A 72,089-nucleotide genomic window follows, 5' to 3' on the forward strand; every position below is an offset into this window, starting at 1 on the left:
AGGGAGAGGGAGAGATAGAAGAAACATCAATGATGAGAGAGAATCATTGATTGGCTGCCTCCTGCACTCCCCCTACTGGGGGTGAAACCCATATCTAGGGCATGTGCCCTGACCAGTAATCAACCATGACCTCCTGGTTCATGGGTTGGGGCTCAACTACTGAGCCACACCGGCCAGGTGAAAATTCTTATTTCTTCCTTAACAAAGAGCTCTGCAGCTCTAAACTGAGTCCTAGATTGGACATTTCCAAACTTCTGAGTGGTGCAGAGTGGACTTGAGTCAGACTGTAAATGCCAATTTCGCCTTCACTTAGCACGAGCTTTGGGCAAGCTTGTTAAACATCTGTCCTCTATGTCTTGCTTTGTTAAAAGAAGTTCGTCTATATCTATTTCAGTAAAAACTCTTTAGGCTCAAATGATAAGCTACTTTAGAGATAATTTTTTATGACTTATCTTGAACAGGCTTCAGAAATGTAGAGTAAAAAAATGATGGTAAAAGGACAGTAGGGAAGGTCTCTGTGTGGGACTCACTTGCGCTCTGACTCTCCCTCAGCTCCTGAACGCCCGCCTACCTGCCCGCCCAGATGTCCTGCCAGCAGAGCCAGCAGTGTGCCCCCAAGTGCCCTCCCAAGTGCTGCACCCCAAAATGCCCTCCTAAGTGTCCCCCCAAGTGCCCTCCAGTCTCTTCCTGCTGCAGTGTCAGCTCTGGGGGCTGCTGTGGCTCTGGGGGTGGGGGCTGCTGTAGCTCTGGGGGTGGGGGCTGCTGCAGCTCTGGGGGTGGTGGCTGCTGCCTGAGCCACCACAGGCGCCGCAGGTCTCACCTCTTCAGACACAGAAGCTCTGGCTGCTGCAGCTCAGGGGGCTCCAGCTGCTGCGGAGGGAGCTCTGGAGGGGGCTCCAGCTGCTGCGGAGGGGGCTCTGGAGGGGGCTCCAGCTGCTGTGGAGGGGGCTCTGGAGGGGGCTCCAGCTGCTGTGGAGGGGGCTCCAGCTATGGAGGGGGCTCCAGCTGCTGCGGAGGGGGCTCCAGCTATGGAGGGGGCTCCAGCTATGGAGGGGGCTCCAGCTATGGAGGGGGCTGTGGTCAGTCCTCTGGAGGCTGCTGCTGAAGTGGACCCTGAGCCAAGAAGAGCAGAATCAGAGGCACTAAAGGGTCAAGATCATCTTCCTTGGGCCTGCCTGTGTTGCTGAGACATTTTAGTGAAGATTTCAAATTCTGTTCTGGAAGAGTGTTCTGACTTGGAATCCAGAAATCTGTGTCCTCTCCTAACGTCTCATCTCCCGACCTCTGATCCCACCTTTGCAGCTTGCCCTGGGAACCCCAGATTATTTCTTTGGCTGGCCCCTTCTTGAAGGGAAACAATAAAACAATCTGCTCTCCAACTTGTTCTCCACTGCTGTCTCTTATTATACACTTTCTGGGAAAGGTGAACATGTCTGGTCTCGGTTCTGTCTCTCCTTGCCACCTGGGCCCTGAACCAGCATTGCTTGCTTTCAAGACTCCGAGAGTCCCCAGGAACACAATTCCTTCCACTTCTGCCAGTCATTAGAGCTGAAACCAGTCCATCTGTCCTGGGATTCAGAAGCCAGAATCCTCTCCCAAAACTCTATTCTTCTTACACCAAATTTATTTTCTGCTTGGGATCCCCAAACTACAGACTGTAACTCATTCCCTAGCTGACCTCCTTGCATTCTGATTGCTCAAACAAAACAATAAAACAAAGAAATCTGCTCACCACCCTGTTGTAGACTCTTTCTTACCTGCTTGTGTCCTAATATTCTTTTCACTACTGTTCATTGTTATGCTGACTGGAGACCCTGGCCATCAAATACGTGCCAGTTACATGGTGGGCATGGAAGGAGGGGAGAGAAAAATGGCTCTGGCTCCTCCTCTGACGCTATTTCTCAGAAGAATCCTATGTACCTGCCTGAGTGTGACCTCCTGGTGTCTCCCATGAACACAGTGCCTTAGACTCTGGGCTTTCCAGTGCCTTGGGCATGACAGGAAGACAGATGTGTATCCTATGCTCTACTGGTCCCTTTTTCTCTTTATATTCTTCCTACTCATCCCCAGATTGCTTTCTCCTTCAGTAAAAAAAAATATTTAGAAATTATACATGAACTTTCTAAAAATAGACCATGAGTATTAGTCAATTCTAACTAGAAATATGCACATTGCATGTGGCAAAGATCATAAAAATGTCAAATCCATAAGAAAAGAACCAGGAACTTTAAAAATATCACTAACTTCTCCCTTTTCTTGAGGCCCAAGTCCAAATTTTCAAGTCAAATATTTTATCTCTATATTTTGTAAAGAAATCTTGCTTTATCATCAAAGATTTTTAAAATAACAAATTTCATAAGATTTAATCATTGTTAATTTTCTTTGAGTTATTATACCTTGATAATCTTAATAAGAACTGGATAAGTGGCTAATACGTCATATATATGTTTTAATCTATGAAAAAACACAGGTGTCTGGTGGGCCAGAGAGTTGGAACCCATCAGAATAGGGTAGTTCACACTTCACCACTGCTGTGAATCAGTATGACCTCTAGATGTCACTATGTCTCTAATTAATCACTCAAGATTCAAAGTCCTGTGAGGGATCATCCAAAGAGCTATTCCAAAAAGTTAGAAGAGGAATATATCTCCTTTGGTTTCAGGAATAAGAGGAAACTCAATCACTACACACACTGGGTGATTCCCTCCAAGTCACCAAATGCACTAACAAGTATGGAGTTGATTGTTGGCCAAAGTAACAGATAACTACCATCCTATCTACATATAAGTTCTCAGACAAAAGCATCTTATATCTCCATGAACTGTAATGCTGCAATTGAGACCAGGTATACTCAAAGGTCAGAGGTTTTTCTCTTTCCCTTAGACCGGTTGCCTCCTAAGCATGGGTGATATGTATCTATCTCAGACCAGAGTTCCATGAAAGTCAAGATTGTGTTTTCCTACAAGGTCATGGAGATTTTCTTGTATATTTTCTTCTAAGAGTTTTATAGTTTTAACTTGTCAGTTAGGTTCTTGATGCATTTGAAATTTTAATGTCATATTTTTTAAATATTGTAGATCATTCTTTTACTTGTGGATCTTCAGTTGCCCTAATACTGTTTGTTGAAACAACTATTGTTTTCTCCGTGAAATGTCTTGACACCTTGCCAAAGTCAAATGACCATACATTGATGGGTTTACATCTGGACTCTCTATTATCTTCCATTGATCTTTATGTGCATCTTTGACCCAGGTTTTTTGTTTTTGTTTTTGTTTTTTTTTTTTCTTTTCAGCATTTGGAAAATGCCATTCCTCTGCCTCCTGGCCTCCATTGTTTTATTTTATTTTATTTTATTTATTTTTTTTTTATGAGAAGTCATAGGTCATTATTAGGGTCTTTGTAAGTGATGAGTTATTTATCTCTTCCTGTTTTCAAGAAATTCTCTTCATCTTTTCCTTTAAACATGTTTACTAAGATGTGTCTGAATGTGGATCTCTTAGTGTTTGTCTAAGTTTGTTGATCTTTTTGACTGTTTAGTTGCGTTTCATCAAATTTGGGGAATTGTCAGCATTATTTTGAATATGTTTTCTGTTTCTCTCTCTCCTTTCCTTCTGGTTCTCACATTAAACATATGTTGGTGAGCTTAATGGTGTCCCACATTTTTGTGGCTCTGTTCACTTTTTATTATTCATTTTTAAAATTTTTGTTCTTCAGATTGCATAATGTCTATTGATTTATCTCAAGTTTGATGATTCTCTCTTTTGCCAGTTTAAATATACTACTGATTCCCTCTAATAAATATTTTATTTCATTTAGTGTATTTTTTAACTCTAAAGTTTCCATATTGTTATTTTAAAAAATAATTTCTATTATTGACATTCTGTATTCAGCAAGACATTATCACACCTTCCTTTAATTCTTTAAGCATGTTCTTCTTTAAATATAGCTATAATAGCTGCTTTAAAGTTTACTTAAGTTCAATCTCTGGCTCTCTCATAGGATGTTTCTGTTTCTTGCTTATTTTATTGTGTATGAATAACAATTTTCTGCTTATTCCCATGTCTCATGTTTTTTGCTGAAAATTTGTCATTTTGGATAATATATTATAGGAACTCTGAATAGTGATCCTTCCCCCTCCCCTCTCCTGGGGTTTGTTGCTGTTGTTGTTTGCTTGTTTATTTGTTTAGTGGTTTGGAGGAACTGTTTCGGTGTGGCCTATTTTCCCTGAAGCCTGGAGCCTGAGATGTTACTCCTCCGTGTGCTCAGCCTTGGGCATGTATTTGGTTACCCTGGATGACAGAAGTTTCAGCAGAGGTCTCCTTGGTTGTCCCTTTCTCTGTTGAGTTGTCTTCTTCTACCGGTATCACACCTGACAGACATCAGCTGGTTGATGCTCTACTGTTTTTGATAATGTTCTGGGACATAAATTGTTTCATAATCTGATCCAATTAGATCCAGAAACTTTTGCAAGCGTAGTTTTTATTTTTTAATTTATTTTTGTTAAGCCTCACCCGTTTCTTTTGATTTTTAGAGAGTGGAAGGGAAGGCGAGGGACACACAGAGAGAAACATCGATGTGAGGGAGACACATTAATTGGTTGCCTCCCTCATTAGCTCCGACCAGGGCCTGGGATCGCCCCTGCACCCAAGGTACATGCCCTTGACCAGAATCGAACCCGGTACCCTTCAGTCCACAGGCCGACGCTCTATTCACTGAGCCAAACTGGCTAAGGCTGCAAGGGTAGTTTTTGAGGCCAGTCTTTGAGGTTTGTTGTACTTAGGGCTCTACTTAGTTTCACTTTCCTTGGTTTTCTGGGTTAAATTAGCTGTCCTGCACGTTAGTGTATTGTTCTCATGGATCAACAGGCTCTTCTTAATTGCTTGCCAGCAAAACTCCCTTGTTTTCTAGAGTGTTTAGAGGCTTGAACATCAACTCTGCTCTGAATAAAATTGGTTACTTTGTTGAGAATTTTGGTTTTCCATTCTCATGGCCTGCTGCTTTGCCTGGCCAAAATCTCTGAGCCACTGCTCCGGATCTGGGGATGGGAACGGTTGTCTGCTTTCCTTGGAGTGACACACCTGCTTTATGAACATGATGCTATACTGGAAAACCTCTAATCTTCTTGGATTGCCTCTTCCACCCTGGAACATCTACTATACAGGTGGATTGGGGCAAAGGTGATCAGGGTCCCAGTATTCTGGGCCTGGTTCACCTGAGATAGAGTCACTCTTGACTCACAAGTCCGATTTGGGTGGAAGAAGGAAGTCCCCAAATCTTGGCTACGGTCCCCTGGAATGTAGTCTTTGTAACTCAGAGTGGGAGGTGATAGAAAACAATGTTTCAAAGACACCACAGCCCATGTCTTGGATCTAGGGAAGGAGGAGCCCCATCATTTCCTGGAGTGGAGCTACCATCATGCTGAGTTGAAAAGGGTCAGGGAGGAAACAAGTTATGATTTAAGCCATAGACTCTTGCTGTTGTTACCGAGGTTTAGCAGATTTTCTTGGATAAACATTTTTTTTTTCATTTGCTGTATGCCCTTACCAACAGTTATAGTGGTTTTGCTGGAAGAGAGTCCAAGGTGTTCTTCATGCTGTCATTCTGAAGGTTCTCCTTCAATGTTTTTGGTTTAGTTGTTTTTCAAGCTTAAAAAGACTCAGCATCTCAAGACTTTACAAAGATTTCTTTTATAATCTATAATAATAAAAGCATAATATGCTAATTAGACCAGACCTCCTTCTGGACGTCCTTCTGGGACGAAGCCAGGCTGCAGCCACAGGATCCAGGCAGCCACCCATGGCTGCAAGGGAGGGAATGAAGCAGCTGCGAAGGCCTACTTTCACGAATTTCATGCATCGGGCCTCTAGTTTTCCTTATAAAGTTATTTTATGAGGAGTGTGGGCAACCTAAACTCTAGGTACAATTTTAACTCATTTCTTCTAAATTTCAGAAGCTTCTCCTCTTCTTCCTTTGCATCGTGAGAGATTGGGAACAAAAGAGACTGCCCCCTTTGATGAATAAAAGACTAAGCCCATTCTTTGCTAGTGACAATTTCTTCTATTGAAACGAAAGCCATGCATTTAGACCCAATGGTCTGGGTTAACAAGCTAGTCCTTTTGATATTATAGCCTTATGTAGAAGTCAGGATTTGGCTATCATCCTACCTGAAGGAAAAAGCCAAGATCAGAAGATCACTTAGCCCTTCTTACTAGAATATATGACTATTGCTGATTTTTAGAGGCAAAAAAATGTACCTGTTGGAGTCATGGCATTGATTTCCTGGACACTCCTACCAAACTGAACATTTTTGCACAATTTAAATAAAAATATCATAATATTCAGGAAATGTAGTTGAAGTGTCCACAGTGCCCCCCTTGCACTTAAGAAATAGCCGAATTAGCAAATGTCTTACTCTTCACACTATTCTTGGTCTGTTGTGTAAGGTGAGGTGCACCCACAGATTTCTCTATACTATTTATGGAATGGTGTTCACAAAGGTCTTAGGTGAGGATGGTGAACACAAGAAGTCAAGATCTACAAAACAAAAATGGGTGGGATTTTGTTTTCCTATGATTTTTTGTTCTCCCCAAACACAAAGTCTATTCTAATGGCACATAGATTATTTCATTCAACAAATATTAATGAGCATCTTCTTTATTGTCAGGCCCTAGGAATGAAGAAATGACAAAGTCCCTATCATTAAAGAACTGTTTAATAGAGGAGATAGGACAAGTATTTAGGTTACCTTGACCCTGAGCAGCTATAAAGTCTGTAGAAAGAGGTGTCTATGAAGTTCAGAGATTGGAGAACTCAGATGTGGCTGGGAGACCAGGCAAGTCTCCATGGAGGCGATGACATTGAGCTGGGTGATGAAGTCATGGTCAATGGGTTGGGGTAGACAAGTAGGGTCTTCCTCAGACTTTGGTGGTATTGAATCTGATTCTCCCTCTCTGATCCTAGGCAGGCCTCAACAGCAGTAGTTTCCACATCCATCCCCCCCAGGAATGTAATTTAGACTTAGTCATACCCACCTCCGCTGAGGTCAATCTGAAGGCCCCAGACTTCTGGTCACTCACTCACATGTGAATCCTTTTGATTCAATCACAGGTGTGTATAGCTGAGGAATTCATCCTTTGGGATTGTAAAACATCCAGATAGATTACCTGCTCCATGGCTGTCCTCCAATAACATGTCGCCTGGAGGCTTCAACTGGAGGATGTATAAATGGCCTCTTCCTTTCTGGCCCCACAAGGTCTCCAGACTCCTCCTGGGGTGACTTTTCCACACATCTTCTAGGGTGAGGCTACTTCTGAGTGGAGAGACACTTTGATGTTCCTCACTCAGATGCTGCAAAGGCAGCCCTAATCTTTCCTTTTGTCTCTTCCCAGAGGTTAGATAAACCAGGTAGGAGAGGTTTGGGTAGAGAAAAGGGGAGGCAAGTGGGTCCCTGCAAAAGACCTGAAATGATCTCATATGGGAGAATGCCATGGAAGCTAGATGGCCAGAGAAGGACAGAAAGTACACACAGACTTCAGAGTCTCAGGACAAAATAAGATTGAGTGAAGAGAGAGCCAAGACCCAGTTCTCATTTACATTTGACCATGTAAATGACATTGGCCTGGGAAATGTGGACTAGGTTGCGTATTGTTTTTCTCATTTAAGAAGAGTAAAATACTAGTCTGGTTGTTGGTGAATGGGTCCCCCGGGATTCCCATCATGATTTACTCCCCAAATATTTAGCCCTTTCATATCAAATTTTTTATCCTCCTGGGATGGATTTTAGCAGACTGCAAATGCTAGGCTCCCTTTGACAGCTCCAACTTATGGAGAAGAGAAACAGGCACCCAAGTTCCTGGTCTAACTGAATGCTCTTTTTCCTTCCAGTTTCGACCTGCTAGCCCAGCGATGTCACAGCAGAAGCAACAATCTTGGGAGTCTTTGCAGGCTCCCAAATGCTCCCTTCCCCAGGAACCACACCCCTCCCTGGCTCCCAGCTCCGACCCTTGCTGTGCTCCCTGTTCAGGAGGCTGTGGTTCTGGTTCCCAAAGCTCCCGGACTCAGAGCCTGGCCAGTGCTCGGAGGATGAGACGAACGCCCCGCTGCCTCAGGGGTGGCACGGTCTACCACATCAAAGAGGAGGAGTGTTGAGGTGACCAGAGAGGAGAGGGGCACAGGGACAGTTGTCCTCTCCCCACCCAGGTCTTGTGTACTCCTTCCACTGGGAAGCTCAGGACCTTCCCTCTCTTTTGTGTCAGGAAACCCCATCAGGCCCCAGCACTTAAGAAGTGAGATCTCAGCCAAGCTGCACTTCTGATTCTGTCTTCCACCTACCCCCTCAGCTCAGCAATGCAACAGCTGCTTCGTTTGGAGCCCTGACTGCTGTGACCCTTGAGGTCCCAGCTCAGATGTGCCAAGACCTTCACAGATGGATGCTGCCCCTCCTTCTCGCCTCCTAAGATAGCTGACGATGCTTCAAGGAGACAGATGGTTTGAGATTCATGACTGAGTTCTCAGCATCCTCATGGCCATCAACCGATGTCACCACATAATCCTAGCACTGAAGGCTTCAATGCAATAAACTTACGTTGTACTAGTACCTACTGTGTACTGGGCTCTGTGATCGCAGATGCAAGTAGGAGGTTTGTCTCTGCTCTAGAAACGATTACAATCTAGTTGGAGAGGCAATGTACTCTCTAGATTGAAATATGTGAACTAATGAATATAATTTTAAGCTGATTGACATACTTGCTTTTTCTCACTTTGTGTCCAAAAATACTTAAAGGAGGGGAAAAAAAAAGTTCAAAAGGACAAGAACAGCAGGGAGAGGCTTATTCTGATGTTGATCTAAGGTGGTTTCCTGGGCTTTGGAAGGAGAAGTTGGAAAGAGAGAGAGCATGTGCTTTGGGGGAGGGAACAGGCTCCCTGGGGTAGGTAGCATTTAAACAGGACCTTTATTTTTTTGTTTTGTTTTTTATTCTTTATTTTATTGTTTCAGGTATTACAAATAGTAGTACATGTCTCTTTTTTCCCCCCACTGACCTTCCCCCCCCCCCCCCCGGCCACCAGCTGAACTTGCCCTCCACTCCCCCCCAACCCCCCGCCCCTGCCCTAACAGGGCCTTTAAAGTAAGCCAGCTTTGGTCCTGTGGGTGGAGTGAGGAGGAAGAATCTTTCAGGTGGAAGATACAGCATAAACAGATGCATGTCACGTGGGGTACTTGCCAATGGCATGAATTTTAATTTGGCTGGAGTGTCAGGTGTAAGATGTGGATGTGGGACTGTAACCTGAATTCCTTATGTTAACTCAAATCAGCTGAGTTACTGAACTTAAGGTAGAAAATCCCAGCTACCAAAGTACTGTCATCTGGAGAAAGTCTGGGCCAAGTTCAGGGTCTATAAGCCTGAAGTTGGGGGAAGCTGCAGTAAAGTATAGGGGTTTGGAGGGGCTTGAGGCTCAGCTATGTTGCATATCAACCTAGGTTCCATGGAACAATGTTTATCTGATTCTCTACTTTCTGGGGGGGGGGGGGGGGTGGGTAGGACAGAAAGTATTTTTTCCCCAGTACTCACCCTAATAGATTATATTGTAGATGATGCCTATTTCCAGGACTTACCAGTCTTCCTGGTCGCTGGGGCCTGATTTTGTCTCTGTTACTATATATGTAGACCTGTAGGTATATCAAAATTATATAAAATTATAATTTTGTATGTATAATTTTTCTAATTAAGCAAATGATAGATACCTGTTTCATGTTATAAAGATTTGTTAATATAGATAAGCATAAGTAAGCTGATTAAGACCAATTGCAACTCTTATCACCTAAAATAACCACTGCTAATAATTCCATAGATTTCCACACTTTCTGAAAATTACAAAATGGGATAATTTCAGAATATTTTATCACCTGTGTTTTTAACCTAACAATGTAATTTATGTCAATACTCTTCTATGTTAATAAATAACTAACACTATTGTGTGAAGACACCATAATTTGTGTAACTAGTTTCCTAATATTGGACACGAAGGTTGTTTTCACTCTTGTGCTGTCTCAACATAGTAAAATAAATATTCTCATCGGTGATTATCCTTAGTAATTTTTCAAATTGTAATTCTAGAATTGTCAAAACTTATAAAGATCTTTTTCAGTATCTTGGGAGCAATTAAAATGCCTCCATTTAAGTAAATTGTTTTCAGGAAAGGGATTTCTTTTTCCAGCTAAAGGAAGAATTCAGTTATACAGAAAAACAATGTCAGAGAAACTTGGCAATATCTGCCTGTTTACTGTCATAAAATCAATCCTTGTAATGACAGTGTAGATGCTTCTCCTTTGAGAGAAAAAGGTGCTTTACTAGTACAGTATATAAAGCAAGGTCTTATAAGTTTTGATAGACTATTTCTTGAACTTCCATATTTAGCTCATAGGTATATAAACATGATTTTAGAAGTTCTGTTATGTTTGTATGAGAGATTTCGGGGTGGGGGGGGGATATCATTTTTCCCTAAGAAAAAAGGAGAATATTAATGTTTGGTTGATTGTGTAAAGCTTACCACATAAAAATATCTTTTTTTTTTTTTTTTTTTTTTTTTTGCTCTTTATTAAAAACAGATATTCACCAAACAACTATTGGAGAAAAGTTTGGCAAAACCTAATGTTCTTTGACAAAAGTACTGCTGAATATTTTGGCCTATTCACGTTTTCTTAGTCAGTACTTGGATTCCCTGTGCTAATTGTTCAACTAGTATATTATTCATTGGTACACTGTAAAGAATTTTTGTGAGTTTATTTGAGTCAAACTGTCGACAATTGCTGGGAAGCAGGATCTCAAGTTATTGGGATAATGCTCCAGAGCAGGGGTCCTCAAACTTTTTAAGCAGGGGGCCAGTTCACTGTCCCTCAGACCGTTGGAGGGCCGGACTATAGTTTAAAAAAAAAAAAACTATGAACAAATTCCTCTGCGCACTGTGGGCCCAGGATGAGTCGGCTGCTAAGCAGGACAGGCAGCGGCACCCGGCGGGCCAGATAAATGTCCTCGGCGGGCCGCGTGTGGCCCGTGGGCTGTAGTTTGAGGACCCCTGCTCCAGAGAATGGCAGTTTTCACCTTGTTTTATACATTCCAATCAAAGGAGGAGAGGTAAGTGGGTTACGTGAAATCCATTGGTGATAGATTAGGGAGTTGGAGAAAGCAAAGGGGTGGGGGGAACCTCTGGGATTGGACAAAAAGTAAAATGATAGACACATACTTATTTTACTTAGATTGATACAGGATAGTTAACAGTCAACAATTAATATGCTAACAATAACAATGAAGGAATTTGTGATATTCATCCTACAGCCCAGGGCACTTGGTTGTGCCCTGAGGGGACTGGAAAAAGGGAAGTTTCAAGTTACCCTGACATTTCAACGATATGTTATTACAGATGCAAAAAGACAATAGGCTCAGTTAAGGTAAAGATTGACCTTTGTCAGGGAAGATACTGGCCTAGGACATGACTACCCACCATAACTGCTCCAGTTAAAGCTTTAATTTCAGACTATCCTTTATGGTTACTTTAGGTCTTTGAGTTTGCATACAGGCCTTCCCTGAGCTTGTCAGGTTATCATGTACCCCCTTTTTTTGTCCACAGAAGATATTAGAGAGAAAAGAGGCTGTCATGCTCGTGCCACATGATATTGGTGTGTGCCCCCCAATGCCGTGGGTATAGGACTCAGAAGCTGGGGAATGCCTGGGACTGCAATAAATAATGGTAATGCTGGCACTGCTTATGGAACACCACTGAATGCAGGACAGTGCTGGTTTCTTTGCTCATAATATTTCTTTTAACCATCATATTATACATGGTGGGCCTATGTGTTTAGCTCACACTGTACAGGCAAGGGAGAATAATTGCTTTAGAGGCCACCTCATAGAAGGGATGGGGATGTGTTAGTCTCGTCCCTTTTCTTTTATCTACTGATTGGGATGCGCTAAGACCCACAGGGCCATTGGACATGGTTATTGAACATGGGTCATGAGTGTTTCTTCCACCCCAAGAGAAGCATCAGCTCTTCAATGACCTATGAATTCCATTGCCCTTGGAAGACTATGAATTCTCTTCCAGTGATTTTGCCAGAGTCAGACCCACATGTGGCCTGATCACTGGGATTCTAGCCCAATGGAGGACTGCTCAAAGGTCTGACTGCTTCAGGCAGAGGAAGATCCTTGTTTTCCTTTCTTTCATCGCTTGGGAATCAGCGTGATAAGAATCTCATGCATGTCAATGCTGGCCTCACTGGAACCTCACCCTTCTATTAAGGGGCACACCTAACACAGGCAGGAATCCATAGCATGTTTGAACCCTCAGGCAGGCAGGATGGTGAGGGAATGCTTGGGCAGATGACAGCCGAGTCCAGGAATGCATGAACTGTGCTTAGGGAGGCGTCAGCCAAGTAAAGACCCCCAGTCACTTTCCAGCCAGTCCCTCTGTCTACAAGATCATTAGCAAAGAGCTTGCCCAAGTCCAGTTCTGATTCTCATATCACACTTTAGCCTGGCCATTCACAAACTTCAGCTTCTTCAGTAATCAAGTCAAGGTCACCTGATACCAATAATCTTCCTAAAATGTAAATCTTATCATGTTGCTTCCTTACTTAAATGGTCAAAGATGCCCCAATTGCTTTTGATCAAACTTTTTAAGCAGCATTATCCTGTTTTCAAGTTAAATCAAATGTATACCTACAAAATATAAATCAGGTAAAGGTGTAATTTCTCTGCAGCGTGGGGTCAGTGGAAGTTCAGATTTTTGTCTCCTCCTAGGCAACTGAAATAGTCAAGGATTAAGAATTGATGGTATTTTCAGGCAGATAGCTCTAGTGGGAGTGTGTGTGTTGGGGGAGTTAGAGGGATTGAGCAAAAAAGAGAAAGCTCATGGACAACAGTGTGATGACTGCAGGGAGGTAGGTGGTGGGTGGAGATGAAAGATGGGCATAGAGGGGATTAATGGTGATGGAAAAAATTAAAATAAAAATTTTAAATAAAAATATTCTTTAAAAAATTGATGGTATTTTATTTTTTTAATTTTATTTTTTATTTTTTTTATTTTAATAAATCTTTATTCAGATTATTACAATTGTTTCTCCTTTTTCCCCCCATAGCTCCCCTCCACCCAGTTCCCACCCCACCTTCTGCCCTTACCTCCCCCGCACTGTCCTCATCCATAGGTGTATGATTTTTGTCCAGTCTCTTCATGAACCCCTCATACCCCTTTCCCCCTGAGAATTATCAGTCCACTCCCTTTCTATGCCCCTGATTCTATTATATTCACCAGATTATTCTTTTCCTCAGGTTTTTAATTCACTTGATTTTTAGGTTCATTTGTTGATAGATATGTATTTGTTGTTCATAATTTTTGTCTTTACTTTTTTCTTCTTCCTCTTCTTTAAGAATACCTTTCAGCATTTCATATAATACTGGTTTGGTGGTGATGAACTCCTTTAGCTTTTTCTTATCTGTGAAGCTCTTTATCTGCCCTTCAATTCTGAATGATAGCTTTGTTGGGTAGAGTAATCTTGGTTGTAGGTTCTTGCTATTCATCACATTGAAAATTTCTTGCCACTCCCGTCTGGCCTGCATAGTTTCTGTTGAGAAATCAGCTGACAGTCGTATGGGTACTCCCTTGTAGGTAACTAACTGTTTTTCTCTTGCTGCTTTTAATATTCTCTCTTTGTCTTTTGCTCTTGGTATTTTAATTATGATGTGTCTTGGTGTGGTCCTCTTTGGATTCCTTTTGTTTGGGGTTCTGTGCGCTTCCTGGACTTGTAAGTCTATTTCTTTCACCAGGTGGGGGAAGTTTTCGGTCATTACTTCTTCAAATAGGTTTTCAGTATCTTGCTCTCTCTCTTCTTCTGGCACCCCCATAATTCTGATGTTGGTATGCTTGAAGTTGTCCCAGAGTCTTCTTATACTATCTTCAACTTTTTGGATTTTTTTTTTTTTGCTTTTTGCTTTTTTGGTTGAGTGTTTTTTGCTTCTTTGTATTTCAATTCTTTGACTTGATTTTTGTGTTCCTCTAGTCTGTTTTTGGGTCTCTGTATAGTATTTTTTATTTCAGTCAGTGTATGTTTAATTTCTAGTTGGTCCTTTTTCATATCTTCAAGGGTCTCTTTTATATTTATCGGCCTTTTCTAGGATATTCTTGAAAAGCCTTATAACCGTGGTTTTGAATTCTATATCCAGTCATTTGTTTTCCTCCATTTCTTTCATTTGTGATCTGATTCTTTGACACCGCATTTTCACTGCTTCCCTGGGTTGGTAAGGTAGATTTGTGTGCTAGGTTTCCAATATGGCCCAGTGGGTTGGCCTCCCCAGTTAACCTGAGGTGGACACTCTTGGTGCACCCCTTTGTGGACTGTGTGTACAGCCTTGTTGTAATTAAGTCTTGATTGTTGTTGGTATCACTGGGAAGAATTGACCTCCAGGCCAGTTGGCTGTAAGGATCAGCTGTGTCTATGCTGGGAGAAGTTCGGTGCTGGAGACAGCCTTATAGGATGAGACTTGCCAAATTGCAATAGCCTCTGTGCTTAGCTTGGATGGGGTGGAGTCTCAGTCTTGGCTTCCAGTCAGCCTTGCCCTTGCGCGCACGTGCGCGCCTTCAGACCTCTGCCTTCCCCGGCTCTTGAGTCTCTACCCGAGAGTCCAGACTCCCCCCACAAGAGCGTGGATCCCCAGGGGCTCGCCTGTAACTGGGGTTCACTGCAATCAGAACTGGGGCTCAGTGCAGTCAGGAGCCTCTGACTCCCTTCCACTAGGGAAAGCCTGTGGCAATCTCCGCAGCCTTTGTGCACACTGGCACGCACGCACCTTCAGACTTCTGCTTTCCCCAGCTCCCGAGTCTCCGCCGAGAGTCCAGACTCCCCCCGTAAGAGCGTGGGTCCCCAGGGGCTCGCCCGGAACTGGGGTTCAGTGCAGTCAGAACTGGGGTTCAGTGCGGTCGGGGGCTTCCTTCCCCCTTCCGTCAGAGAAAGTCAGCCAGGCTCTCAGCCGCCCTTCCTCTCTGCGCGCACAAAGACTCTTTGCCGTACCTCCAATTCTCTGTGAGCTTTTCTCTTTCCTTCTAGTTGTAGAATTTTCACTCAGCCAGCTTTCCTGTGGTTCTGGATGGTGTCCGTTCTGTCTTTTAGTTGTAGTTTTGAAATTGTTGTGCGAGGCAGCAGTTTAGGTGCTTACCTATGCCGCCATCTTGGTTTCTCTTCAAAATTGATGGTATTTTAAAATGTGACCCAAAGTTTTTAGGAACCCCTATATAAGTAAAATGATATGAGGAAAAAGAAGGAAATTAAAATGTATTTTCAACCTACTATCTGTCAAATGTTATTTGCATTATTTCACTATAATATCTTTGTAAGTTTCTTATTATTAATCCCATTTTACAGATTAAAAAAAAAAAGATGAGGCTCAAAACCATTAACATACCCATGGTTCAAATGCCTGTGCTCCAATTCCAGACCCATCTTCTTCCAGCTTCTGTACTATGTAAATACATGAAGCTGATGCAACAGACAATGGTGAAGGCATGGAGGCAGGGTGGGGAGCACCCCAACACAGAGCAACTCATACTGTCAGGAGGAGTGGCTCATGAGGGAGGTGATGTTTGAACATCTTGGCAACAGGCTTCAAAGACTATGCTTTGGAAATCATTTATCTATAAGCTAAAGTACACAACCCAGCAAGTAAAGCTCTCATGTTCTGGGCCCTTCCCTTCTTTCTGTCCAGCTAGTGTCCCACTTCTCACTCTTCTCCAATATCATGGCCCCTCTGTTTCCCAAAGAGATCAAGCCCTTTCACATCTCTGTGCCCATGCCAGTATTCTTCCCTCCAGCTAGAACAGCAATTGTCCTTCATCTCCTGACTACCTTCTATTGTTTTTGAGCCTTAGTCTCTTTTATCTGTAAAAGAGGATTAACAATAAGAAACTCATGGAGTTACTGTGCTGTAACAATGCGAACAACATGTTTGATGGATGGATGGAAGGTTGAGAATAAATTTGAACTTCCTTTTCCTCATATCATCCCATTTGTACCATTTCTTAAGGGCAAAAAAGTATCTTAATCTTTGAATTCTCAAAGCCCTGAACAAAACAGGCACTCAGCAATTAATATTCATGAAGGAGTATTTGCAAAGTTACTACAAGAAGGGAGAGTCTCTTGGGATAAATAACTTTTCCTTATTGAACCAGAAGTTCCTTGATGGTGTTGGATCAACACAATAGAACAATACTTTCCAACCTTTTAAAATAATTTATAATATTTTAGTGGGGGCTATTGTAGGAAAGGAGCATACTTTTACCTATCCCTACATATCTGGGGCTCAGTATCTCATACTCTCATTTAGGAGAGGCAAATCAGGCAAGAGTCCCAAATACTGTGTACACAATACTCTGCTTTGGCACAAGGCCAGAAGTTAAGTGATTTTCCTCTAATAAGTAGGATGAACTAGACAGATTAGATGGAGTTGCTTCCTCATAGCATGACATACCTTTGAATATTTCATATCCTCATAGTCACACCAGTGACCATCTCTCCCTTCTTCATCAAGTTCACCAAACATTGCCACAGGTAAAATATGTTCATCAGAAAGAAAGAAGAGACCAGGAAAGGAACACTTCAGCTAGTTGTTAGCTTCTTGGAGATCTGATGCTCATAAATGCAAATACAGACTTAAAGCTGTACTGAGATCATGTGGTCCAGTCTCCTCAGAGCCAGGACCAGATCCCTGACTTACACCACAAAGCCCTCATTGTTGGCCAGTATCCATGACTCCATTCTTGGGGCAGCATTCCACACCTGTCCCATGTGCCTGCCTCTGACCTGCTTCCCAAGGTACCCTCTCTAAGGAGTGAAAGGAGGGAGACCTTAACCTCACCCACAAATCACTCATTAATTCATTCAACAATTTTTTTTTTTGAGCACATACAAGAATGTTAAGTATTGTGTAGGTGCTAGGGATAAAGAGTTAACCAGCTAACACTGAGATTTCATTCTATCCAGGATGATAGATATTAAAAAATAAATACAAGCAAGCTGTTATCAGAAATACAGAGCAAAAGAGTAGAGACAGGGATTAGGAAACAAAAGGGGCTGCTCCTCCTCTAACACAGGAAGTCATAAAGGATGGGTGCAGGCATGGGTCGGCTTGAATACTGGTAGTGGGAAGTGGAAGTACCTTACATTTGACAGCTACTGTTTGCCCCAAGAAGCAGCAGCAGTATTATCTAAGCACAGGCAGCAGAGAAGTTTTGAGAGAAGAGAAATATTGTGTGTGTGTGTATGTGTGTAGTGAATATGGAGAAGTATATAGGATTGCCAAGCAGTGCTTTGAAAACTAGCCTAGGTGGATGATTGTGATTCTATGATAATGCCAACCTGCCGAAGTGTCTTTTTAAAAAAAATAAATTATTTCTATAGCAGCTAGGCATAGCAGAGAGGATTCAGCCAGGGTTGCGGTTTTGTCAGTCAAGTGTATTGACAAGCCAAAGGGGTGAAGAGTTTACTGTCTTGGCAAAAGAATGGTTGAAATGATGGACTAAGGCAGTGGTCGACAAACTCATTAGTCAACAGAGCCAAATATCAACAGTACAATGATTGAAATTTCTTTTGAGAGCCAAATTTTTTAAACTTAAACTTCTTCTAATGCCACTTCTTCAAAATAGACTCGCCCAGGCCGTGGTATTTTGTGGAAGAGCCACACTCAAGGGGCCAAAGAGCCACATGTGGCTCGCGAGCCGCAGTTTGCCGATCACAGGACTAAGGAAAACACACTGGGTGGGGAGTGGCATGAAGGAAGAGGGAGCTGAGGAGACAGTAGATTTCAGGGGCTAAAACCACGCAGGTTGAAAGGGGGGACTGTGATCAGAGGCAGGGGTGCCTGGCTTTGTGGTGTCTGAGACTCAGAACCTGGCTACCAGTTCAAACTCTGTACAGCTTTGAGCATCTCCGTTGTCCTCTCTGGCTCTCAGTGTCCTCATCTACATGTGGAGTGTAAGTAGTGAACTAAAACCCTTTCCAGCTAGGCCTTTCTATGACGCTACATTGTTGGTCAATGTTTTAGGCACATTGGAATCTGAACCAGGTACACTGAGCACTCAGTAGTGCCCTGTGAGTGCTTAGATTACTGGTTCCCACCCTGCTGGTAGAACCTACAGAAACTCTGAGCTATATCCTTGGTTGATCCAACATTTGTGGCTTTAGATTTTCATCTCAAGCATGCTTTGGATTCTTCCAGACACCTTAAATTCAATCCCTAAGCTGTGCCATTGTAAACTTCCTCATAAATCAGGACCTTCTTATCTTTATAAAAATCCCCCCAAGGTTTATGGGGATGATACTCGTAAGGAAGATCCAATAGTGACTGAGCGTGACAAAATGACAGAGCCCTGGAACGTGAGAAGTCATCATCATAACCACCTGGTTGGGAACAGTTTTCACATCATCGTGGCTCATTCCCTCGTGTTGGGTGCAGGATATGTATAAAAGTCCTCAGATCACACTGTGTCCTCACTTCATTTGACGCACCCATCGCTTGCCTGAGGTTAGGAGAACAAGGTGAGTGTTTTTTCTGACCTGATGGCAGTTCAGGAATGGCCGGGACTGCCACTCATCAGTTGAATGGGACCAAGCCACCCCAGGTTGAAGAGAATGGGAACTAGCCGGTCATTGTGGGAGGATCAAGCTCGTGGAAATCATTGTGTTGTCTCCAAAGTAGCAATCCCAGAGGAGGCTGAATGTTAACCCAAGACTGGGGTGGGGTTGGGGGAAGCTCTAAAGGCAGAGCCCATGATGTAAGAAAGAAAAAAAGGGAAATGATGAGGACCAGTGGCATAACCACGGACGCAGGCTCAACACCTAGTTTCTAGAATGCATAAATTAGGAGATGTGATCAAAGCTATTTAAGACTTTGGGAACTACTTAGTGACGTAAGTTGCTGCTTTTGTAGCCAGGGAGTCTTGGAAGAACCAGGACAGTTAGGAGAAGGTGTCACCAAATTCTAACTTACCTACTGCCTGATTGCTCCTGTGCCAGGAAAGCAGGCCTATTCTGCTGTGAGAATGGGCCCTGGAGCCACAGAGTCAATTATGGAACTTCAGACTCTGTAGAAAGATACTGATACAAATTACATTTGTATTCAATGGACTTTCAAACTATCTGCATTGTTTTTTAGAGTAACTGAACTTTCTCCAAGATGTCCTTCCAACAGAAGCAGCAGAAGTGCCAGCGTCCTGCCAAGTGCCTCCCCAAATGCCCACCCAAATGCCCTCCTCAGGCCCCTCAGGCCCCTCAGGTCCCTCGGGTCCCTCCTCCCTGCCCAGCGCCTTGCCCCCCTCCTGCTCCCTCCTGCTGTATCCCTAGTTGCTGTATTTCTGGCTTTGGAGACTGCTGCTCTCTGGTGTCTCACCGGTTTCCAGGAGTCTGCCTAGGCCAGCCCCAGCCGTCCGCCTGCTGTGTGAGGGAACCTTCACATTGTTGTTGTTCCAGTTGTTGCCATGGCCTTGGGGGCTGCAGCTGATCTGTTACTTTTGAGGAGCCAAAGATTCACAGACAAGGACCAGCATCGAATGGACATCTTTCCTCACTCTCAGCATTGTTCTCTCCTCCTCAACTAAGCTGCCTAGATGTGTAGGTGATGGACCCCTCTTTTGGCTGAGAGCCTCACACCTCCTGACCTTGGCTCTATTCCTAGATCAAGAAGACCTGAATGCTACAGAAAACTCTGCTTCCCAAAGCCTCATCTGTGTGCAAAAATAAAGCTTATCTTTTCTGGCACCTTGAACTTCTTGGTGTTTGTTGATTCCCCCATCCTCGGCTCTGAGGAACCCCCATGAACCTGGAGTCTTCAAGAAGACCTCAGGATAAGCCAGCCAGATGGGACCTTCCCACTAAGGTAGACTCCACGTCTGAGCAGTTTGTGAGGGATGTGAAAGGAAAGCTCCAGAGGGGAGTCACAGGGGGATGTTCCCTAAGTAACAGGTATTCCATTGCCGCTGCTCCTGGTGCCACCAACACTGAGTTTTTTCCTGCCCATTGACACGCTGCTTCCAGTCCCAGAATTTAGCCTCCAAACCCTTCTAATTTGGGGGAATCGTATGCTCAAGAAGGAAATGGCACAGGGATACTTGTAGTTTTAGATCTTGGTTTAAAAAGCCATGACAAATACTCTCCTTGAACATATCCACCTGCCCGAGTCCATTCTCTTCACACAGTACGGGTACTAGGTGATTTTCAACTATCAATTACCATATTGATTACAGTATACAAAATTAATGCCATGTGCCCCAAATTTGACTCAAATTTACCCCAAAATAGAATACCATAATTATGTTTTTTATCACCAGGATGTACTCTTTATAAAGGTTAAAAATAGGTTAAATCCCTGACATGGTTTATGAAGTGAAATTTCACAAGGTAGCTAAGCCAGCTGCTTCCTGATAATTAAAAATGTCATTTTTTTTTTTTTTGCTAGAAAGCATAGTATACATTGTCTTGAAATAGCTAAATGTTAATTTAAAAAGTTAATTTAAATTGAAGTCTGGCAATGAAAACACATTTATATTATATTTAAAGTGGGTTTTCACATTGTACATAAGAGAAAAACATACGTCATTAGAGAATAGCTTGCTAAAGGTCTCGTGTTGTTGAACCTGTAAGAAGAATGTTAGATGACTGATTTAGAAATGCAATTAGGATCATTTGCTGATAAAGAAGTCCAGAAAGATTCCAGTATGACATCAACCACACTTTATGAATTATTCTAAATATTGAGATCATGAGATACTTACACTAAAACTGAGCAGGAGTATGTATGGCTGCTGAGAATATTTCCATTTTGTTTATTTGTTACTATATGTTCAAGCAAGTAAATATAAAGCTGATTGACACACACTTAAGAAAACAGCTCACCCTGGCCGGTGTGGGTCAGTTGGTTGGAGCGTCATCCCCTACACTGAGAGTGGCAGGTTTGATTCCTGCCACATACCCAGGTTATAGATTCGATCACCAGTTGGGGGCATCGATGTTTCTCTCTCTCTGTCTTTCTCGCTCCCTCTCTTTTTCTCACCCTTCCTCTCTCTAAAATCAATGGGAAAATATTCTCAAAAAAAAAAAAAGACTAAAAAAAAAAGTAGAAAACAACTTATATTGAGATCAGATTTTTTAACACATTATTAAGTAAATAGGCAAAATGTTATTTTTATATTGATATTGCAAAAGCAAAGGCAAGAAAAACTATAGGAACTGGGCTTAGTATAGAGACTATTGCTGACATATGCTCAAGTAATTGCTGTGGGCTGCATGAAAAAGAAATGAATTTAATAAGATGCTAAAACAAGGTCTGACAAAACCATTCCCAAAAATTGGCTTTAAATTACCAGATTTCCAGTGCTATTTATATAAAATGAGAGAAAATGGCATTTATTTGTTTACACCACAAAACATTGCCAATACAGAGGCATAGATAATTTAAATGTAATAAGAACTAACCATTTTTGTTGATAAATATCATTATGGTTGATCAATATCTCATAAAAACATCATACTTCAATCAGTTGCCAAATTTTGCTTATCTGTTTGATAAACTGAAAAGACTCAACATATACAGTATTGCAATGTTACTATGTTTAACCAGCAGATAAAGTATAAACAGTGAAATGAAAACTTTTGACATTAAAAATAAATTCAACCTTTAAAAAACATTTATTTACTATTAATTTCTTTTTTTTAAAAATATATTTTATTGATTTTTTACAGAGAGGAAGGAAGAGGGATAGATAGTCAGAAACATCGATGAGAGAGAAACATCGACCAGCTGCCTCCTGCACACCCCTCACTGGGGATGTGCCCGCAACCAAGTTACATGCCCTTGACCGGAATCGAACCTGGGACCCTTCAGTCCGCAGGCCGACGCTCTATCCACTGAGCCAAACCGGTTTTGGCAACTATTAATTTATTAAATGAATATTTATTAAGCACCTACCACATGCTTCGCATTGATCTAAGAGTTGAAGATATAGTTATAAACAAAAAGGAAATGGCTTCTGCTCTCATGGAGCTTCAAGTCCATTGGGAGAAGCAGACGATAACTACGTAGTAGTTCAACGTATGCTATATTCAATGCTTCTAAGTGGTATGGAGAAGAAATAAAGGAAGGTTGGGGCAACGGAGTTTGCTGGGGGGCCATGCTTAGCTTATACAGGATGGTCAGGGGAGGCCTGTGTGATAAAGTCTTCTTTACAGGAAGTGAAGAAGGGAGCCACATGGATATCTGGAGCAATAGCATTTTAGGCAGAGGGATCCATGAGTACAAAACCCAGGGAAGTATTACATCATATTGTATTATATCACGTCACATTATATCATGTCATGTCATATATTTGTCTACTCAACAACAACCATTTACATTGTCCAACATACTGAATTTTGTAGTCTTTTGGTATTACACTATTTAATAAAGACTGTGAACAGTTCTTAAATATTGCTGTGGACAGTTCTCAAACCCTCTATGACTCTGTTTTCAAATGTTGAGATTAGTCTAATAGAAAAATGCACTGAAATTGAAAGCTGAGCTACTGAAACCAAACAAAGAAACAAACCCCAAGTGTTAGTGCTGGCTGATAGTGTGGGGATTCACTGGTGCCCCAGGGTTTGTACATCACACTGTCTGTGCAACTCTGAGCAGAGGCCCTGGTTACCATGTGCAAAGAAGTAATTACAATTTTCCCAATACTGTCCAACCAGAATAAAATTTAAAAAAAGAGTGGATGCTAAAACTAATAATAAGACTGCAACTGTCCTCTGCAGCCCACTAGTTAATTTTTGTGTGTTAATCAGAATAACTCAATTTCTCTTACTTGATTTACTGATGTAAATTTGACTGAGAAAAAAAACAAACTTAAATGAATAAACTCTTGTCTGTTTTATATACCATGGTCCCAATGTAATATTTTATTTAAAAAATGGTTGCAGTTGTTAAAATATTTGAAAGCTTCTACAGGATATTAGAGTTTCCATGCTATGGCACTCTATATGCCATAGGTATTCTATTTTAAACAATGCAAGTGACATTTAAACTATTGTAAATAATGTATCATTATAACCAAATGACATTTATATATGTTTATTCTTGCATGCAATATACATTTAAGAAAATAACACACCTAACCAGAGAAGGTCAGAAGGTCACTGACAGCTTATCTGAACTGGGAGCACATGACCTTTAACCCGGGCACTAATTCACATGTGGAATTTCTGCCTTGCTGTTTATTATCTAATGGATGGGAAAACTCATTAATGTTATTTATCTTATTTTTCAATATCAGTATATACTTGAGATACTATTTAAAGTTATTCAATATTGGGTATTTTACTAAACAAATTTATTTCCCTTTGATGTGTAACTAAGAAAATAAATTTGTGAGACTTTTGGTTTTTTCTCTACCTTAACACAAGGGGGCAGTAAAGCTGTATCTTCCACCAGGGGGCAGTGAAGCTGAGCCTTAAGCTAGATTTTACAGCAGCCATGTACAGTCGTGACTTACTTGGAAATTCTTCTACTATATCCTAAAGGGCCTCCTGAATTCTCACTATTGGTGAGGCTCTTTGGAGCTGAGGAGAAAGGAGACACCACAGGTATGGCAGACAAACTGTGATTTCCTCCCCACCCCTCACCCCCCACCAAAAAAATGAGTAACTATCATCATTTATATTGGATGGCATGTAGAAATAAGCAGTGGGACATGGAGGTGTGTGAGAGAGGGCATTCAGACTAATATTGTTTTTGTATTTCCTATCTGCCAGGAACTATTCTAGGAACTTGAGATATGGCTGTAGAAAAAACAAACAAGATTTGCCTCTTTGAAGATTTTAGTGAGAGAAGAAAGACATTAAACAGTAATATAACAAATAAATTATATGTATAATATATTGTGCGTATGTGAAAAGTGCTACTGAAGAAAATAAACTGTGTGAAGGTGATTGAGTCAGAGAAAGGGTGACAGATTGTAATTTTAAATGGGAAGATGGGGCTACAATACCTCATTTAGAAAGTGACATTTAAGCAAAGACTTGAAAGAGGCGAGTCTTGAAGACATCTTAGAGAAGGTCTTCCAGCTAGTACAAAGGTATTGTGTGTGTGTTTGTGTTGAGCTAGGTGATGGGGACATCAAGATGAAAAAAAACAACAACAAAAAAACAGAGACCTTGCTTCCCAAGGAGTCCTGGCTTCTGCCCTGCTTAGAACTCCTCAATGGCTTCCATTGTCTTCAGGATAAAATCCAAACTCTTTCTCATGGGATTCAAGCCCTCATCAATACAGCTCCCACCGTCTTTTGTAGCTTACTCTACCTCTTCTCCTGTCTCCTGCTCTAGCCCCGCTGAGCTTCTCCCCAACAGAGGGCATTCTCTGAGTCTGAATGCCCTCTCTCACACACCTCCATGTCCCACTGCTTATCTCTACATGCCATCCAAGTCTCAGCTGACACATCACTCCCTCCAGAAAGCATTCCTAACCCCAAACCTGACCCTATGTGCACCCTTGGTCTCCTGTGCTATCCTACTGTCATTTTCATCACACAGTATTGACAGTGTCTATTGTCTCTATATTGAATTAGAAGGGCTTTGAGAATGTGAACTATATCCTGTTGAGCTTAAACACTTCACACTTTAGACTGAGCCTTATAGATAATAGACACTCAGTACAAACGTGCATTTTAGGCTTATGTTTTAGGTGATGGAATGATTACAGGTTAACTAAAGAGCTCCCTTTGCCCTTCAGGGAAGAAGAAACTAAGAGGAGTCCTGCTGTCCAGTCAGCAGGGGGCGGGGTGAGTTAGTCATAGTCATAGTCACAGAATCTTGGGGAGAATGACCATGTCACAGAGGCTCAGAACCTCAGAATCTTGGCACTGGGAGGGGAGAGAAACCTTTTGGCTTCTGATAGTCATGGACTCACTAGGCTGCTGAGGGTGGGTCAGATCTGCTGGAACCAGTCCAGGGAAGACCGTTTCGTGAGAAACCAAGCCTGTAAATCATGAATTAAGAGACTGAAAAGAAGTGGCCAGACAGGTAACCCAGAGAAGACTTGTCATCTGAGTCTTCTCTTCATAGCTTGTTCGTTTATTCATTCATTGATTCCTTACTGTTGAAGCCCCCATAAGGTCACAGTGTGTTAAATGCTGAGCACAGTGGCAAGTAGGGTAGCAAGGACATCTGTGCTTATGAAACGAACAGATTGGAGGATAAGTAAGACAGTTAGGGGAATCATAAAACTATAATGAGAAGTACAGGGGGTGCCAAGAAGTTGTATCGGGGCACCGACCCTATGTGTTAAGGGAGTTTTCCTCAAGGGAATGATGTTTAAGCTGAGATTTCAGGGTTGAGTAATATTTAGTGAGGGTGTGGGATGGAGCTAGAGAAGGGGGTCCTGGGCCAGGGGAAGAGCACACACACAGATTCAGACAGAGGTGAGAAGAATTTAGCAGGGACCTGCTCTGAGCCAGTCTGATACCTCAGTGGTCGGCAAACTCATTAGTCAACAAAGCGGCAAACCGCGGCTCACGAGCCGCAGTTTGCCGACCACTGTGATACCTGAAGGAACTCATCCAAGGCCCTCATGGAAGGACCCACCTTGCACACATGGAAGACTGGGGACCAGACTGACTGGTGGCCATGTCACAATGAGGGCAGCCTTGCCACTCTCAAGGCAGTGAGACAATGGAGACAGTGCTGGCTCAGGAGGCATGGACCTGAGGGAATTTTCCTTCCCTCCCTATGCCTAGTGCACAAGGCTGATCCCTAAGCTCCTCTCCATCTTTGACATGGCAAAGCCGCCCATCCAGGACCTGTTCCCAGGATCTGCCCACAAGAGTTGTGTTCAGAGGGATGTCGCCAGGTGAACACGGATGGGAGCCTGGGTGCCTTCTGGTCACCAGGATGTAGAAATAGCCCAGCCCAGACTATGAAAGATGGAGCCTGATGTGCTGGACTTCCAGGTGGACAAAGAGCTGTGAACTGTCATTCAAGGGTAGTGACCTTCAGGGGGAGAAATGTAAACCATGGGCACAAAGGAGGAGAGAGTGGGGAGAAGGAAGGGAGAGAAAGAGAGAGAGAAAGTTCCATGCGGGAAGGACATTGATTGGTTGCCTCCCATATGTGCCCCAACTGGAGATTGAACTGGAAACCCAGGTATGTGCCCTGACTGGGAATCAAACCCACAACCTTTTTGGTGTACAGGACAACACTCCAACCAACTGAGCCCCCCAGCCAGGGCTTTGCAGTCTCTTGCCCTAGAGGGGGAGACTGTGGGACTTGTCCCTACTCTCACCCCTTAGCAGTCCTGGTTCAGGGTCCGGTTTTTGAATCTAAGCAGAAACCTCTTCCTGGATGACAGAATGACTTCCTGAATAACAGGCATAGAGTCACCAGTGAATTGAGGCCAACACCCTATCCCAGAAGTCACTTTCGCCTCACAAGTGAGAACCTGTCCCTGACCCAGTTCGGACTGCAGGCTGACCCAAGGACAGGGCCTTCAAAGAGACTCTTCCTCCCGTTTCTCTCTCTCCTGGTGCTCCAGTTCAGTAATTCACAGCAGAGTGGGCCCCAAAGGGGAGTCTGCCCCTCAGACTGCAGCAAGGAGTGTGGTGATGGCCTCCACAGGCACAGGTTGGGGGCTCCTTCCCACAGGGAGGTGCCAAGAGGAGGCTCTGTGGGTTCTGAAGGTTTAGGTGCAGAGAGGCTGGGCTAGGGCAGGGCCACAGCTTGTCAGTTGGAAAGTTACTGTTTCCAGGGGTGGAGGCATCAGCTGAGCCAGGCTCAGTGGGACCCAGCTTGCACACGTGAGCTGATTCAGGTGGAGCCCCAGATGAACAGAGTTGAGGCTAAGCACCTACAACCCATTATCCAAGACAGCCAAGACCCTGGGCCTGCAGCGGAGGTGGTCACTTGACAGGTGCTCTTTGGGAGCCACTTAATTTGAAAATTCCACATGCCTCCGTGACCCAAAGCCACCTTCAATGGCAGGGAGGGGAAGGTCCAGTCTCTGCCCCACTCCAGTAACCCTCGGGGAGGCTTTGGTGTGAGGGGGATTTGTAGTTCCTGTCCCCAGGAGTCCCCCCATCCTAAGAACACAGAAAAGGACAAAAAGATGAAAGATGTGGCTTTCAAGTTTCAGATGGAGACTGTGGAGCAGGGCTGAGCAGGAGTGGCAGGATGGCAGGGCGGGGATGGGACAGAGGATGCAGAAGGGTCCACTGGCAGGAGGGACTGAGGCCAATCAGAAACGAGCACCTTTATGAGTTATTGAGACAAGCTCCGGTTTTAAAGCTTAATGAACTAGGACAAAGACATCTCCACTTGGTCCAGACACACAGCCATTGTCAGAAACCTCGGGTTCTTCCTTGAGCTTGTGCTTCTGCATGGACACACACACACACACACACAAGCCAGCGTGTGCCCACATGCACACACAGGTCTATGAGCGTGTGTGCCTACTGGAAAGCCCATGGCAGCCACTGTGCTGGAAGCTGGCAGGTGGTGGCAATTCTATCTCAGCAGCTGTCACTGCAGCTCCCACACCCATCCACCTCCACATGGTGACAGGGCTCTGACAGGCCAGGCCCCTCCCTAGCTGGGGTGCATGCTCATTTCCCCTCCCTCCACACCTCTCCCAAGGCTAGAGGGCTCTCCTGGCCACACCCTCTGTCTTGCTCTGGGATCTGGACAGTGGCTTTCATGCATGTGCCCCAGGAGGGACAGGGCAGAGACAATCAAGGGGCTGCCCCAGGGGCCACATATCAAACAGAGCCTAGGGAACTTGCCGGGAGAACTTGGATATTCTGGGTGGAAGGAAGGTGGGCTGATAAGAAGCAAAGGAAGAGTCCTTTTAGTTTTTCTCGCTCCTGGAAGAATCAGGAAATTATAAAAGACCTAGATGGTTGAGTTTGAGGACAACTACAGAGCCCAATTCATGCCTCCTCGCCTCCCTGACACTGACGATATAGAGAAGAAGAGATACTGCCCAGAGGGGTGAGGAGAGCTGCCCCTGCCCCATGCCTTGGGGCTTGTAGAGCCAGGCCTGGACCTTGGCCCAAGATGCCAGGAGCAATGTCCTGTCCATATCCTGTTGGACACCCCTTCCCTGCTGGTGACTGCCCACGTGCTGAGGGGCACGGAGTGAGATGGTGCATTCAGGAAGGGTGTGACTAAGGGCCAGGCACCCTGAGTGCAAGACTCCCATTGCACCTGGGTCCCTGAGGGCCACAATTGAGACCAGACCAAGCACATGCTCTGAGCTGGGATACAACCTGGCTTGTATCTATTTATGAGCAGTTGAGGCTGAACTTCGATCATCCTCATGTGTACAATAGGGTAAGAACGCTCACCGCTTAAGCAGGCTGTGGTCATTCATGAGATCATGTTTGTGAAGTGCCTGACACTGGAGCCACACTCAGGTCACTAAAGGTCACACTGCTCCTCATTAGCTAAGCTCTCTTAGCTAATGAGTCCTCAACCCAACACACTGATATAGGGGAAGGCAAGAATTGTGAACTGGCCGTGGCCTTGAGGTTGTCCAGCCAAGCTATGCCAGCCCTGGTCTGAGTCATATCTCTGAGGATGGATAAATATGGGGGGAAATGAATACAGGCAGCCAACATTCCTTCTGAGAATGTTCTTCTCTTTCTTCTAGGACATCCAAAACTCCGGAAGATGTGTGAACCAAAATGCAACCCATGCCCACCAAAACCCCCTTGCTGCCCAACAAAATCACCCCCCTGCCCACCAAAACCCCCCTCCTGCCCGCCAAAACCCCCCTGCTGCCCACCACCAAAACCTGCCGCCTGTCCACCAAAACCCCCCTGCTGCCCGCCAAAACCCGCCTGCCCGCCAAAACCCCCCTGCTGCATTGAGCCCAGGTGCTGCTGCTTGGAGCCCAAGCCGGAGTGCACATGCCTTAACAAGGATTCTGAGCCCAAGCCGCCCCAAACTCAGAGCAGCCAACAGTCGCCCCAAAGCCCCAAACTTGGGGCCACGTCAGATGGCTTGGCGCAGAAGAAGACAAACAAGTAGGTTGTCCCAAATGGCTATGCCCATCACTTGGTAAGGTCAGGCTTGACCTACATTTAGAAGAGCTGTTTCTCATTGACCACCATGGACTTCTGATCAGAAGCCCCTATTTCCCTTCATAACCCCCTCTCCCCACCTCCACCGTGGGGCAGCCCCCAACTGGAAATAGAAGAGGCTGGAGTCATCTTTCCTAGTGATCCTGACATTAGATAGCACCAAAATGAAAGCGCAATAAAAACAAAAAACAAATGGCGTCTCCCTTTGCTCCTTAACCAGTGAAACCATCTCACCTGTCTGGCCTAAGTCCAAGAAAATGTTCTGGGCATGTACTGAAGGCCTGAGGAGCCAGCAGCCGGGAGCACAGGGCCTCTGCTGAGCCAGTTAGGGTGACTGACTCATCCTGGTTGTCAAATGCAAGTCCTGCATTGCAGAAGCCCCTCCGGTCCTAGGCGAAGGGGACAGTCAGTCAATCCCTGGGTATCACATTCAAGTCCAGAACAAGCACGTCCCCAGGAGGCTCTCTGGGCAAGGACTCCACAAAGCTCCATCTGGCACAGGCAGCAGTCTCATGGCACCAGCACTACCTCTTTGATCCGAAAGCAAGTGGTTCCACCTCTCTCTGACTCCATTTTCCCATCTGTAAAATGTGGGTAATGGTACTTACCCCAAAGGGTTTTTATGAGAATTAAATGGGATACTTTATTTAAAGTGTTTAACATAGGGTCTAACACATAGTGGATACACAATTCATGTTTCTCCTCAAACCTGTCACCAGGTGCCTATTTCCCTCCAAAGAAGCCACCATACTTCAATAATTTGTCCCCCCCCCCCCCCCCGACACAACTCCATTAATCCAGGTGGGTAGATGGAAATAGAGCAATCAGCCTGATTCACCATACCCTGAAACTTCCATTTTGACCTTTTTTTAAAATTTTATTTTTTTAATTGTTTGAAGTATTACAAATAGTAGTACATATGTCTCCTTTTTCCCCCCCATTGACCTCCCCCCAGTCTCCCCTACCCCCCAGTACATGCCTTTACCTGCCCCCCCCCCCCAGCATTTTGACTCTTTCTTTGGTATATAATTGACATATCACCTCTAAAATTTTTCTAATGCCCCTTTATATTTCTTCCACACAATTCTTTCTGCCCACCAATCCCCTAAACAACTCATCTACCTTTGATCTTTATAAGTTAGTTTTCAGTTCCAAGAATTTTATAAGTGGAATCATCCAGTGTGCATTCTTTTATGCCTGATTTCTTCACTCAGCAAAACTACTTTGAGATTCAAAAAAGTTGTTGCATGTATCTAAATTGTTCATTCTATTTTTATTTTTCCCGAGTAGTAAATGCCCTCATTGCAGGAATAGAGCACATTTTGTAATCCATTATTCTATTGATGGACATTTGGGTTGGCTCCAGGTTTAGGCTATTACAAATGAAGTTGCCAGGAATATTTGTGACAAGTCTTTTGATGGACATTTGCTCTCATTTCTCTTGGGTAAAGACCTAAGAGTAGAATGATGGTGATATATAGTAGGTGTACATTTTACTTTTTAAACAACTGCCCACTGTTTTCCAAAATGATTGTGCCACTTTCCATTCCCAAGAAAGTGCATGAGAATTTTTAGGTGTTCTAGTAATTACATAGTGTTATGTCATCAGTTTCCATGTCCTTAATGACTGTTGATATTGAGCATCATTTTACTGAGCTGTAAAATGCAAGTCCTTTGTCAGATAAGTGATTTGCACATATTTTCTCCAGTCTGTGGCTTGTCTTTTCATTGTGTTAAAGTTTCAAAGAGTAGAGCTTAATTTTAATAAAATTCAATTATGAGCTCCCACCACTATCTGAAATTAGAGCAATCCTATGAAATCTTTCACCAGCCAAAATATCAAGTGAAGAGTATTCCCCGCTTTTTGAAAGTTTGGTCATGCCACTTTTAAAAAGCAGGAGATACCTTTTAAAATAATTTTTAAAAATGTATGGATCTTATTTTTTGGTTTCATGTCTAAGAAATCTTTGCCTAATTCTAGGAAATAAAGATTCTCTTCAAGAAGTTAATTTTTATACAGTGAGAGGTATAAACAAAGGTTTTGGGGGTGGGGAGTATGGAGGGGGGCCTATGGATATCCGATAGTTCCAGACTATCCTTTCTCTACTGAATTAATCGCCCTTACATCTTTGTCAAAAATCAACTGGCCATACTTGTTTACACTTATCTCTTAATTCTTATTTCGTTCCTTAACCTATTTGTTTACCTTGACATACTGTTTTGTTAACTGTACTTTATATAAATCTTAGCGTCAGATAATATTAAGTCCTATAATTTTGTATGTTTTCAAATTTGCTTGAGCTATTCTAGGTCCTTTGCAATTCCATGTGAATTTTAGAATGAACTTGATTTCTACAAAAAAAGCCTGCTGAGATTTTGACTGGGATTGAATTAAATCTACAGATTAAGATGGAAAGGAATGAATATCTTAATACCAAGTCTTTCAATTCATAAAAATAGGACATTTCTCAATTTACTTAAGTTGTCTTTAATTTCTCTTAAGTTTTATAACTCTTAGTGACCAAGTTTTACACATATTTTATCACATTTTCCCTAGTTTATATACTTTGGTCATATTATAAATGGTATTTTTATTTTAGCTTCTAATTATTCACTGTTAGTATGTAACAATGCAATTATTTTTGTATATTAATCTTGTACACTGCTTGTTAGCTTTAATAGCTTCATGTAAAGTACATAGGATTTTCTACATATATAATTAGGTCACCTGAGAATTTTGCTTTTTCCTTTCTACTCTGGGTACCTTTATCTCTCTCTTTCTTCTCTGCCACATGAGGATGTTCCTTATCTTTCTCCTTTACTAAGATTTTTTAACAAGAAAGTGGATGTTGATTTTGAGAAACTGCTTTTTCTGCATCTATTGAGATAATCATATAGTTTTCCTTTTTAGTCTGTTAATATGGTGAGTTGCATTGATTGATTTGGAATGTTAAAACAGCCTGGCCTTCCTGAGAGAAACCCTATTTGATCAGATTGCTTAATCCTTCTTACATGTTCTTAGATTTGATTTGCTAAAATAAAGGACAGCCCCTCCCACAGCACTCCACAAACCCCTTCCCTGCCCTATTTTCCTACATAGTATATCTGACAGGCATTAGATTCCAGATGTGCGTTGACTTGTCGTCTGCCTCACACACTGCAATGGAAGCTTTAGGCAGGTGGGGGGTTTTGCCCGTTGCATTCGATGCGGTATTCCCAGTGGAGTTGAACAAAAAATAAGGCAGAAGATGCCAAAGGTGTTTCCAGCACAGAGAGTGGAATGCACAGAGGCAGTGCGGCGAGTAAAAGTGAACCCGGGAGACCTGGCCCTGGCCCTGGCCCAGACCTGCCACTGACCCTGTATGGTCCTTCCCCTCTCTAGACTGTGCCAAGGCTGAACTCTGTGACCAGGAAGGCCCCTCCAGCACCAGCTTTCTCTGACATGGAACCTTAGCTGGGAAGGGAGGCACTTCTAGGGTGACTGGGGCCTGAGGCTCCTGGGAGAAGTGCTGGGGGCTGGGGTACAAGGAAGAGAGAAGGGCGAGGCTGGAGCTGAGCAAGCAAGACTCACCTGTAACATGAACTCTGGGCTCACCTTTCTCCTCCTGACCTCTCTCTCCCCTTCCGACCCTCCATCCCCCTCCAAGCAGGCTTTCTTGTAAAACTTGAGTGGCAGGAAAAGAACCTTTCAGCCACTCCAGCAGTTTCTAGCTTGCTTGTCTTCTGGTTTGCAGCTCTCCAGTCTTCCCCTGTGCCAACCCTGGGTTCTTCCAGGGAACACAGAAGGGTTCCAGTGTCTATTGCACTTGATGGACATCTCTGCCTTTAGAGAGAGGCGGAAAGGTTGGCCTGGGAGCAGAGACACCCACGTTCATCCAACTGTGGGACCATTGCCCAGTCACTGCACTGCTCAGAGCCTCAGCTCCTCATCTGTTATAAGTGCAGAGAATTAAATGGGATAGTGCAGTGGTTGGCAAACTGTGGCTCACGAGCCACATGAGGCTCTTTGGCCCCTTGAGTGTGGCTCTTCCACAAAATACCACGTGCGGGCGCGCACATACAGTGTGACTGAAACTTCGGTTTTCAGCTCTCAAAAGAAATTTCAATTGTTGTACTGTTGATATTTGGCTCTGTTGACTAATGAGTTTGCCGACCACTGGGATAGTAGATGAGGCCTGTGTAGCATCATGTCTGGTAAACAGCAGGCTTTGAAGGTTTGTTTCCTTTGCATTCTCCCCAGGGAGAATTGTGCAACCCTGGTCTGCTCACACCTGCGTCTATGCACAGGCCCATTAGGTGCGTGGCATGAATTACATCCATCCCTCCATTTCTGTGTCTGTCTCTCCATTCAATGGAAGTTTCCTGAGAGCAGGGGCAGGGGATGTATCTCCCACAGACTAGAGAGGAAGTGGTAGGTCAAGGCCCTTCCCAGTACACTGGCCCTAGGAGCCCCAGCAGCCAGCACTTGCCCTGAGTTGGACTTGATGAAAGTAGTTAATGGGAGTCATAGTCTAGGGAGGAAGAAATAGGCCCTGTTTTATACTCTGGACCAGACCAACCCATCTGCAGCTTGGAGCAGTGGGACAGCTTCCTGGCAAACAGTCTACTGTTCGGAGAACAGATGAAGGTAGAAAGGACCCAGCTGGGGCTGCTCCAGGGGCTCGGCAGGACCCCACGGAGGCAGGGAAATTTGAGCAACTAACTGCTCTTGGCAAAAATGTCTCCTCTAGGACCAGATATTTGCCCACTTCCTCCCCCAACACACAAACACATATACTCACACATTTATAGACATACTCATATACACACAAAAACACACTCATACACACACTCACTAGACACACAAATATACACATAAACACACACTCATGCATATAAACACACATGCACACACATGACTCCATATATATCTACATGGCCTCTGCAACCACTTTCAGAACAGTAACACTTCTTAAGGTCGGATAAGGTGAAAATAAACTTCATCTCCAGCACCAGCCTGGAAGGAGAGCTCTCTGTTCCCTGGACCAATGAGGGTCATCTCAAGAGCATTTCAGCTGGATCTGAGCTAAGGAAAACTTACCCTTCCTCCAAAAAACCCCGAACTGACCCCAATAAATAACTGGTTCACAGAAGATGTCTGAGGTCACTTGATACAACCCGTCACACATGCATTCTCCAAGGCCCCTCAGCTCAGACATGCTGCTGCCTTCTGTTGCAAAGAATCAACTACAAAGAATGTGATTTCCCAAACCATGAGCCCCAGGAAAGGGCATTCTGCCAGCTGGACGAGAGGACACTGAGCATCTCCTCTTCCCACCCGGGGAGCTGTGCCTGCCTTTGCTCCTCTTACTGCACCAAGAACAGGACTGGGACTAGCCTTCCATAGCGAGCAGAGCAAGAATCAGCACTACGACTGGAAGTGGGACCAGCCATCCCACAAGCCAAAAGAGGGAAGCCAGAGGAAGACGTTAGAAGGCCAAACGTGCACATCGGATGGACCAGCACCAACACCCACAGAGGAAGAATCAGCCTCTTGGCCCTTTTGTGGTCACATCTCCCTTTCTTGTCTTGCTCCCTCCAGAGCAGCATATGGTCACAAAAGGCAAATGAGGAGCAAAGGTCAGGTTCAGGAGGCCATGGAGGAGGATGGTGAGGATTCTGGGCTCACGGGGAGGTGACTAATGCAGGTGCAGATTGAGATGGTGTAGCTGACAGTGCCCTGGGCAGAGGAGGACACCTATGGGGAGGGACCTGAGGTTAGCAACCTCAGAGTATGGGGCCACTGCCTCACCCAGAAATAGCCTAAGCATAGCTCCCCAAAATGGGAGGGCACACAAGACATCCTGGCCCAAGTCACATTCCCAGGGCCATCTGCCTTCATCTCATACTGCCAACTAAAAGCTGTTCCTAAAGCTCCCCCCACCTGCCAGGGCAGTGAATGCTGCCCTCCCACAGCTAAACAACAGTTCACATAGGCTGCTTCACTCCAAGAGAAAGAGAAACCTGCTAGTTTTTGCCTCTGCAAGAGAAAGAGCCAGGGCTTCTTTGGGCTGGGGCAGAGCTGGGGTCAAGGCTTCTGTAGGTGTCATGGGCTGTGATCTCATTCTCATTACATTGGACGGGGGCTGGACAGTTACCCTCACTCATCATGTGGACCTATGATGTCATTCACACAGACACCGAGGGAATCTCCCCGTTATACATGCATGTCTGGCCCCCAAATGGGGTAACCAGAGGGCAGAGCATGAGGCCTCTGAGCCCTTAAAATGCTGGGGCTCTTCCACCTCCTGTCCGACTCACACACACCTCAGCTTCATGCCTCTCCCTCCTTCCCACACCCTCACGTTGCCCAGTGATTGAAGGATCTCACACACACTCTCTCCCAAAAGCTCTCATTATGTTGTGAATCAGAGGGCGGGGGGCAGATCTGGCAGATACAACCCCTAGAAACCCATAAGACCGGTGTGACTTCCGGGAGCAGGGTCTGCTGCCCTGGGACTCACTGTCATGGGCTGGGAAGAGGCAGATTCCTGCCATGTGAGGTCAGCAGCAGAGTTCAAGGCCACGGGGGACCATGTGAAGATGTTTGGGTAGCTCTCCATGAGAGGGGGGGAGGGGAAGGCTTCCCCAGCCCCAGAAAATGACATAGTGCCTGTGCTATGGAAAAGGCAAAGTGAGGTCCCAAGTGGGCTCAGGGAACAGAAAGGGAAGGAGGAGAGGGTAGTCTTTCAGAGGCAGGAGTCCCTCCATCTGTCTTTCAAAACTGAGCCTCTCAGAGCATGGCTAAGTTAGCATTGAAATTGATCTATTTGGGGCTGGATAAAGGTGCCTTTTGGGAATCCATGAGGAATCAGGACACTTTTCAAAATAAGCCCCAGAAATGAGTATTTGTCTTCATATTGTTCTAACTGTTCTGTTTTTATTTGGTTGTAAAGAACAGAGTTTAAATAAATAATGTCCATAAAATAAGCTATATACCAATTATTAAAAAGCATATCACAATTGTTTTTCACACACACACACATCACTCTACAATCTTTGATAGTAGTTATCTCCCGGTGGTGAGATTCACGGTCCAGTCCTTCCTTCCTTCACTTAACATTTGTAGAGCACTAAATCCATGTGGTGCTTATGATGGGTTCTGGGGACATGGTGGAGCACACTCCAGGCAAAGCAACCCCTGCCTTAGAAAGCTTATTTTCCAATGGGAGAGAGAGGAAATAGGCAAGTGACCAAAGGCAAACAAAGGGCCACAATGTTATTAGTGACATGAAGTGAACTGGAAGATCACCCTGTACATGGGTTGTCAGGGAAGGCTTCTGGCAACCCTAACCTTCCCGCTGATGCTGAGGCACAAAGAGCCAGGGGCCTGGGAGAAGCAAGCCCTGAGTGGGGAGCACTGGGCTCCTCCTGGGAACTGAGGGCCCTCAGCGAGGGTGTCTAACACCACAGCAATGAGTTTGGACTTTATTTAGATATGCTGAGTCACCACCAATACTGGGGAGGGACAAGCTGCAGTTCCTGCACTGAAACATCACTTAAGCTCTTTTTAGGGAATGATTTGGGGAAAGCAGTGGATGATTTGGTTTTATCTTCATCCTTTATGCATTTCCCAAAGAATTCTAGAAAGTGGTTGTTTTAGCATCATAAAAAGCAATTCTTATTTTATATATTGTATGTTGAATACCTGTTTTCTTGCCTGGGGTGGCCCATCTTTTGGAGTTTCTATGAGTTTTTATTCTTGGGAGCTTCTGAACTACAGCCTTGGACATTAGGCCTAAAGTCCTTTGCCCCCAGAACAGGGTTTATTTCCTGACAGCATAGAGCTATAGATAGGTCCTGAGAATACATGGCTGTGGGCTAATGGCGAAGAGAACCCCCACGAATCCCATCTCTTCATGAGAAGTGATTTTCCCACTTTTATACCACATACCCTGGGTGGACATTCCAGAGAGAAATGTAATTTTCCATTTCTTGCTCTTGGAAATGAATCTCTAGTAATGGTGATAAACCCAGTCTACAGGTGGAGAAATTGAGATTCAGAGATGCTTGACTGAGGTCACAAAACAATAGGAAAAGGGGACTTGGTTCCCGAGCTGCCTCCCTCACCTTCCTGCGCCCAGGTCATGAGTGAGTCAGGAGTGCTTGAGCCCCCAGAGCCCTCTGGCCAGGCAGGAGCTATGTCTGTGTGTGAAAAGGGGCCCCGAGGGGTTTTTTACTTCAGGTGCCTGTGATGTGTCAGGGAGGGGCTGGAGGAAGTTGACTAACTTCAGTGGTGGAACCAGTCCATCTCCTTCAACCTGGGAAGGCGGCCAGTCTGGGACCGGTATAAAGGGTGCCCTGGCCCCTGCTCAGCTCAGCATTCCACTAGAAGCCCATCTAGCCATCCTTCCTGTGGGCCTGGTAAGTGTGAGCCAACAGAACCAGGGTTGAAACCAGGGGCCTCCAGCAGGCAGAGCATGATGGGGGGCCAGCCAGGGTAGGTGCAGGTACCCTCATGGGACTGGATTCAGCTGCAGTACCTGTGCTCCTAGAAGGGCTCCGGTCACTGTGCTGAGGGATCGGTGTCATGGAATGGAAACAGAAAAGATGACAATGTCCTCCTGTCGCCTCTTTCCTTGGGGCCATGGTCTGGAATGTGTGTGTGTGGAGAATGTGAGAAAGTGTAAGAGTGAGACAGAGGGAGGGGGCAGTGAGATGGGGAAGCAGCATGAATATGGCCAAATTCTTTCCTCAAATTCTTTGATTTAGGTTGACCGTGATTTTGCCTCTCTTATGGGGGCAGAGGCTTCAGGGAAATGCTTGTAACTCTTGGCTCTGTGGCAAAAGGGGAAACCTCAGAATGGAGAAAACTTTCTATTTGGAGAAACCCAGGCAGAGCAGGGGCAGGAAAACCGAACATAAAAGTGGAGATTTAGAAGAGCCAGTTCCATTCTCAGCAATGTTGCTGCCCCTCCCGCCACCCCTCACCCGAGCACTGGGGCTGCAGGGAGAGCTCGGAGCTCATGAGGAAAGTAGCTCTGCAGTCAATAAGCCAACCAGCTCATTTTAAAGAGGAGACAGCTGGGGCCCAGAAGGGCTAAGTGCCTGGCCCAGGAGCACACAGTATTTCAGTGAGATATTTAAACCAAGAATATGTCATGTGACTCCAATCCAGGGCTCACGCCATGACCTCTCACCTCCTCTCCAGCATGGGCTAATGGCTCCCAGGACTTTCCTAGGACCTTACCTCTTTCTGCTATGACCCCAAACTCTTTCCTCCTTGGAGGTCAGAAATGAGGAGAGGCAAGGATGAGTCGCCAGCAGGAGGGCAGTGGCACCGCTCTGGAGACAGAACTCTTGCAGGAAAAGAGGCTCCCAGGAGGGCCTCTCCCTGCCTCTCCCCATCACTATCCTCCCTCTGCTGCTTCTGGGGAATGACAGCTGGAGGTCGCGGGAGAGGCCCGGCCCTGGGGACGAGAGGGGCTGCTGAGGAACCAGGCACTGATTGCTTGGGAATTCCTCTACTGCCTCTCTTCAGCCACCCTTCTGACCCCTCCTGTTTTTCAGGTTGACCTGAAGCAGCTTCCAAGATGTCCCAGCAGCAACACACTCTGCCAGTGACCCTGCCCCCAGCCTTCAGCCAGGAGCCCCTCAAGCCTGTTCCTCCTCCCGCTGATACCCAGCAGGAGCAGGTGAAGCAGCCAACTCCACTGCCTGTCCCATGCCAGGAGGTGTCCTCTGAGCTCCCAAAGGAGATACCCTTGGAGCAAGGAGAGAAACATGCAACTCCTGTGAAGGGGGTGCCAGAGCAAGACTGTGAGCCCCAGCCCCAGAAGCTTCAGCAGCAGGAACAGCATCTGGAACAGCAGCAACAGCAGCAAGAGACACAGGAGCAGGAACTGCATCTGGAAGAGCATCTGGAACAGCAGCTGCAGGAGGAGCAACAGGAGCAGAAAGGGCAACAGCAGCAAGAGGAACAGCATGAGGACCAGGAAGCAGAAAACTTGGAGCCACAGCTGGAGGAGGCTAAAGCACAAAGGGAGCAACATCTAAAGGAGCAGCTGGGACAGGAGAAGAATCTCCCAGACCAGCAACTGGATGGAGAGCTAGCAAAGAGAGATGAGCAACTGGAAAAGAAAGGAGAGCAGCTGCCGGAGCAGGAGGAGCAGCCAGAGCCAGCAGAGCAGCAGGACGGACAGCTCAAACAACCTGCATGTGTCCCAGCTCCCGGCCAGGCCCAAGAGACCCACCCGGTCCAGCCACTGAAGGGAGAAGTCTTGCCCCCTCCAGAGGAGCAACAGCAGAAGCAGGAGGTGCAGTGGCCTCTCAAGCATAAGTAACCACCCCCAGATCCCAGAGGCCCTCTGGCCACGGCACATAACGTGAAGAGAGAGCTGAACCAGTGGCCTCACTTACCTCAGGTCCCCCAGTCTGGACGGCCCACCTCATCTGTGAACCTGCTTGACCCTGTACCTCTGCTTGTCTCTGTGATAGAGTGGTATGAGGGAGGGGGAAGCTATTGCCCAGCACCTACTCCTGATGACTCCAGTCCCACCCCATCCCAACCTCAGGTGGCCAGAGCCTCTGCCTGAGGATAGTTACTGCAGTCGTCGCTCTGACGCCATCCCCAGTATTATAGCAGAATCTGTGAGTGTGTACAATGATACAGAATAAATCCTGGAAGTCTGGGATCCTGTATTCTCTTGGGCTTTTGTTTCTCTGCCTCTCACCATATTAAAAACCCGTGTATGGGTCAATGGTTGCAACCGACTGTCTTGGCCAACTCCCAAAGGAGAACAGATATCTTGACCCCTCCTCTAAGTCTGTTCCCCAAACCACCCAATACTTTGAATAGCTTCTAAAAATGAAACCAAACCAATACCAAACCAAAGCAAAAGATTATTTCATCATACATCTGAATGCAACACTTGCCAGTTTTGAAGCGGGGATAAGTTTTTCTGGTTGGGGGAAGAGGATCTAGCTGTCTCAGCCCAGCACTGCCTTATACACATGGAGCACAATTTTAGCCCCAGGGGGTGGGCAGGGAGCAGAGTCCCCTCTGGGTTCTGGTCCCTTCCTGGGTTTTTTCTCTGTAGAATGTCCTCATGCTTTCCAAGAGTCTTATGCACTGCCTGCTTGGTTAAAGAAGATTTTAGAACAGCATTAGAAGCAGAATTGGGCAAGGTGAGGAGAGGAGAAACTCCTGGGACTCGTCTTTGATGGGGAGTATGACAGTGTCACTAATGGAAGTAAAGGCTAGGCCAGCTGGAATCATGGAAGCCAAAATGCTGAATCAGCTGGAAAAATACAAATGCAAGGTCATTGTATCCTTTACCCTCCCTGACATCTCTGTAGTCTTTACTACCATCAATCATTTCAGGACATGGAGCTCTCTCTTTCCTGGGGATCGCCATCCTTTAACTATTTAACCACATCATCTCAGGCAGTTTGTCTCGTTACCCGTAGGCATGAGGATATGTCAGGGACATCCTTACTGACACTTCCATAGGCACCCAAACTAAATAGGTCTGAAGGGCATTTAGCATCCCCTCCTCCCCACCCAACTCTAGCAACACTCACTATCTTTCCTCCTTAGGTATTCTCTCTCTTGAGGAACAATATTACCTTGTGCTTTTACCTAAACCAGAGATACCATCATCATTCCTCACTCCTATTTTCTTCTTCCCTACTCCCCACCAACGATCAAGTCCTTGCTTTCCCTACATACACCTCCCAAGCCTGGACTGAGATTATTTCTTACCAGAGCTTTTGCAATGGCCTTCAAACTGGTTTTCTTTATCCTCTGTCCATCCACCCATCACATAGAGGACAGAATGTTCTGCTTAAAATTATGATCTAACAGCATCACTCCTTGGGTTAACACTTGTCAGTGCTTCTCATTTCTTATGGGACAAGAGCTAAAATGAAGTCTGGGTAGAATAGGCGGGGGCAGGGGGCAGGAGCTTGGGAGCAGAGGGAGAAGTGATTAGAAACACCTGGAATATGTGAAAAATTATTTTGAAGTCTTAGGTTTTGATTTTTTAATAGACCTTATATTTAACAACAGTTTTGGATTTACAGAAAAGTCAAGGGGAGAGTATAGAGTTCCCTTATACTCCACACCTAGTTTCCCTTATTAGCATCTTGCATTAGTGTGGAATATTCATTATATTGATTAACAAAATAATATTGATACCTTATTGTTAACTAAATATGTGGTTGCCCAGCCAGCATGGCTAGGTGGTTGAGTGTCGACCTATGAACCAGGAGGTCATAGTTCAATTCCCGGTCAGGGCATATGCCCAGGTTGCAGACTCAGTCCCCAGTGTGGGGCATGCAGGAGGCAGCCAATCAATGATTCTCTCCCATCATTGATGTTTCTATCTCTCTCTCCCTCTCTCTTCCTCTCTGAAATCAATAAAAAATATATTTAAAAAATAAATAAAGTACGTGGTTTATTCTGATTCCCTTGGTTGGTTTTTACCTAATGCCTCTTTTTTTTCCTGGATCCCATCAGTCACACTGTAGTTGTCTTACCCCTCTTAGCTCCTCTTGACCCTGACAGTTTCTCAGACTCCTTGTTTTTGATGACCTCAACAGTTCTGAGGGGACCTGGTCAGTATTTTTTAGACTATTCTTAAATTGAGTGTGTCTGATGTTTTTCTCAGGTTTGGACTGGAGTTATGGGGTTTTAGGAGGAAGAATACAGAGATCAAGTACCATTTCAAGACTTTATATAAAGAGTACATCCTACTGTTATTTATCAACTTGAGCACCTGGCTAAGGTAGTGTAAGTTGGGTGCACGGGTCAATAAACATGTCCTACCTCAGCCCAGGCTACAGGGGACAGCCACTATCTGGCTTCTAATTAATGCTGCTGCCCCTTCACCACAACACGCCTTATAACTTTAGTAAAAGGATAGTCTTCTGGGCTTTCAGAAGAACAGATTCAGTTGATGGGCTTGGTGGATATAAAAGAGCTTCATTCAAGTAAATCCACCTCTCAAACTCTATCCTATTATTAGCACTCTGCTAAAGTTCTGCATCTCTACCTCATTTAATGTGGTCCATTATTTTTTCTAAGTTCCAAAAGGCAACTCAGCAACAACAACAATAATAATAACAATAAACAAATAAAATGGCCTGACCAGGTGAGACGCCATGGTGGAGGCTAAAAGGATGCATGCTAACAGTTGACATAGGTGGCATTGAACCCAACTCCACTACTTACATTTGGTCTGACCTTGAACAGGTTGCATACTATCTCTGATCTCTTTCTTCGTGGTTTTCTTAAATTACTCAGGCTGTTGTGACTAAAATACCATAGATGGAATGGCTTAAACATTTATTTCTCACAGTTCCGGAGGCCGGGAAATCCAAGATCAGGTGCTGGCAGACTTGTTGTCTGGTAAGAGCTTACTTCCTGGTTCACACACCACTGTTCTCACTGTGTCCTCACATGGAAGAAGAAAGAAGGGAGATCTCCTACAGAAGGACACTAATCCCATTCACGAGAACTCCACCCTCATAACCTAATCACCTTCTCACATTGGGTATTAGGATCTCAACATAGAAATCTGGGGGCAGGGGAAGGGGAAACACAAACATGTAGTCCACGTCAATGGTTAAAAAACAGACAGACATACTGACCTTTCTCTCAACATTGGTTTGGTTATGAAATAATATTTGCAAAGTGCTTGGCATGGGGTCTAGCTTATAGAAAGGGCTCAGCAAATGAAAGGAGTGATTCACATAGTCCCTTTGGGATTTCAGAAGCTCCCTTTATTTTTGTTGCTGCTTTTTATTCACTGCCCTAATTGGCCCATTAAAATAGGCTTGATTTATTTCTTATGTGCCAGGCATTGTTCAAAGCATTTTGCATTTTTGAACCATTCAATCCTAAAAACATGGAACATTGTATAGAGTATATAATCAGTACCCTGGCTGATTTTGATTAGCTAAAGCAAACTGCTGGGGAGTGAGGAAGCCTTCTCAATAGGACTACAATGATTAGCTTTTGGCTTATGTGTTCTTTGAAATTTTCCAAGCACAAAGGAATGAGAGTACAATTCAAGCAAGAGGAATCTACAGCGGATATCTTACCAACTCTAATGGCTAGCCAAGGGAAAGAGCATCCAAGATGGCCTGCCAGTCTTCCAAAGTGTCTGTGCTCTCTTGCTGCCCTCTAGTGTCATGATTCAGAAGTGCAAGACTGGAAGAGATGGGTTCTATCCAAGGAAGTCGGAAAAAGCAGAGCTTGGGTGTCCAGGTTCCATATGAGACACTGCCAAGGAATGGTGATGAGTAGGGTAGTGTGCAGAGATATGAGACAATGCACATGTGACTCTACTAACAATAATTATCCCCATTTATTGAGTGTTGGCCATAAGTCAGTCACAGTGTCAAAGGCTTTGCATACATGATCTCATCTTCCTGGCTCAACAACACCATGATATAAGTGCAGGCATTCTCCTTACCTTAGAGACAAGCAGACTGAGATTCAGAGAGGACAGGTCATGTTCCCAAGGTCATTCAACTAGATTGAACTCAGATATGTCTGAATCCAGAACCTATGCTCCTGTAAAAGCTCTGGGGACTCCGCGATGGGAAATTTCACAGGAGGGTTGAGAACTCTCCGAGTGCCTTCTTGGAGAAGATAACATATGATCTAGGCTTTGAAGGATGAGGTCCAAGGGATGGATACCTAAAGAATATGGAGCAGGGTTCCAGTGGTAACAACCTGGATGAAGGAATAGATGAGGAAATGGTGTGGGTGTGAATGGAGGGAGTGACTCAGTTTGGCTGGAGTGTGGGAAGGGGAGCAATAAAATGGAAATACAGCTCGCCTTGATACCATGTTCTGTGTTCTTCCCACCATGTTCTTCTGTAAACCTACTGCTACAGGCATGAGGTGGCTAAAAATGAAATAAGAAGTGTGATTTTCAACCCACATGGAAAGACAGAACCCACCAGCCCCGTGTGATTTGTACTGAACAGCCGGGGTTCCCCAGAGCAGGAGGGAACACTGGAGAAAGGCCAGATTATTCAGTCCTGTTGGCCTGCCCTAGTCTGAGATGATACTTCTGCCTGGGAGAAAGAGAGAGGAGAAGATTCCTTCAATAAAAGGCCACTTGGTACAGTGACCTTCTCTGGACCCCAAATGGGAGTGTGCCATCCAAGGTCATGTGTGCTCAGGTGGACAAAGAACTTACTTTTAAAACCGAGGCCCTTTTCTAGAAAAGCAGTGACATACAATATACTGCAAAGAGACTTGCACCTGGCATTGGTAAGTGTACCATTGCTACCTCACTAAATTTGAAATAAAAATTTAGATTAAAAATATGCTTTCAGGTTCTGATAAGGATCTAAAATTAGGAAGGGGATAGGAGCCTCAACCAATGCCTTGGCTCAGCCCACCTTCTGAGAGCAGGCAGAGTGACCTTTCTCGGGCAAAACTCAGATTAAGTCACTACCAGCTCAGACCTTCCACAGCCCGTACCCCATGGAACCCAGCCTCTGCCTCACCCCCTGAGCTCACCTGCCCTAGTCATAGATGCTCACTGAACACAGCAAGAGCAGCACTGTCTCAGGACCCTTGCACTTGGTTCTTGCTCTGCTTCTGTCCACAGATCTTGACATGACCATCTTGCCGTCATCCAGTCCCAGATTTCATGTCCCTGCTTCAGGGAGGCCTTCTCTAACCATGCTAGTTAAAAATTATCTGTTATAGTTTTGTTCATAGCCCTCATGGCTTAACTGACATTGTGTTATTCACTTATTTGTCAGTTGTACATGTGCATATCATCTCTCTTCCTCCCCGTGATGTATGAGCCTGCGTGGGCCTTTTACTGTGCCTTGTTTGCTCTGTGCCCAGAAAGTGGCCAGTGCATAGAAGGGACTCAATGAGTATTTGTTGCTGCAGACACACTGAATCTTCATAAACAGTTTTCCACGTCTGGGGTGTCCTAGGTAATTCCTGCCCTTTCCCACTGATTGTGTCTCACAAAGACCTTTGAGGTACATCAAGTCTAGAAATTAGTCAGTGCCTTAGACTAATTTCTGGACTTCCTCTCCAGATGCATGATCCTTAGGCTCCTTTGGACTTTTGTTAAAATGATGGTGGCATGATAAAATGCTTTGCTAGACAGGTAGGAAGGAGGACTTCTCTGAACCAGAGCAATAGGTAAAGTTCTCTCTCAATCAGGAAACCTCTAGGATAAAAGGAAGGGTGTCCTTGACCTCGGCTCGCCATAAATGCATTGGGGACACAATACTGAGCAGAGTTTATCTCCTCCAGGAAGCCCTCAGTAATGCCTCCCTGCTGGTTTATGTCCTCCTCAACCTGCAACAACAGACTCTACATAACTCTACCAAAGCACTAACTACCTATGTTAAAATCATTGTTCTAGGTTCTGAGGACTTACATAGCAGAAACTATTTCTATTGATCTCTGAACCCTCCGTGTCTGGTTCACTGCCTGGAACATAGTAGGTGCTCACTAAATGTTGAGTGGATATAATCTTAAGGTCTGCCTGAGTGAGTTCTCTGTCTTTACACTATTCCTTTCCTACAGTCTTTAGGTGGTCTTACCATGCAAACAGCTACTCAATGCCATTGGCATCCAAGACCACACCCCTGCATAGACCACACCCTTGCAAAGACCACAACCCTGCATAGATGCATGGGCTGTGAGGACAAGTTCCTAAGCAGCTTCACAACAAAAGGAGGAGCCCAGAGAGGTAAATCTGGGACTTGCATCATGAAGATACCATTCTATTTATGCCCTTCCCTAAAGAGAAGCAGACGTATCTATAAACACAAAAGATCTTCACATACGTAAGTCTATAAGTATGCGTGTGGGGGGTTGTTTTGTGTCTTCTGTTTACGTGTGTGTGTGTGTGTGTGTGTGTGTGTGTGTGTGTATGCATGTGCACGCACACCTCTTTTTGGATAGAGGGTGAAGAATTTGTCGCCTACTATAAGTATCTCCCATAACATTCTGTTGGGACCATTCATTCAACAAGTATTTATTGAGTTTGCTAGTAGGCAACCTTGGAAAACTGGTATTTGGTTGTTTTGTTCCTTAAGACTGCTATTCAGTCATTCCCAAAGCTAAAACTCCCTCAGCCACTGGTCTCATCTGTGGCACCACACAACCTCAATTCCTGGAACACTTACTGAGATCTTGTTATGTGTCTCACTCTGTGCTAGTCTTTAGGGAGGACAATTGTGGCTCTGTCCTCCAGGGTTCAACTCTACTGAGGTTAAAACGTATTCCCCTAAAACTCAAGAGCTGAGAAGTATATTATACAAATCCTAGTGGATGTAAGAATAGCTATGGAAGTGAGATAGAGTGTCTTTCTTTGGGCAGAGAAGACATACTTCTTGGAGTGAGAAGACTTAATGAAGATGCATAAAAAGTTTATATTTCAAGGCAATTTTTTTTCTTTCCTACTCCATATGGGACACTCAAAAATATAAGAAGATACTAATTTAAAATGGAGATCGCTGACATCTGACTACATCTTCAGCTGTCCCTCTGAAATTGTCTAAACTTAATTTCCAAGAGAACTAATTTGTTTCTTAAGTTGGCTTTGACGTCCATGCTAGACAGCACTTTCATTTACTCTTTTCCTCTCCAGCTCTGGGCTTCACTGTCTCTGAGGATCTTCCATCATGTCCCTTGGCCTCCAAGACCACCACTTGCCTCCTTCCCCACCTGAACCAGGATTTCTCTCTCTTCAGTGGAAACCAGGATTCTACATTTACACAAAAATCGAGCTCCCCTTTTGTTCACTTTTATTTTCTCCAGCTATACACTAAGCAACTGGAGGACAGAATCATTTTACCCTGCTTCCATTCTGGATGGTACCCAACTCTGTGCTCCTCAAACACCTGGGGATTCATTTTATTTACCTATACTTCCCTCAGAGCCTAAGAAAGGGCACTGCACATAGAGAGTCTCTTACAGGGTGTGTGTGTGTGTGTGTGTGTGTGTGTGTGTGTGTGTAGCATAGCCTATACAGAGAGATCCACCCTCATGGAATCTTGGCATAACTCAGAATTCCAGGCACAAAGTATGATCTCTCCGCCCTAAAGCAAACATGATATTTGCTTGTCTGCGTTCCTCACACTCACTTGCTTGTATTATCCCAGTTGAAGGGTGTATGTGGAAAAGGAGGAGGAGGCAGGGATGGGGTCTTCCATTGCCTCCATCTACTCAGGACCAGCCTCCCTGCTGAGAGCAGAGGGAAGTTAGCCATGGGTCGTGGACCTGAGGCTCTGGGACCCACACTTGGGATGTTGCCTTCCATGTTCTGGGGCATCGCCTTGTCTCATGTCCATAAATGGTGGGAGACCAGGACTCAGCGCTTCTGGCTGATTCTTTGTACCTAAAATGGAACTATATTTAAAACTTCTTATTCAATTCATTTCTCCTTAGATTTATTAAGAACCAAGGAATGATCCCATATTTTAACATAGTAAGGATGCATTTTACATAGATAAACAGTCATATGTTATAGATTTCTATATATCTGAGCTAAAATAGATTAGGCCTGCTTAGGAATACTCTCCATTGCATTTGAAAAATAATCTTTTTGAAACCTGCATATAATTGGACACTTTTGTGGCCTGGTTTAAGAGAACTGTCATATTCAAAGAAATACCGCAAAAAGCAATTCAATATTTTATACTTAAGGTCACTATAAGACTATCAAGGGAAATTTCCATTAACACTCAGAGTGAAATTTCTTAGAATCACATGTCTTACCACCATATCTAAATATAGTTAGATAGATGGATTAGATATCACAAATTGCACCACCCAAAAAAAACAAACAACAAGCCAAAACAAAACAAAACAAAAAACCTCTCCTTCCTTCCTCATTGCATATAAATTCTACCAACACCCAGGCACGCAGTGTCTGTGTCTGCACATGCATTTCTCTTCCTCTCTCTTCTCTGGCTCAGTTCTTTACTATGGAGGCCAACTTAGCATTTCTATTTTCTTTAATTTAGTTTTATTTTTCACTTGCCTATTTCCCAGATTCTGAACCTTATAGAAAGTTAAGGAATCCTCCATTTGAAGGACCCAGATGGTTTGTAATCACTTATCATATCTTCCCTTTAATGTTCACAAAATCTAAATCTTTAAGAGGATCTTTGGTCCCCCCGATGCTACTTTGGAAACTGAGATCTCCAGCTGAATCATCCCTCCCAGGTCAGAGTAGGTACAAGCAGATGTTGCACCCTATAGACCTGGATTTTCCAGGCCAGCGGGTGTCCTTCCTTCCTCCCCGGTCACTGAAGGTTAGCAGAATGTGCTCTCAGTTGGAGAATGAGATGTCTCATAAATAAATACTTTTAAAAATCCTTCTAGGAAGAGAAAACTGCATCTTGTCTGCCTCTTACCTCTGCTCCTACCCTGGCAAACACGTCTGAGCACACAGATGCCTCTGGCCTCCAGCTTAAACTTGTCTGGTAAAGCTTAGAGGGGAATCACTGAAGGTTTAGTTGTCTCCATAAGAGAATCAAGGGTAAGGCCAGACTAGATGACAACTGCCTTCTTCCTGAGGGACAAGAAAGAAAACCAAAGGTCCTGGAGTCCCACTGAGGGATTGGTCTCACCAAAGACAACCCTCAAGTTCTCTGCACTTGGTCTGTAATCCACTTGCAGTGGTCGGCAAACTGCGGCTCGAGAGCCGCGGTTTGCCGCTCTGTTGACTAATGACTTTGCTGACCACTGACCTAGACTCTCGATTTCAATAATTACAGGCTGTTGTTGTTCCTTGCGATTAAGCCCCTATCCCAGTGGTCGGCAAACCACGGCTCGCGAGCCGCATGTGGCTCGTGAGCTGCAGTTTGCCGACCACTGACTTAGGGCATAGGCTGTTCTGCAGAAACCCTTGAGTCTCTATTTCAGGGAGAGGGGAACCAAGCATAACCATCTAGAGAGAAAGGCTTATGGAGAAACAGGAAGCTCATCCACCTCCATCCACTATTCTGAGTTTGACTTGCTCCTCTTTCTTTCCCACTAGCCAGAAAGGGGCAGGTGGGTGTAACGAATTCCTGTCAGAAAGACCATGTGAGCAAAGACTTCACAATGACAAACAGCCGTTGTCTGCCAGGAACTGCAAGCAGGTTCTTATTGATGTGCAGAAGCATGAGCCAGGGAGTGGTGAGATCAAGTTGGGAGGTAGGTGGGGCTATCATATCAGAACTTAGTTAGACTCTGTCCTGTCGGGAGCAGGAATAAAGGACCTATAAGAAATTCTATGTAAGAGATTAGCATGATCTTGTTTACATTTAAAATGTGTTTATTTAAAAATTGTTTACTTTGACATGATTTCAATCTTTCAGAAAAGTATAAAAAATAGTTTAAAGAATTCCTGGGTACCCTTTACACAGAATCACCCAGATCTCTCTCTCTCTCTCTCTCTCTCTCTCTCTCTCTCTCTCTATTCAAATATATAGACACATAGATAAAAATGTATGTTTAGGAAAAAGAAAATAAAACATAGATAGATAAAAAGATATAAATATATAGATATATGTATCTACATATATATATAAAGCTTGGGTATGTCTATATATATTATATGTACATATGTGTGTATTTGTATATACATATGTATGCACATATATGTGTATACATATATATCTATACATCTGTATCTATTTATCTATCTGTTTTTTACTTTCTTTTACCTGAACATTTTGAGAGTAAATTGCAGATGTGATTCTCTTTGCCCATAAATACCTCTGTGTATATTTCCTAAAAACAAGAAATTCTCTTACATTTGCCTTTTAAAATTACCCTTTGGCTTCTGTCTAGAAGATGGCTTGCAGCTAGAGAGACTGCACATGGGGAAATGGGAGAGGAGATCTCTTCGGCAGCCAAGGCAAGAGCTGATGAAAGCCAGACCACACCAGACCGGGAGCTTCCTAAAGTTTCATACATGATGTGTGACATACATTACACATCCAGGTGATACATTGATGGGACATGGTAAACGGTGGGATGTCGACAGAGGTGGTGTCAGGTTTCTGGTCAGATCTGCTGGGCAGGTGGTAGGTGGTGATGGAGCTGTTCTCCGAAATGGGGCATGAGCAGCGGGAGGGAAGGCAAGTTTGGTTCTGGACATGTTGAGACCAATGTGCTTTGAGACACCCAGATGGAGATATTTAGGAGGCAACTGGATGTACCATGGATCTGAAGCACAAGGCAGAGTCTGGGCTGGAAACACGCATCTGCAAGTTGTTCCTGTCAAGGTGGTCATTCGGAGCACAGGAGTGAGATCCCCGAGGGGGCCAGGAGCCTGGAGGCAGCTCCCTGTTGAAACCCAATCTTTCAGGGACCTCATTCCACATCTTGGGGTCATGTAGAACACAGTGAAGCCGTAGTCCCCTGGGGCAGCAAGTATCTCAGGATGTCCCTGTCCCTATCATGACAGAGAAACCACTGGTTACCCACATGAAAAAGCCAGGTGGCTGAGGAGCTGGCTGTAGGGGCTTTGAAGGTGAATTACTCCCTTACGACTGGTGCTTCCTAAAAGTCAGGAAGGAGACAGGCAGTTTGAAGGGGCTTATCCTTTCCGATCTGAGAGGCTGGATAAAGGCAAGAGAGAATGGGTTCTGTCTCAGTGAGGCCACAGTGCAGGCCACAGCGTGTCTCCCCGTGTCCTGGAGAGTCAAGAAGACAGGGGTGGGGTGTGGGTGCCAACAAGCCTGGTCCTGCCATCATTGCAAAGGTCTGACTTCGCGTGGGGAGGTGGGGGCGGTGCAGGCAGGAGTGAGGAAGACTGTCCTGCTGAGATTTTGATATCAGCCAAATCTCTGTTTCATTTGTTTGTTTGTTTGGGTTTGGTTCAGTCGGTTTGGTTTTTGATCAGGTATCTAGAGTTCAAGTCCTCCAGCTGGTATTTTATAAAATGTGACCTCATTTAAGTCACTTCCCTTTTCCATCTCACCTTTCCATACTTATCCATGATAAGACTGGATGCACCACATTAATGGTACCAGATTTGGAGGTTTCACTATGTAATCAGTAAAGAGGGCCAATGTTTTATTTTACCGAGTAAGAGCCTTTACAATCTCAATCCCTTCTGTAAATAAAGATCACTTTAAAACCAATAGCTCCAGAAAGAGTATAGTCTCAAAAAGCAAATGAAAAGTAAGACCTTCCAAAGAAATAAAACTCAGTAGCCTATACCAACCTCTGCAAAATGTAGGAACACTTCCTATTTATTTCTTGGTGGCTTGTTGGGAATGTCATCGAGTGATGACAGTCCTTGGACCAGGAATTGAGAATGTTCACTCTGATTACTGGGCTCCTTCCTGCTCTGGCACCTGTTAGTCTAGACGCTTGCTGTCCCCTGACTAAGTCCTGCTACCAGGAAGGAGAACTGGCCCGAGGGGACCTGGCGCTTCGGCTTCTTACCCTTCTTTTCTAGTGTTCAGTGCAAACCTGGCTCTGAGCAGGGGCAATTCCCTCCTTCCATCCCTCATCACGCCTTCCTGTAGCGTGGCCCAGACTCAGCTCGCTGGGTGCCCTGCTGTGCCAGACACACATGTGGGAATAGGACCTGTTTTTCCTTTCCCTTTTCCCAGCCCTCATCTCTGCATCCCTATTCTTGTCACTTAGAATCATGACTTCTCCCTCCCCTCCCTTTCCTCAGTCGTCCATCCTGTGAATTCTTAGTTCCAGATCATTTTTAAACATATAAAGCTATATTAAATGTGGTTATTCAATTATTTACAATGGGGTTTGTCATGTGACTTTTATAGTTTTATTTCATTTTTTAATTTATTTTTCACTATAGGTGGCATACAATATTATATTAATTTCAGGTATACAACAACATAGTGATTCAACATTTATATACCTTATAAAGTGATCATCACAATAAGTCTAGTAACTGTCTGTCACCGCACACAGTTACTATGATATTACTAGTAGCCCTGCGCACAAATCCGTGTGCCAGTAGCTCTCTGTGGGGCCTGGCCACTCTGTGCCCACTGCCCAGAGGCTCTCCGTGGCCCAGAGGCCCATCCACGGCCGGGTGCAGAACGCTTGCCTCATCACCCCTGTGATGTAGCAAGCATTCTGCTAGGCTGCTCACGCTGCCCGCTCTCAGCGGCCGCCCCCCCTAGGACTGGGGGACTCTGGTGGGACTGAGAGGACTGGGCGCCGCCATCTTTGTGATGGTGTGATGGTTAATTTGCATATTACCCTTTCATTTGATAGGACTGACTCTATTCCCTGAGCTGTACATTACATCCCCATGACTTCCCTATAACTAGAAGTGGGTGCTTCTTAATCTCTTTCCCCTTTTACAGCCATCTTTCGGCCCCCACCCCTCCGGCAACCATCAGTTTGTCCTCTATATTTAGGAGTCTGTTTTCTTCTTTAGGGCCCACATGTAAGTGAGATCATACAGTATTTGTCTTTCTCTGTCTGACTTATTTTACTTAGCGTAATACCCTGGGGGTCCATCCATGTTATCACAAGTGGCAAGATATCATTCTTTTTTTTTTATGGTTGAATAACATTCCATCATACATACATATGACATCTTTTTTGGTCCACTCGTCCATCGATGGACATTTTGTTTACTTCCATATCTTGGCTGCTGAGAACAATGCTGCAGTGAGTCAAGGTCATTCTTAACCCTATGTATCCCTTTCCACCTCTATTGCTGCATTCTTAGCTCAGGTCCTTATCATTTCTTCTCTCCCAATAGCTCGCCCTGCCTCCATCCTACCCACCCTCTCCCCTTCTCCCAGCTCACTGTGTGCACTGCTGCCAAGCCAGTCTCTGAAAATACTCGTTCAGTCTGTCCCTCCTTTGACTCCCAGTCCCCATGAGCAAATCATACTGTGTTTACACCTGGGAAGGGCTTTAGGGATTATCATGTCTTACAAAGTAGAAAATCTGAACCTCAGAAAGGAGACACCAGTAATTCAAAAACCCACTGATAATTGTTGCTAGATCCAGAAGGCTAGCCAGGCCTTCTAAATACACACCAAAGCCTATCTACATCCCTATGCCAACCAATAACATTTTTAAAATTTAGGGGGGTAAGGTTGGACGGGGAGGGGGGTGATGGAGGAGATCTGTAATGTTGTCAACAATAAAAAAATATATAGTTTTCCATAAAGGGCTACTTCTGTACTGTTTGAAGCCAGAGCCCACTTTCCTTACTGGGCCTCTGCCCTGCACTTTCAGCTCTCCTGGCTAGTCTGCCCTCCACGGTTCTAGCCGCACTTCCACTGCCCGCTGCCTATCAGCCCTGATCATCCACTGCAGTCAGGGTGGTCTCTTTAGTTCCCCCAAAAACATCACATTGCCCAACTTAAAATGTCTTCTCAGTCCATACTCCTTTGCCAGGAATGTCCTCATTCATTCCCCAGACATTTACTTAGTCTGAATCTGAGCAGGAACTGTACCAAGTGCCAGGACACAAAGGAAGCCAATGTTCCTGCACTGATGACCCCACAGTCTCAGAGCTTGTCCTGTCAACACCAGCCTGGCCAAGCAGGGTGACCACTCCTCTGAGCTCCCGTGCCACCCTCAGGTCCTGACTCATGGCGTCTGCCTCGCAGCTCCAGTGCCTCTGTCACACTCCCCAAGGACACCGGAGTGATACCTGCATAGCATGGCCATCAGCTAACTCATGAGTTTTGTGTTAAATCCAGTGATCTTTCTTTGCATGAGCCCCAGTCACTTGGAGCTGTCTTTCTGTGGTGGAATCAGCTACCTCATGAATGCATCGCTTCTACAGCCAGAGGACCGAAAAGGAATAGGCCACCTGGAAGCCACCAATGAAACCAAATGCTCCTCTGGGCATCTGGGTGGTCTGATTCCTTGGCTTCATCTCCCCAAGATCACAAGCTCCTTGAGGACTGAGTCTGTGTGACACTCCGTTCCCCAGTCCCCAGAGTACCTGGCGGGGGTCTGCTTTCTGTGCATGGGATGACTGACTGGGTCCCTTGGAAGCTCAGCTCCTGCCCTGCTACACGGCTAGGCCCTGGTCCTCTCAGGCTGTATATGCTAACAGGTGTCTGGAGCTATAGGGCATCACCCCCCCAAATGTATACACAGACTTTGAATAATTATAAGGGAAGTGTTTATTAAAATACATTTTATTTTCAAAGTTGAGCTGTCAGCTGTTAAAGTGTGTATACATTTTGGGGGACATCCTATAGAAACTGAGCAGATGGTTATCTGTTTTCAAGCCAAAGACATCCTGGGGAGTAGGTCCCCCTCCCACCTCCTTCCTCCAATACATACCCCTCATCCTTACTACCTCACTGTCATGCTCATGTTCCTGCAAGTACAATGAGGATGAGATGAACCCAAAGGAAAACCTGAAGGAGAAAATGTTCTTGGGGGCCAAATAGAGCCTTCACAATGGGAGGGAGGCAAAGGAAGTGGAGGCTGTGTGCCTGGGAGATGAGGACCGGTGGCAGGGAGGTCCACATTCCATCCCATTAGCCTTACTGAGAACTGGCCTTATGCCCCCATAAACACTTGGGGCTGTTGGTGTGTGTGTGTGTGTGTGTGTGTGTGTGTGTATGTGTGTAAGAGAGACAGAGCATTGGGGAAAGAGGAAGACAGAGTGGATGTTCATGAAGCCAAGGAATAATACCACCCAGATGCCCGGAGGAGCATTTGGTTTCATTGGTGGCTTCTACGTTGCCTATTCCTTTTCTGTCCTCTCGTTGTAGAAGCGATGCATTCTTGAGGTAGCTGATTCCACCACAAAAAGACTGCTCTGAGTGACTGGGGCTCATTCAAAGAAAGATCAATGGATTTAACACAAAACTCATGAGTTAGCTGATGGCCACACTATGCAGGCATCACTCCGGTGTCCTTTGGGTTTGATTTCTCCAGCTAATCCCAGTCAGACAATCAGAAAATATCTCTAAGATTTGGAAGGAGGAGTGGGATAAGAGGACCTGATCAGTTTTATTCTCCCATTCTACTCACAGGACCAGTTCTGAGAGCGGGGGATCACACCATGTCCAAGTGACCCCCTTCCCAGGGAGGCCTGGATGGCTCTGGATCTCTCTCAGGTACTAGCCCAAGCCTGTGATACCAGGGAGTCAGGACCGTGGTTTAAGTGAGAAACCATTCATCTCCAAGCCTGTCTCCTAGTTGTGGCAGTGTGACATCCCAAGATCTTGGGATATTGTAAGGCTTTCAGTAGAGCAATGGCTAAATTCCATGTCTGAAATTTAAACCGTGGCACCCTCGGGACTAGCTTTCCTATTTTCAGTTCTCTCAGCCAACGTCTTATGACACTGGGTGGCAAGTGCCACTACTTGCCTTCAAATTTTGCAGCTACCTATTCCATACTTCTTAGGGTGTGTCTTGTCCTAGTATTCAGAGCCCAGTTCCATGGAGCACCCAACACTGGTTGAGCACTTATGTTGTGCCAAACACTATGCACATACTTTACACGTGTTGTCCATTTTAACCTGACTGCTGACATGCAGCATGATGTTTTCATCCTCTCTAGCAGATGGGGAAACCGAAGCTCAAAGACATTAAGTGCCCAAGGTCACCCAACTGGGAAAGGTGAGAACCTCAACCTGAACACCACTTGGAGATTTTGTAGAGACATGATTTATCCTTTGTCAGACACGTGCAGAGCATCCAAACCTGTGTCATCCCTCTTTGTCCTGGAATCCCTAACAGGAGTGGGGGAAGAGTCAGGAATGGGTATCTCAGAGCTCTGGATCTAGGACCAGCCCAGGTGACTCCTCCAGGAGCTCATTCTAAGTCAGTGCTTCTTGGTTCCTCCACCCCCTCCACCTCATGATAATCATTTGCTGGGCAACCAGGGAGTCTAGATGACGTATACATACATATGTAAAGAGATGGGGAGGTAAGTACTGTCTGCTGTAACCACCCAGTTTCTTTTAATGGAGCCTAATGGTTTTCTCTATTCCAGCAGAACAGAGGGCTATGGCCTCAATTTATTGTTTAATTAATAATAGGCAAGGACCCCAAGCCACTTCCCACCCATTCAGGTGAATGCATCTCTGAGCCTTGGTTAAGTCAAAGTCATAGCATTGCTGACTTTAAATGGGCTCCCAGTGAGCCATTCACCCCCTCAGTTGCTAAGTTTCCCTTCAAACAATGCTCTCAGCATACCCTACCCAGCCCACCACCTCCTCTCCACCAACCAGAACATCCCCGAAAGCTGCCCTCACCAACCCCACCCCCCAACACATTCAGCACTGTCCTGAATGCTCCCTTGGGACCATCCCAGATGCCAAGGTTCTAAGTCAAAAGTCACGAGTGGGTTTGGAAATCCAAAGCAGCCAGACCTTGTAAAGTGATGGGGAGGAGTGGTCAGGCCAGAGTGAAGGCACCGTCATCCCCAAGTCCCGCCATGCCAAGAGGGTGGCTGCCAGCCCTGGGATGAGTAAAACCTAAAATTTGAGGAAGGATAGGTGGATCCTATTGTAACTAGGGACTAATTAGGACACCCCAATCCTAGGCTACCTAGTGGCCTTGGGCAGGTATAAAAGGTGGATAGGCTCAGAGCATCCCATACCGCTTGGCACTGCCACACTTCAGAAGCTCCGGTGAACTTGGGTAAGTCTGGCAATGTGGCGCTGCTCCTCACAACCTTGCTCCACAGGCTCCCAAACTCTGAGCAGGAGCAGAGGCTGGAGCTCTGGGTGGTTTGGGCATCACTCTCCTTCGTATCGTTTGGGACCAATCTGGCTCAGTCTGCAAGTCCTGTGAGGAGTGGTGGAAGGTGGGCTGAGATGGGGTGTGTCTGCTCAGAGGCCTGTGTCCTGAGGCTCCTGCTGGTGTTGAATCTTGCCAGGTTCAAGACAGACTTGGTAGAAGGAGAAGGGGGCACCAACTGGGAGGCAGAGCGACCCTCAGAACTGCCCTTTAAGGGAGAGGTGGATTCAGGGAGAAGGATAGCAGGCTGCTTCAGGGAGTCGAAGTGCAGAGGCCTGAGGAGGACAGAAAAACAGGGATAAGAGGATGTGTCGCAGTGGCCAGGTCCCGCTCGCTCCGGGAACCAGGGACCCCGATTTCCACTGGCTTCCTCTTGATGCTGAGCGACTGGAGAACAATTACTTCCTTCTCTGAGTTTTGCTTTCTTCACTGTAATTAAGAATTTAAAAGGTCCATTTCATCTCTAGATGCCTCTTTGCTATAACTTCTCTTAGGGTGTGTTTAAGATGCTCCTTTGCACCCTTTTTGAATTTTCAGAAATTACTTAATAAATTGAAACACACAGTGCTTATCATGTGCTAGGTACCTTGTGTGTGAACAAACTCACATAAACACGCATTCATTTACATATGTATGTGTGCACCTTTGTATGTATGTATTTTTATATAGTTGTTAATCCTTACAATAGCCCTGAGAGAAGTGAGTGCAGAAAGTTAAGTAACTTGTTCAGTTACACAGCTAGTTAATGCTTTAGCCAATCCTCAAATTCCAGGTAATCCTGGTCCAGATGCCATAGTCTTTGCCATAACAGCGTATTACTTTTGTTCTCCCTCTCCCCAACTTTTCTTCTCTCTCTCCTTCTTGTTTATTTTTTGTTTGCTTCCCTTTCCTTCCTCCCTCCTTCCCTTCCTTCCTTCCTTCCTTCCTTCCTTCCTTCCTTCCTTCCTTCCTTCCTTTCTTCCTTCCTTCTGTTCTTTATTTGTCTCAGAAAGGGTTGAAATGCTTTACAAACATTTAGCTACAATTTATATCACACACACACACACACACACACACACACACACACACCTTAAATTAGGAAGGTGATCAGGGGGCAAAGGAAAAGCAGAGCAGGACATGAACTTGGCAGGAGGTTCACCTGGGCCCGGAGGCTTTTAGGGTTCCTCATTTTTTGTCTTTCTTCTTTCAGTTGCACGTCCAGCCCAGAATGTCTCAGCAGAAGCAGAAGCAGTGCTGTCCCCCAATTCAGCAGTGCTGCCCCCCACCTCAGCAGTGCTGCCCCCCACCCATGCAGTGCTGCCCCCCACCTCAGCAGTGCTGCCCCCCACCCATGCAGTGCTGCCCCCCACCCATGCAGTGCTGCCCCCCACCTCAGCAGTGCTGCCCCCCACCCAAGCAGTGCTGCCCCCCACCCATGCAGTGCTGCCCCCCACCCAAGCAGTGCTGTCCCCCACCTCAGCAGTGCTGCCCCCCACCCATGCAGTGCTGCCCCCCACCCAAGCAGTGCTGTCCCCCACCCAAGCAGTGCTGCCCCCCACCCAAGCAATGCTGCCCCCCACCCATGCAGTGCTGCCCCCCACCCATGCAGTGCTGCCCCCCACCCAAGCAGTGCTGTCCCCCACCCAAGCAGTGCTGCCCCCCACCCAAGCAATGCTGTGGCCCACCCAAAGAGTGCTGACTCCCTCCCCAGCAGTGCCAGAGGTACAGATAGAAATAAGCCTGGACATTGTGACCAGAGGCCAAGCCCCAGGAAAAGCAGAGAGCAAGAAATCAACCCCTTCCTTCCAACAGCCAGATGTCAGCCACACTCACCCACACCAGGGAGAAGGCAGCACCAGGATGGCAGCTTCCTCAATCTCTACCGCTTATTAATTGGCAGCTGCAATTTCCATATCAGACAAGGATCTGGTCCTAAACTGTCTAATCATCTTTGTTGACATGTACCTACATCGCCCTGTCGGCTTCTTGGAAACCTGGGCAGCTTGCCCTGACACATTCCCCTCTCACAGTTCACTTTTGCTCCTGTTTTCCAAACAATTAAATGTAATTCCTCTGGCACTAATGTCTGACTGTTTTGCTGTTTGACAACTTTACATTCCTGTAGATTTGGTATTTGGCTCCTCAAACCAGAGCTAAGAGCTACATAGTGGAGGAGAAAGACTGAGGCAAATCAATTGTGATTCAGAGAACACACACCGAAGGCTTATGGGTCAAAAGAACTTGAGGATAGGGCCTTAAACATTCACCCAAAAGTAAAGGAAAAGACCAAATATGTAATGCAAAGACAGTCTATGCAAACATTGCATAACCAACACACACATGTGCACAGGCAATATTTCATCAAAATCACACTTCCTGCTCTAGTCTGGCCCGGGTTCTGGTCAGCGTTCATGCAGGAGGCAAACAATCGATAAGTTTCTATCATATCAATGTTTCTCTCTGTCCTTCCCTCTCTCTTCCAATCTCCCTAAAACTCAATGGAAAAATATGCTCAGGTGAGGATCCTATATAATAAAAGCCTAATATGCTAAGTGTCTGGTTGTCCAGTTGTCCGTTCAACCAATCAAAGCATAATATGCTAATGATATGCTAAGACTGCTCAACCACTCACTATGATGTGCACTGACCCCAGGGGGCAGACAGTCGACCTTCAACCAGTAGCTATGACGTGCACTGACCACCAGGGAACAGATGCTCTGACTGGTAGGTTAGCTTGCTGCTGGGGTCCAGCCAATCAGGACTGAGTGAGATGGACTAGACATGCCCTGGAGCCCTACCACTCCTCTGAGCTCCCATGCCACCCTCAGGTCCTGACTCATGGCGTCTGCCTCGCAGCTCCAGTGCCTCTGTCACACTCCCCAAGGACACCGGAGTGATACCTGCATAGCATGGCCATCAGCTAACTCATGAGTTTTGTGTTAAATCCAGTGATCTTTCTTTGCATGAGCCCCAGTCACTTGGAGCTGTCTTTCTGTGGTGGAATCAGCTACCTCATGAATGCATCGCTTCTACAGCCAGAGGACCGAAAAGGAATAGGCCACCTGGAAGCCACCAATGAAACCAAATGCTCCTCTGGGCATCTGGGTGGTCTGATTCCTTGGCTTCATCTCCCCAAGAAGATCACAAGCTCCTTGAGGACTGAGTCTGTGTGACACTCCGTTCCCCAGTCCCCAGAGTACCTGGCGGGGGTCTGCTTTCTGTGCATGGGATGACTGACTGGGTCCCTTGGAAGCTCAGCTCCTGCCCTGCTACACGGCTAGGCCCTGGTCCTCTCAGGCTGTATATGCTAACAGGTGTCTGGAGCTATAGGGCATCACCCCCCCCAAATGTATACACAGACTTTGAATAATTATAAGGGAAGTGTTTATTAAAATACATTTTATTTTCAAAGTTGAGCTGTCAGCTGTTAAAGTGTGTATACATTTTGGGGGACATCCTATAGAAACTGAGCAGATGGTTATCTGTTTTCAAGCCAAAGACATCCTGGGGAGTAGGTCCCCCTCCCACCTCCTTCCTCCAATACATACCCCTCATCCTTACTACCTCACTGTCATGCTCATGTTCCTGCAAGTACAATGAGGATGAGATGAACCCAAAGGAAAACCTGAAGGAGAAAATGTACTTGGGGGCCAAATAGAGCCTTCGCAATGGGAGGGAGGCAAAGGAAGTGGAGGCTGTGTGCCTGGGAGATGAGGACCGGTGGCAGGGAGGTCCACATTCCATTAGCCTTACTGAGAACTGGCCTTATGCCCCCATAAACACTTGGGGCTGTTGGTGTGTGTGTGTGTGTGTGTGTGTGTGTGTGTGTGTGTAAGAGAGACAGAGCACTGGGGAAAGAGCAAGACAGAGTGGATGTTCATGAAGCCAAGGAATAATACCACCCAGATACCCGGAGGAGCATTTGGTTTCATTGGTGGCTTCTACGTTGCCTATTCCTTTTCTGTCCTCTCGTTGTAGAAGCGATGCATTCTTGAGGTAGCTGATTCCACCACAAAAAGACTGCTCTGAGTGACTGGGGCTCATTCAAAGAAAGATCAGTGGATTTATCACAAAACTCATGAGTTAGCTGATGGCCACACTATGCAGGCATCACTCCGGTGTCCTTTGGGTTTGATTTCTCCAGCTAATCCCAGTCAGAAAATCAGAAAATATCTCTAAGATTTGGAAGGAGGAGTGGGATAAGAGGACCTGATCAGTTTTATTCTCCCATTCTACTCACAGGACCAGTTCTGAGAGTGGGGGATCACACCATGTCCAAGTGATCCCCTTCCCAGGGAGGCCTGGATGGCTCTGGGTCTCTCTCAGGTACTAGCCCAAGCCTGTGATACCAGGGAGTCAGGACCGTGGTTTGAGTGAGAAACCATTCATCTCCAAGCCTGTCTCCTAGTTGTGGCAGTGTGACATCCCAAGATCTTGGGATATTGTAAGGCTTTCAGTAGAGCAATGGCTAAATTTCATGTCTGAAATTTAAACCGTGGCACCCTCGGGACTAGCTTTCCTATTTTCAGTTCTCTCAGCCAACTTCTTATGACACTGGATGGCAAGTGCCACTACTTGCCTTCAAATTTTGCAGCTATCTATTCCATACTTCTTAGGGTGTGTCTTGTCCCAGTATTCAGAGCCCAGTTCCATGTAGCACCCAACCTGGTTGAGCACTTATGTTGTGCCAAACACTATGCACATACTTTACACGTGTTGTCCATTTTAACCTGACTGCTGACATGCAGCATGATGTTTTCATCCTCTCTAGCAGATGGGGAAACCGAAGCTCAAAGACATTAAGTGCCCAAGGTCACCCAACTGGGAAAGGTGAGAACCTCAACCTGAACACCACTTGGAGATTTTGTAGAGACATGATTTATCCTTTGTCAGACACGTGCAGAGCATCCAAACCTGTGTCATCCCTCTTTGTCCTGGAATCCCTAACAGGAGTGGGGGAAGAGTCAGGAATGGGTATCTCAGAGCTCTGGATCTAGGACCAGCCCAGGTGACTCCTCCAGGAGCTCATTCTAAGTCAGTGCTTCTTGGTTCCTCCACCCCCTCCACCTCATGATAATCATTTGCTGGGCAACCAGGGAGTCTAGATGACGTATACATACATATGTAAAGAGATGGGGAGGTAAGTACTGTCTGCTGTAACCACCCAGTTTCTTTTAATGGAGCCTAATGGTTTTCTCTATTCCAGCAGAACAGAGGGCTATGGCCTCAATTTATTGTTTAATTAATAATAGGCAAGGACCCCAAGCCACTTCCCACCCATTCAGGTGAATGCATCTCTGAGCCTTGGTTAAGTCAAAGTCATAGCATTGCTGACTTTAAATGGGCTCCCAGTGAGCCATTCACCCCCTCAGTTGCTAAGTTTCCCTTCAAACAATGCTCTCAGCATACCCTACCCAGCCCACCACCTCCTCTCCACCAACCAGAACATCCCCGAAAGCTGCCCTCACCAACCCCACCCCCCAACACATTCAGCACTGTCCTGAATGCTCCCTTGGGACCATCCCAGATGCCAAGGTTCTAAGTCAAAAGTCACGAGTGGGTTTGGAAATCCAAAGCAGCCAGACCTTGTAAAGTGATGGGGAGGAGTGGTCAGGCCAGAGTGAAGGCACCGTCATCCCCAAGTCCCGCCATGCCAAGAGGGTGGCTGCCAGCCCTGGGATGAGTAAAACCTAAAATTTGAGGAAGGATAGGTGGATCCTATTGTAACTAGGGACTAATTAGGACACCCCAATCCTAGGCTACCTAGTGGCCTTGGGCAGGTATAAAAGGTGGATAGGCTCAGAGCATCCCATACCGCTTGGCACTGCCACACTTCAGAAGCTCCGGTGAACTTGGGTAAGTCTGGCAATGTGGCGCTGCTCCTCACAACCTTGCTCCACAGGCTCCCAAACTCTGAGCAGGAGCAGAGGCTGGAGCTCTGGGTGGTTTGGGCATCACTCTCCTTCGTATCGTTTGGGACCAATCTGGCTCAGTCTGCAAGTCCTGTGAGGAGTGGTGGAAGGTGGGCTGAGATGGGGTGTGTCTGCTCAGAGGCCTGTGTCCTGAGGCTCCTGCTGGGGTTGAATCTTGCCAGGTTCAAGACAGACTTGGTAGAAGGAGAAGGGGGCACCAGCTGGGAGGCAGAGCGACCCTCAGAACTGCCCTTTAAGGGAGAGGTGGATTCAGGGAGAAGGATAGCAGGCTGCTTCAGGGAGTCGAAGTGCAGAGGCCTGAGGAGGACAGAAAAACAGGGATAAGAGGATGTGTCGCAGTGGCCAGGTCCCGCTCGCTCCGGGAACCAGGGACCCCGATTTCCACTGGCTTCCTCTTGATGCTGAGCGACTGGAGAACAATTACTTCCTTCTCTGAGTTTTGCTTTCTTCACTGTAATTAAGAATTTAAAAGGTCCATTTCATCTCTAGATGCCTCTTTGCTATAACTTCTCTTAGGGTGTGTTTAAGATGCTCCTTTGCACCCTTTTTGAATTTTCAGAAATTACTTAATAAATTGAAACACACAGTGCTTATCATGTGCTAGGTACCCTGTGTGTGAACAAACTCACATAAACACGCATTCATTTACATATGTATGTATGCACCTTTGTATGTATGTATTTTTATGTAGTTGTTAATCCTTACAATAGCCCTGAGAGAAGTGAGTGCAGAAATTTAAGTAACTTGTTCAGTTACACAGCTAGTTAATGCTTTAGCCAATCCTCAAATTCCAGGTAATCCTGGTCCAGATGCCATAGTCTTTGCCATAACAGCGTATTACTTTTGTTCTCCCTCTCCCCAACTTTTCTTCTCTCTCTCCTTCTTGTTTATTTTTTGTTTGCTTCCCTTTCCTTCCTCCCTCCTTCCCTTCCTTCCTCCCTCCTTCCCTTCCCTTCCTTCCTTCCTTCCTTCCTTCCTTCCTTCCTTCCTTCCTTCCTTCCTTCCTTCCTTCCTTCTGTTCTTTATTTGTCTCAGAAAGGGTTGAAATGCTTTACAAACATTTAGCTACAATTTATATCACACACACACACACACACACACACACACACACACACACACACACACCTTAAATTAGGAAGGTGATCAGGGGGCAAAGGAAAAGCAGAGCAGGACATGAACTTGGCAGGAGGTTCACCTGGGCCCGGAGGCTTTTAGGGTTCCTCATTTTTTGTCTTTTTTCTTTCAGTTACACGTCCAGCCCAGAATGTCTCAGCAGAAGCAGAAGCAGTGCTGTCCCCCAATTCAGCAGTGCTGCCCCCCACCTCAGCAGTGCTGCCCCCCACCCATGCAGTGCTGCCCCCCACCTCAGCAGTGCTGCCCCCCACCCATGCAGTGCTGCCCCCCACCTCAGCAGTGCTGCCCCCCACCCAAGCAGTGCTGCCCCCCACCCATGCAATGCTGCCCCCCACCCAAGCAGTGCTGTCCCCCACCTCAGCAGTGCTGCCCCCCACCCATGCAATGCTGCCCCCCACCCAAGCAGTGCTGCCCCCCACCCAAGCAATGCTGTGGCCCACCCAAGCAGTGCTGACTCCCTTCCCAGCAGTGCCAGAGGTACAGGTAGAAATAAGCCTGGACATTGTGACCAGAGGCCAAGCCCCAGGAAAAGCAGAGAGCAAGAAATCAACCCCTTCCTTCCAACAGCCAGATGTCAGCCACACTCACCCACACCAGGGAGAAGGCAGCACCAGGATGGCAACTTCCTCAATCTCTACCGCTTATTAATTGGCAGCTGCAATTTCTATATCAGACAAGGATCTGGTCCTAAACTATCTAATCATCTTTGCTGACATGTACCTACATCACCCTGTCGGCTTCTTGGAAACCTGGGCAACTTGCCTTGACACATTCCCCTCTCACAGTTCACTTTTGCCCCTGTTTTCCAAACAATTAAATGTAATTCCTCTGGCACTAATGTCTGACTGTTTTGCTGTTTGACAACTTTACATTCCTGTAGATTTGGTATTTGGCTCCTCAAACCAGAGCTAAGAGCTACATAGTGGAGGAGAAAGACTGAGGCAAATCAATTGTGATTCAGAGAACACACACCGAAGGCTTATGGGTCAAAAGAACTTGAGGATAGGGCCTTAAACATTCACCCAAAAGTAAAGGAAAAGACCAAATATGTAATGTAAAGACAGTCTATGCAAACATTGCATAACCAACACACACATGTGCACAGGCAATATTTCATCAAAATCACACTTCCTGCTCTAGTCTGGCCCGGGTTCTGGTCAGCGTTCATGCAGGAGGCAAACAATCGATAAGTTTCTATCATATCAATGTTTCTCTCTGTCCTTCCCTCTCTCTTCCAATCTCCCTAAAACTCAATGGAAAAATATGCTCAGGTGAGGATCCTATATAATAAAAGCCTAATATGCTAAGTGTCTGGTTGTCCAGTTGTCCGTTCAACCAATCAAAGCATAATATACTAATGATATGCTAAGACTGCTCAACCACTCACTATTATGTGCACTGACCCCAGGGGGCAGACAGTCGACCTTCAACCAGTAGCTATGACGTGCACTGACCACCAGGGAACAGATGCTCTGACTGGTAGGTTAGCTTGCTGCTGGGGTCCAGCCAATCAGGACTGAGTGAGATGGACTAGACATGCCCTGGAGCCCTACCACAGTCCCTTCCCAGCTGGCCAACCTCCTGTGTCCCTCCCTGGCCCTAATTGTGCACCTGTGGGGTCCCTTGGCCTGGCCTGCACCCTCTCACAATCCGGGACCCCTCAGGGGATGTCAGAGAGCCAATTTCAGCCCAATCCCACAGGCCAGGCTGAGGACCCCACTGGTGCATGAATTCATGCACCGGGCCTCTAGTTAAAAATAAAAAAGAAGCTCTGTTCATGATTTTTCTCTGAAAAAAAAAAAAAGTCAGTTTCCATTTTTCTTCAGTTGGGGATTCTCTTGGGCTATTTCCCCATACAAGTCATTTATTTTCATTTCCATACATTGGTGAGGGATTGAGGGAGCCAGATAATTCAGACCCACAGGTAATCCAATCTTCTTGCTTCTATTGCTTCCACTACCCTCCCCCCAACTACCTCCACCCTTCTCCACCAACTCTTTCTCTTAAAAAATAGTCTTTCCACAAAATATCTCTTTAAAAACAGTCTACAAATTCAGGTATTTGAACGTACTCTCTTACACCTGTCTCCCCTTTCATGCTTCAGCTTCAAGGGAGCCACTGAGAATCAGCAGAAGTACCCAAAGAGGCCAGCAGAGAAAATAATGTAAACTAAAACTCTGGGTCATCCTCAACATGTATTACAGTCCCTGGAGAATGTAGTATTAGCTAAAGACCAAGCTTTTAGCATTGCTTCCCTGGATGGCTGGGCTCTTTGTTCTCCATCATACCTTCTTCAATGCCTTTGAGTTAGGCTCCATCCATCTATCCATTAATGAGTCCATCTGTTCCATCCATCAACCCATCAGTGCGCCCTAATTGCTCAGAATGTGTGGGTGCTATGGATGGGCCCAGAGGGTAGTATGCCAGGTGAAATAAGTCAGACAGAGGAAAACAAATACTGTAGGATTTCACTTAGATGTGGGATCTAAAGAAGAAAACAAATGAACAAACAAACAAACAAACAAACAAACAGACTCCTAGATACAGAGAACAAATCGATGATAGCTAGAGGGGTGGGGTTGGAAAGATGCATGAAAAGGGGAAAGGGATTAAGAAGCATAGAACACAGCACAAGGCCCTGGGCCTCTTGGTTTAAGCATGCCCATAAGAAGACCTAACTGAGACAAGAATTAGACAAAGTGGCATCCAATTAAGCTATGAGTGGGCAGGACGGGTCCCTCATTCCTGCCCTCAGAGTTCAAAAGAGATAGAGAGGGGACAATGAGGGCTGTTGAGGAGAGGAAGGAGAACTTGGCCATCTCTGTCATCATGGCACCAACCAACGGACTCCCAGGAGTGTCTATCCAGTGAGGAATGCCTGGAGAATGTGGGATTTAGAATGGAATGACAGTGGATTTGCCAGTCAGGGAGGAGCGCATTCCACAACTGGGCACAGCATGAGCCACTGCCATGAGTGTCAAGTGTGCCCAGGAGAGCCAGCCCTCCAGCATCTAAGTCCTGGTCCATAATGGTTGGAAAGCGTGGCCTCTGTAGCCACCCACACCAGCTGGACACCACAGAAGATGGCTCCAATCTTGTGACGTATGGCTCATAACACTCAACTCAAGTAGGACATAAAATGCATTGACAAGTTATGTAAACCTTAAGTGAACTCCCTGAGAATGATGGGAAGTTTTAAACTGCCCCCACCTTTACACATCTCATTCAGCACACTCTCCAAATGCCTTCCCTCTTACCCTCACCCCCATACATAAACTTTCCTTTCTCATTTGGATTCTCTTTCCTTACCCTCTCTCACTCAGCAGCTAAATATTAGGTTTAATTTTGCATCTCTGGGCTTCATTTTGTTTTCTCCACTACCATAGGTGTACAGGTGCTTGTGTGGGGACCATCCTGTTGATTTTTCTCTTATGTCCATTATGCTGGGTCTGGATCCCAGAACCACTCCTCTTGTGCTGTGTAACCTAAAATGAGTTACATTAACTTTCCTTGGTCTCACTTTTCTCATGTGCATCGTGGGGAGAACATCTCTTGGGGTAAAAGGGGAGGGGTGCATTTCAATGAGATATGTAAATAAATAACAAGCATAGCATGACCCATAATAAGTGTTTGATCAATGTTAGCTTTGTCTTGATTAGTATTCTCCAAGTCCTGACAGGCAGCAAGCCCACAGGCAGCAACCTCTGCTTATTCCCACCAACCTGAGGACAGGAGCTCCAGACCTTTAGTGACACAAAGGTATGAGGGACAGGGTTTATTTTAGGGCCAAAGGAAAGGACCAGTTAAGGAAAGCAAAGGGTCTGAGTGGGTGTCACAGGGAGAAACAAGATTTAGTCTCAGGAAAAATTACGTCATTTGGCGATTGCCCTTTTCTCCCTTTTTGGATACCTGCCCACGGAGGATCCTGCTCTCAAGGCAGTCCCAGGCAGCTCTGCCCACAGTGATTCTCACCTGTCAGTTTACACAATCAGCCATGGCTTCTTGAGACAGGCTTTGCTCCCTGGAGGTGAATCTGAGGCCCATAAGCTGAGAAAGCATTCACAAGGCAGGGACCTTACTGACCCAGGATGTGCTAAGCATTTACACACATAACACCACCTTGTTGAGATAGGTATTGCTACTCCCATTAATTTTGGACTGAAACTCTGAGAAGTTCCTTACCTGCTCAGAGTAATAACAGCTTGTAGTTGGCAGAGCCAAGATTCAAAATTGGGACCATCTGGCTCTTGGGTCTGTATCCTTTGCAACATGGTAATGATTGGAAGAAGCACAAAGCAGAATCTTGCCTTTCCAAGACTTGCAATGCATGAATCCATTGGGAAGGCAAGACCCAGTCTTACACTCACACTTGTTGCACAGGACAGGGATGCACACTCATGCCTGTTCACACACTCACAAAAATCACACACAGAGGGTTGTTAGTTAAAGTAAATTCTACAGCTTTGGAGACTGGCATTAGGCATGAAGCAGAGCTGGAACAGCATCACAGAGATCCCTGTGGGACAGGCACTGCCCCTTAATTTCTTGAGGGTGTTGAAGACTGAGCTGGGCATCCAGGGTGGTGGCAGGGCCACTGGTGGTGAGGAGAGTTTGTGTAGTGGTATTTGATATCCATTACAGAAGTCGTTTTCATGTTTGAAGCATGGGTTCAGCAACACCTGTGCAAAGCTCTGTATACCTATTATATCAGCCCTGTGCACACTCACTCTTGCACACCCATGCATGCTTCCACACTCACTTTCATATTCCCCCCACACATATACATTCATTAGCTCTCACATAAGGTCATAACTCACCACACACTATACATAATTGCATGTTGTCAATCACACTCAAACACATATTCACACATACTCAGACACTTGAACACATAAGCACAGACACTGTCATTGTCGCTCATGTGCAATGCTCCCAACAGAGTCCAGCCTCTGTTCTCAGTTTCAGTGGCCTGTCTTGTCACCTTTCCCCAGGTCTCTGCCAGATTCCATGGGGATGTCTGACCATTGACCTTGAGTGCATTTCCATGGAACAGAGATCCCAGGATGAAGGGTGTGATGCTGAGGGCTTGGAAGGAGGGGTGCCTTCCTCTGAGAAGAATAGAGCTATGGGACATATGTAATACTTTCAACAATAAAGCAATATTTTAAAAAGAATAGAGCTATATATTCCAAGTAAAGGAAGACCATGGATGGGGGTAAGTGCAGGAAAAATATACCCACCCCTCTTGGAGCCTGAAAGACCCAGGTTCAATCCCCACTTCCCTACTTTGTATTGAGTAACCTTGGCCAACTTACTTAACTTTTCTAAGCACAAAAATGAGAATAAACAAGCTTCAAGATCAAAATAAGAGGCTCAAGCAGACAGACAGGGGTGGTCTGCCCATCCCTCATTCATTTCCTCCTTCACACGTCCCCTGGGAAAGTGAAGGCACCGCTGTCACTAGGTGGGGGCATACACCCTGTTCTGCCTCAGGGGGATCCCCAGCTGGTGATGGCTTTCACAGAGAGGCCCCAGCTCTAGCCACCAGGAATCCAGTGGCTGGGCCCTGCTGTGGGTGTGGCCCAGGTCAGTTGGCTCTGCCTTTTCCTGCATGTTTTCACATGAGGCTCGGCTGCCTGTCATTCCTGGGGGATTACAAATGACTGGCGCTGAGACACAGTCGCTTGGCCTCCACCTAGTTCTGCTGAAACTCCTCCCAACTCACAGTGGTGCCACCTGTGTCCCTGTGTGCATGTCAGGGCTGGTGTTGTCGGGGGTTCTCTCCAGGGTAGAGAACAGTCATTATTGACAGCGACTCCTGGCTCCTTGGAAATTATCTTAGTCCCTTGTCTTCTGGAATGTTCACCCCAGCCATTAGGTATTAGACTATGGCTGCTTCCATCTCACTCTTCAATGAAAGCAAAAGGAAACCATTCTCTCTGTCCTCAGCTCTCCAGGGTGCCCTTTGGCTGGAGACTCCTTGGTCCCCAAGGGCTGAGGAACAAGGTCACCTTCAATGGGTGAGAAGGCATCATAGCTGTGAATAAAGTGCACTGGACAGAGACGTTCTGCCACCCACGTGATCCAGGAGACAATGTGGCACTTGCTGGTTCTTTATCAGCTTCCTTCATCTCCTGACTCAGTCTGAGGTGACTCACTGTGATCTTTATTGAATCCCTTCTTCAAACAAGTTACAGTCATGCAAAAGCCATAAAGAGGTAAGGCTGGAATGGGGACTCTCAGGTATCAGACATTTTGTATGGCTTCTTTGAAAAGGCACAGAGCAAACCTAGCTAAAATAAATATCTGTATTTTAATATTACTCAATCTTAGCACTAACCTGCTTACACTATACTAGGATTTTAACACTGCTATTTTATACAATATTTATTACTAATATAAAAGATAAAAATCTTACTTTGCATATGAAAATATGAGCCAAAGAAGTAGTAAACTTTGCCCAAGACCACACAGCTAGTAGCAGACAAGCTGGGACTCCAATATAGACCTGTCTTTCATGCAAGCTCATCTTCTTTCCCCCAAAGTTTAACCTGAAAACTTTTCCTAGGCAAGCAGGGCTGAGTTGTTCTCATTTGCATTTCTCAGAGTCCTTGGTAGAGAGAGAACTCTGGGCCATGTCCAATGGAATGCTTAGATGCCACCTCTGGCCCCATAGGAACTGGCCAGGAACCCTTTGACTTGCTGTTCATGGCCTTGAAGAAAGAAAGACTAAATGGCAAGTCAAATGTGCATGGAGCTAGAGGATTTCTGTGGGGAGATTAGCTTGTGGTTTTTAAGACCAATTGACAGCAGTCAGCCACCTTTCATTCAAGTCTTCATGGAATGTTCTTACTCCATTCTCTGCTTGAAATTGGCTCAGAATAGTGCGCGCGCGCGTTTGTGTGTGTGTGTGTGTGTGTGTGTGTGTGTGTGTACATGCTTGCATATATGCTATTCTCTTTGTGAATAATCAGGAAAGTGCCACTTGCTACCATAATCTTCTTTTTTAAAAAATATATATTTTATTGATTTTTTTACAGAGAGGAAGGGAGAGGGATAGAGAGTGAGAAACATCAATGGGAGAGAAACATCGATCAGCTGCCTCCTGCACACCTCCCACTGGGGATGTGCCCGCAACCAAGGTACATGCCCTTGACCGGAATCGAACCTGGGACCTTTCAGTTCTCAGGCCGATGCTCTATCCACTGAGCCAAACCAGTTAGGGCTGCTACCATAATCTTAATAGAGTTTTCTGCTGGTCTCCCATCATATCTTGTATTATGACTGGGCCCCCTGGGATGAAAGATGTAAAATCAGAGTCTTGATCAAAAAAAGCTCTTTTTGACACTCTTTAGAACAGATTGGGTAGTGAGTAGAGTGTTGGCTTTGCTCTCCCAGGATGATGGTGATCCCTGTGTGCAGAAGAGGGGATGTGAAAAGAGGGAAAGTTGAAGAGATAGGATCAGACAGCAGAAACTTTGTGAAGAGATGAGCAAGGCCAAGCATGTGCTCAGGACCCACACAGGTGCCAAAAGAGCAGCAAACATGGCTCTCAGTGGGGCTGATCAGGAGCTCCTTCTACTTCTAGGTTCAACCAAGAGGGACTGTCTGTCCCAGGGCTGGGAGCCAGATGACTTTTGTGGGAGGAAGCCTGGGAGCTGAGCGGTAATTAAAGCTGTCTCTGTGAGAAAACTCCATTAGCTGAAATTAGAGACTGTCCTTTGAGGTCACCAGAGAAAACAAGTCCCAAGACAGGTTGCATGGACCTTCAGCCCAATTCTTTTTTTTTTAATTGATTTTTTGCAGAGAGGAAGAGAGAAGGATAGAGAGTTAGAAACATTGATGAGAGGAACATCAATCAGCTGCCTCCTGCACACTCTCCACTGGGTATGTGCCTGCAACCAAGGTACATGCCCTTGACCAGAACCGAACCTGGGGCCCTTGAGTCCGCAGGCCGACGCTCTATCCACTGAGCCAAACCAGTTAGGGCCAGCCCAATTCTTGCTGCTCAAGATGCACCTTCCATTTGGAGATGTCTTGTTAACTGTGACTTCCTCTTTGTAAGCCCTTGTGTCAGAAATAAAACGAAGCCAGAGCAGCCTTTCAACAGGACTATGCTAAAGGCTCAGTTACAATCTAAAGGGAGTGGGCCCAGTGGACCAGTTCCCTGGGTTAGTAAAGCTGGGTCACTCATTCTGGGCACAGGCTCCACT

At 45.5% G+C, this 72,089-nt stretch overlaps 4 protein-coding genes across 4 annotated transcripts; all 4 read left to right on the forward strand.

Annotated features, from left to right (window-relative positions):
- Positions 1–583: 583 nt before the first annotated feature.
- On the forward strand, positions 584–1,105 carry LOC308237287 (uncharacterized protein; the record flags this gene model as incomplete). Its single annotated transcript, XM_080647828.1, has 1 exon — positions 584–1,105. The coding sequence occupies one exon, from the start codon at positions 584–586 to the stop codon at positions 1,103–1,105; it is 522 nt and encodes a 173-aa protein (XP_080503954.1).
- An 18,109-nt stretch (positions 1,106–19,214) lies between these two features.
- On the forward strand, positions 19,215–19,538 carry LCE7A (late cornified envelope 7A; the record flags this gene model as incomplete). Its single annotated transcript, XM_080647829.1, has 1 exon — positions 19,215–19,538. The coding sequence occupies one exon, from the start codon at positions 19,215–19,217 to the stop codon at positions 19,536–19,538; it is 324 nt and encodes a 107-aa protein (XP_080503955.1).
- A 19,173-nt stretch (positions 19,539–38,711) lies between these two features.
- On the forward strand, positions 38,712–39,461 carry IVL (involucrin; the record flags this gene model as incomplete). The annotated part of the gene is made up of 1 exon (XM_080647830.1): positions 38,712–39,461. One exon carries the CDS (start codon positions 38,712–38,714, stop codon positions 39,459–39,461), a length of 750 nt encoding a protein of 249 aa, XP_080503956.1.
- Positions 39,462–64,006: 24,545 nt separating this feature from the next.
- Positions 64,007–64,330, forward strand: LOC308237290 (uncharacterized protein; the record flags this gene model as incomplete). Its single annotated transcript, XM_080647831.1, has 1 exon — positions 64,007–64,330. One exon carries the CDS (start codon positions 64,007–64,009, stop codon positions 64,328–64,330), a length of 324 nt encoding a protein of 107 aa, XP_080503957.1.
- Between the last annotated feature and the right edge of the window lie 7,759 nt (positions 64,331–72,089).

This window comes from Plecotus auritus (assembly GCF_963455305.1).
Source record: "Plecotus auritus genome assembly, chromosome: 12".
Lineage (NCBI taxonomy): Eukaryota > Metazoa > Chordata > Mammalia > Chiroptera > Vespertilionidae > Plecotus > Plecotus auritus.